The sequence below is a fragment of the Lissotriton vulgaris genome, chromosome 9, assembly GCF_964263255.1.
Source record: "Lissotriton vulgaris chromosome 9, aLisVul1.2, whole genome shotgun sequence".
In the NCBI taxonomy this organism is placed as follows: domain Eukaryota; kingdom Metazoa; phylum Chordata; class Amphibia; order Caudata; family Salamandridae; genus Lissotriton; species Lissotriton vulgaris.
In genome coordinates this window covers 376,947,618-377,019,706 of record NC_141697.1, presented here as the reverse complement: position 1 = coordinate 377,019,706, position 72,089 = coordinate 376,947,618, and the positions used below count along the sequence as shown (strand labels likewise).

Sequence of the window (72,089 nt, the reverse complement as noted above, 5' to 3'; positions counted from 1 at the left end):
TGAGGATGAGCAAGTCTTGATCTGCGTTGGTAGCAGCCATAATCTGTTCAATGGATAGAGTTGTTGGCATGCTGGCATGCTGAACATCACAATGAAGGTGAGATACTCTTCAGCTACTTTGGATGTCTAACTGTGCTGAAATAGTGGCACTCGTAGAACATAATGTGCAGGGTTTCAGTTTTAACCCAGCTTGTGTACAACACCATAGTCATACTCTTGCCGTCACAACTCCCACCTCTCGATGCGAGGAGGCATCTTTGCTTTTGGGTTTTCAAAGATAGTGAGTAAAGCCTGGTGGTCTGTGATGATAGTGAAACATGTTCCATATAAAAACACATGAAATTGTTTGCAGGCCAACACTACAGCCAGACTCTCCCTCTCCAGCTGAGAGTAGGCACATTCTGTTTTGAACTAGCTTCTACTGGCATAGGTCACAGTGTGACTGAGCATTTGTACGGGCATTATGTTAAGAAAAGATTGCTCCCAGCCCCACAGGCCTCACAACTACAGTGATCTAAGTGCGTAACTTGGTGTAAAAATAGGCCATTTCAGTAACATTCTCAATCTGAAATTTTATTTCTTGGAAAGTTTGGTTGCATTCAGGAGACCACTGGAATGAGGTATTCCACCTTGTTAAGTTTCTCAATAAGGCACTCACTGTTGCAAAGTTACAAATGTATTTTGAGCAATAATTGGCCATGCCTACTAATGATTACAGCATGGTTACATCTCGTGATGACGATGATTGCACCTTATCCAGCTAGGGAGTCATTCCCCATCAGGGAATATGTAAGCAAAGAATTTAAGTTTGACTTTGTGAAACTGACACTCTGCTGTATTTAGAGTGAAACCTGCATCAGCACGTAATTGGCACACTTGTGTAAGAGCATTGTCATGCTCCTTGTGTGTTGTCCCAAATGTCAGTATGTTATCACTGTAATAGAAAGCATTTGTAACAGGTTGCATTGCTCGGTGAATAGAATCCTGAAATATCTCCGCAGCTGAAGATACTCCAAAACTCAGTCTTTTGTTTCTGAACAAACCAATATGTGTCAAAAAATAGAAATGAACCTACAGTTCTCTTCCAGCTTGATTTGATGGCATCCTTTGTTCAGGTCAAGATGGGAGAAGACATTGGGTTTGGGGACCGGGATTTCCTTCTCTCTCAATTGCCTCATTGGCCTGGTATATATCAGCACAGATGTGCACTGCACATCCACTATCCATTTTTGGCACCACAACTATAGGTCATATCCACGGTGTAGGACCGGTTGAACATTCAATGATGTTATGTTTCAAAAGTGTTTCTAGTTCTTTCTCAACAGCTTCTTGTAGGTGAAAAGCCACTCGGCAGTGCTGTTGGCAACAGGGCAAATATTCTCATTAATATAAAGTTGTCCTTTCATTTTTTTCGTCTTCCTAAGCCATGAAACAACTACGGGAACTAACTTACAATTTCAGACTGAGCAGGGATGTTGTAGTTAAGAGAAATGAGTCCCATGTCGGCATCAGTGGCAAAGATGCGTAGGCATGCACTAGATGAAGATCCATGAAGGACATGAATTGGGGCTTGCACTGAGATAATTTTGTGTCACATGGTTGCTGTAAATGATACCTGACTCTGTAATAGTTTTGAAGCAGCCCATGTGTATACCTTTGTGATTGACAGGGAAGGACATGACAACGGAGAAAGGCTGCCATTCACCTTTAATGTAATTGATGGACAGTGATTACATTAATGTTGTCGCTTTGCTTAGTGATTCTGCTTTGACTTTTGATCTTGTTTGCAAGCAGCTAATCCTATATGTGCATGTCGTTCCTTAGTTAATATCATCAACCCACATCCATCTTCTAGGATAGCACTTGATAATGGTGTTGAAGGGCTTTTACATGATGAACTGGATGAAGATTGACTGTGCTTGGTTTCTATTTGCCGTAGGTGATGTTGCCTGTTGGCCTTACAAGCGTGGCAAGTATGCTTCTAGAACTTTCTGGCATCCATTTTTTTCTTCTCGATGTGACTTATTTGGTTTCTATTTCACCTTTCAGACAAATATGAAGTGATTTTCTTTCCTGCAGCCTTTGCCTTTCTGTGCTATAGCTGGACATTAACTTTAAAGGGGAAATGTTATCGGAAGCATAACTTTTTCTTCTTCAGAGACCTCGACTTGTGTGTCTGTACTTTGTGCTTGTGCTTGCTTTTCATGATCAATGCTGATTCATTAGATGCTGTTCCAGCTTCCATATCAGCAGTTTTTTGTTCTGTTTGTTCTTCTGCCCTTGCAGCTACTAGCATTCTTTTTGTAAACTGAGTGCATCTTCTGTAAGAGTCTGAAAGACAACCATCAATGACTCTAAGACTTATGGCTTTTTCATCATTGAAGTCACAGACCTTACAGTATTTGATAAGTGTGTCACGTCTCTTAACCAACTTATTCATCATTTCAACAGCCTGCTGTTATGCTTAGTTTAAAATGTACCTTTCATAATCATCATTCGGAATCAGATTGAACTCTGCTTCCAATGCTTCTTTTATCTTTTGATACAATTCTGCATAAATTTGTGAGACTTTTTTTAGTACTTCTTTCCCTCCATCACTGGCAAAGTTTTTCAAATATTAAATGATTTTCTGATAAATGTATTCTTCTAGCGCATATATGAAGTCAATAAATGTTTCGATCCATGCAGTCCACCTGGCACCAATGTTCTGTTTCTTTGTATCACAATGATATGTGCTTCAAACATGTAATCCCAGACCCCCAACTCTACTCTGATTCCCTTATCAGCCTCATCTCCTTGCCCAAGATGTGTCCTGCCCCTTCCTTGTGATCTGTTACTGAATCAAAGAGTAATCTTCTGAAGTGTAAAGGGAGTCTCTTCCTTTTCCCTCCAGCATGCCCCCACCCAACTCACAGGAATACAGTGATACACAAATCTGTCTGGGGAGATTCCTCTCACCCTCATCTCTTCTCCAAGTAGGACTGGACTTCCCAAAATTAACTTACGGTCCTCTATTTAATATACCATTGCATGCACACTCACTCAGTGTACAGTCTCTGCACACTTTGAGTCCAGCACTGGTACCTCTATGCATTGTACCCTTACATGTACACATACATTCAGTACACACACTCAGTCTGCGTCCAGTGTTCAACACTTTTCGATCTTGTTTTTAAAGTTTGAATTTATTAAGGAAAAACAAACAAAAGAACACCATTGTAATAGTTACAATAGGTCCCAAATGGGAAATAAGACTATCAAGCTGTATACAAAGGGAAAAAATATGCTTTAAGAACCAAGAAAATAAAAAAGGGGAAGGAGAGAGGGGAGGTGAGAGAACAATATGTAGTTAAATTATAATATTGGAATAAAAACAAGAACAATAATTGGTTTAACACTGTAAACATAACAACAAGCACATTTTAAAATTATGTGGCAGAGAAAACATAAGAATAAGTGAACTTCTGATCATTTAAGAAGGAAAAGGCAAAGAGTAAAATTTAAGGTGGTTTCCTAACATCATCAGAAACAATAATATCTTTAACAATAGAAGATGCAGATGCGGATAAATATGTGGTCAGTGGAAGAGATAAGAGGCCTCTATTAATCACTAGAGAAATGGGGGAGACGTAATTAGTATCTAGTCGATGGTGGAAACACACTGCATTGTACCAGGACCTAAAAGTAACTTTATCTGCTTTATTCCAATTTGAGGATATTAAATGAAAAACAACAGCCAACAGTAGGTCAAATAATTTAAAACTTGATATTGATTGAGGCCAATGGGTTGCCTGAGTGCCAAGGAATATATTTATTATAGAGAAGGGTATTTTATCTTTGAAAACATTCTCAATTTTGAACCAAACTAATTTCCAAAATCTTTGGATAGGGGGACATTCAAATAACCTGAGTTTTAAATCATCAGTAGGACAGGAACAGGACCAACAATTGGAGGACAGATCCGATGTGAAGGATGCTAGGGTCACAGGAGAGAATAATATCCGATGATAAATAAAATAAAGGGTTTGAGTGGTGTTAGCAGCACAAGAAGTTTTGTGATGCCTAAACCACAACTTATCCCAAGTACTGGTTGACCAACATTGTAGTAAATCTTTTTCCCAAGCCAGTTTAGTCTTCGATTTAAGTCTATCCGAGGGTAACTGTAGGGACTTATATACAGTGGAAGCAGAGGAAGAAGTACCTTAAATTGGAGAGAGATTTAAGAAAACTGGAGGGGGGTTGTAAGTGTTTGGTAATGTAAGAAGGTATTGATTAAGGGCAGCAAGTAAAAGATCATATTGCAGTTTAAAGGAGGCTGGTAAAAAAAACGTTTTAAGATCGGGGAACAAAAGGGGTTTGCTGTCAAACATAAGTTGAGACATCTAATGCAAGCCGTTTGAATACCAATTTTTCCAGTATATAGAACGTTTGTTAATTCGTAAGGATTTATTATGCGAAATAGGCTGTTGTAGTTGAAGGATATGAAGTCAGTAAGAGAGGAATTATGAGTTTACGGGAGTGAGAAATTATAGGAGAACGTAAAAAGGAATTATTGGAAGTAAAAGCAAGAACTTTAGGGATCCCGCAAGGCTTTTAGTCAGAAAAGCAACCAGGTGCACAGCCTAAGTGAGCGCACTAGATATTAATAAGCTGTAAATTAGGTGGTGCAGATGGGCGAGTGGAGAGCCCTTTAAACCACTCAAATTTAAGTAGACTGGGCTACCAAAATGTAGAAATTCCGGGTTTATCCAATGCACTCGAACAACAGTGGAACATATGTTATGTAACATGTGAACATATAACACAAAAAACAAAGCAACAGAAGTCTCTCGGAAGCTCCAGAGGGAGAGTAGTCTGTTGGAGTCCTTTATTATGTCAAACAGCCATCCGACACGTGTTTCATCGCTATTGCAAATCCTCAGGGCTGAAACAAACAAATAAGTAACAATGGAGTATTCTTTGTGCGTGAGTACAATTACACAAAGGCCGTAGTACACGGTCTCAAACGCAGATTACATAACCTCCACTAGTGTAAACCAACAGAATTACACCTTGTTACATTGTAGTGCAACCACAAGACATTCATGTCGAAAGTGCGTCTGCGCCGTCATCTTATAGTCGTGCTGGTGACCAGGTGAACTATTGAATGTAAGTGGAGGGAATTTGATATATCTTACTGAAGAAAAGGCGCGTCTTATAATCAAAACCGCAGGTGCTATTGTTTGTGCATGGTTCATTCACACTACATGCCATGTGATATGGGATAAAGTCACATAGAATTGTGACTCTATAAAGGAAAAGACCACGTACCTATAATGGCTGTGTCAAAACCAGAAGGTCTGTGTGTAAAAATAAAATCAGACAAAAAAGGAAGGAGAAACCCATCACTATTGTATCATTTATCTCAATTTCGGGGAAATGAGGAACAAAAACTGAGAGTACAAGACAAAACAACACTTAAGTTGTAAGCTCACCGCGCAGCTGGTGATAATTCCGACCCAGCCCGGCCCGTGACTGTCGGTGTAGAGATGAGGAAAGAACAGGGTACTGGTCTCCAAACTAAGAGGGAGCCAAATATTGTGAATAGTGTGAGGAAAAGTAATGCTAAATTAAAGGAAGACAGGTTTAAAAATCCACAGTTCCAGAAAACAAATATCCTGTTATATTGTTAACCGATTCTAGGCAAAGGAGGTGGGTAGTGTGGGGATAAAATCATCGCTAAATCAGAGGCAATGACAGGTTCGAGCATCAACATTTCCAGCAAAAACACATCTTGTTAAATGATTGGACGAGTTTGAGGCTGTCACAGAGTGACAAAAACAGGGAGTAACAGATTCAAATTGCCTGAATACTATATTAAAATCCCATGATTAGAGGATTTTGTGGTTATCAAAAAAGGGGTTAAATGCATTATATCACAGCAAAGCTGAAGAAAATCCTGTAGAACTGTTGGGTCCTCAAAAGTAGTAGTCTTCTCCTTATATGTAACCTTGAAAAGAAACGGATGAATCTGTCCATATATGGTGTTGCGAGATCTTACCTGAGGAGGCAAGTCAAGGAATGTTTTCAGATGGTCAGCAGTGACTTGAACTACATCCTGAGGAAAAAAGAGTCTGTGGCCCTCCCATTAATTAGTTTTTCTGTCTTAATGACTGACAAGACCTGGTGAAGGTCAGTATACTGTAGGAAAAACATGATGACTCCCCTTGGTTTTGTTGAAACCCTTGGACCAAGCCTATGAGCACGCTGAATGTAAAGTGAAGTTGAGGCAGGCATATCCAGAAGCTTGAGCAGAAAAGTCTGAAAATAAACAGTTGGGTTGGAGCCCTCCATGTTTTCAGGGGGACCGTAAATGCGAAGGTTATTTCTGCGATTGCAGTTTTCCAAATCTTTAGTGTGCTTTTTGAAGAGGATTCTTTCTGATTCTAGAGAGGAGATACGTGAGTAGGTGGATTTCAGACCTTGCGTTTTTTGTTCCACCACTAATGCTCATGAATCCAAAAAAGACCATCTGTTGTCTAAATATTGCAGTCTTATTAGTTTCCTCTATGAAGGGTTTCAAAGCACAAATTTCTGCCAGAATTACATCGATGGATGCTGAGGAAGAATGAATTGGGGACAGAGGATCTTTTTTAGGATGTTTGGTGGAAATCTCCAATGATTTGCTAGTAAGTTGTGTTTTTTAAATAGGGCTTGGGGTGAACTCAGGTTTGTGAGAAGGGTTGTCCTCCATATCGTTGCAAGTAGAGTCTGACTGAGAGTAAGTAGTATGTTTGGCAGAAGTGGAAAATTTAAGGATTTTTTATCTACCCATAAAAGAAAAATTTAAAAATATGTGCTGCACTGCAAAAATACCAGCTTGAGGAAAATTCTTCAAAGAGTGCAGCTAAGTTTAGCCACAAAGTGAGGTGAGGACGACCAGAGATCCAAAATGAAGCATACAAAAATGCATCAGGAAGTTGCAGGGTCACATTCATTATCTCAGTGGGTGGAACCCATACAAGAAAATTTAGCACTCAATGCCATTTAGTCAGCCCACAATGAGGTAAAGTTATTCGCCAAGATAATAAATCATTGTGAAGAATAAGAAAACCGATTGTAAAGAAGTCAGGCTGTAGTCACAGAAAAGGCTTTCCAAGAACCTGTTTCCTCACCAGGGGGAGCCGCTAGCAAAAAATAATGCTTATGCTTTTGAAAGCGTGTACTTTACCCCTATTTATTAGGACGTGTGAGAATACAGCCTCCTTCAGAAATTGTCTGGAGACGCTCAGTAATTTGTGAATAGTGGTGAAGGGGAAGCGCATATGAAATCAGCTACCTCCTCTTCGCTCACAGACACAAAATGGAGAGCTTCATATGGACTGAGCTACTCAGGACTTCGAAAGGTAAGCTCGAGGACTGAAGCGTTTTGCTCGATGATACACTTACTCCGTCCCTGTCTCTGTGGGCTCCGACAAGTGTGCGATCATTTTTACTGGTTCTTACATGACAGAACAGCCATTTGCTTAGTCAGTCCCCACGTCTACCCAGGGAAAATCACCAAAGTGTAGCCACCTTCTTCAGGCCCTAGCCATTCCCCACACTTTTCTATCTTTAACGAGAGTGTGTTATTCACAAACACACACTGCCAGCATACACACTCACTATTTGCAAGCTGCACAAACCTCCACCCTTCATGTATTGTACTTCACGCAAGCACACATACACCCCTTGCATGCTTTCCCTTCGCACTCTCTACACAGTCCTACATCTCACATGCAATGTATCCCTCTCAGGCATACATACACCACATGTAGTAACCACACATGCAGTACCCAGTACTGCTGCATCCTTGTACTTTACCCTTCCCAGACACACATACAAACAATGTAGAGTCACTACTGCTTCTCTGCGCAGGACACCACATCTTACCTGATCTAGGTCAAGGGTGAGTTAAGCATACAGAAGTGGAACTTTTAAAAAGGTTAGGGAGCCTGTAGGCTTCACTCCAGTGACTCAGGGTAAAAAGGTCCTGTTCACTACTACTGATCGCTTCGTGGTATGCTGCCACCACCACGTTCCTGCTGCTTAACTCTTACTGAATGCTGTAGCCTACAACCACAATGAGGGTAGTGCTTTTGTCGCCCTTCCCAGTCCAACAAGACTGCAGTCCGTGAAGAATCCTGTGTCATGGCCCACAAGTTTGATCTGTGTTTGCCTTTGAACAAAAATCAGCATTAGTGATCCAGACAACAGTAGAGTTGAGCACTCAGGGCAGGGGTACACGTCTTTACCATGCAGAGGACTTTTCTGTCTCAACACTATTTCACTGCTTCCGTTTCCAGCTAATTTATCAGAAAAGCTTGTGGGCTCAAATTTCTCAGCCTATCTTTAGAGTAAAAAATTGTTGGATTCGGCCCAGTCTACACCTCGTACAGAAATCGAGCTGATCTCTGTCCTGGGTGACCTTAGAAGCGCAGCCGAGATTGGCAACTTTGTTGCCCTGGCATTATTAGTTCAGCTAGCAGCATTTGATCCTATCTCTCATAAGACTCTGAATTCCAGGTTGCCTGAAATTGGTATTCAGGACACAGTTTTGAAGAAGTGATGTGCTTCATAACTTGATAATAGAATTCAGACGTCCACCTCCTGCCGTTTCACTATGAGTTCCATCGTATTGAAGAGGATGTTCTTTAGGACTCAGCTCAGAGTCCTACTCTGTTTAATATCTACTTGAGGCCACTTGCTCAGCTAATCCACAATCATGCTCTCATCTTCATGAACTAAGGGAAGACACCCTTCTTGTCATTTTTGCTCCATATGAGACTTCACATCACTATATGCGTGAAATTAAAAGCTGGCTCACCTTTACCTCAAATTTAATGAGGATAAAACTGAGATTTTCTGCTATGCTATGAACAAGATTCCTTGGGCTCTTCCCACTGACTTTTGGATTCCTCAGGCCAACTTTTCTTCAGCGGGCTGGTCTGTGGTCGGGAACCTAAGGTTCCATTTTGACAGCAACATTTTGCTGACGTACCAGGTAAACAGGCCGGCCTCTGCTGGTTATTTACTTCTCAAATTGCTCTGCAAAATACTACCTCTTCTCCCTGCCTCTCATTGACCGTTGATTGTCCTATGCTTTTGCAGCTCTTAAAAAACGGCCAAACACAAATCAAAGTTAGCCGTGAATTAAAAATGAAGTTTTCTGTTGATTTGAGATCTGGAGCCTTTGGTTTGCTTATAGAAGACGTTCGCCAGACATCCCAATGCTGGTAATTGGGTACAGGACATGCTTCATCACATCTAAAATGTATTGCTGCTTCCCTGTATCAGATCCTCAGCTTTGAACTAGCACCCGTCCCACTCTTTCCATGTCTGTCTCGTTTTTCAATGGCATTCCTCAAAGCAATAAAAGGCAAATCCGATCAGATTCGCAACCTACTAAAAAAAACTTCAGAAACAATATGTAAATAGTGTAACAGAGATGAGTCAGGCTTTACAATAACATTCACTAATTGAGTGTGATGATGAATTTGCAGGTGTAAACCGCACCCCGTGGATTTTTATTTTCAGTCGCAGCATGCTGCGTCTCGGGGTGTATTTCAAACAGTTTCTTCACACCAAGCAGATCTGTCAGCTCTCTCGGCTAATTCCCTAGCCATTAAATATATACAAAACACGGAGTGTCGCAGGGTTTATGAGTGGGAAGTCAGCCTTTGACCTTAGTTTAATAAAGTGAGGTATGGCTTTGAGGACAATCATTCCATCTGCAAATGTTAGTGTGTGTTGATTGAGCGTCTATAAGTACTTTCTTGACTGATTTCTATTCACCATAATTCGCGCTGATTTACAGTTTGGTGGTGACTGAAAATCCTCCATTATCCAGAGGAAATGCTACATATCGATTAAGTTACTTCCCTCACAGATGCCCCCTATCATTGGATCCCTATGCAGTTGGATTTTATTATTTAGCTTTTTTTTCCAAAAACCGAGGACCTTCAGTTGCTACAAAGTTGTGAATCACGTGACATTTTATTCAATCGTTTTAGCTATGAGACTTTCTACCTGGTAAAAAAGGGAACAGGCTTCATATATCAAATAACGTTCTCAAACCTGTGTGGATAATAAAAAGCATTGCCCACGACAAAGTCTTTAGGATGTGGTTGTTCGCCTGCAATAGGGAAGAAAATAGTCAGTGGACAAGAGAGAAGGATAGGATTAAAAGAGGTTTGTGATAATCGTAAGTGAAAGTATTCGTCTACCTAATTTACTGCCCTGGTTTCTGTTCTTTCTGGTATGAACCTCCTTCGACAGGCAGGACTATCTGTGTTTGCCCACGACGTTCCACTCAGTAACTCATGCCTTCTTTTCATAGTTGGAGAACCAAAGTCCTTTGGCAGTAAAATTAACTGAATAGCTGTCCAGAAACGTCCACATTGCCCAGCAAGGCTTTTTTTCGTTTACCTCCTTTAATTCTCACCTTCTGGGCCACTTCTGAAAACGGACTGGATTTTTGCCACATACATGTCAGAGCCAATTAGGAAGTAGTTCAACAAGTATAAGGAAAAATGTTACACCTTTGGGAATTTTGATATGTCTACATCTACATAAATTGAATTTATTTCCTATAGTATTTATTCCATCAAATCATTCTAAAAACATTTCAAGACTCAGTTGTTATTTTTCGTTAAACATATTAGTCATACAACCATCATTAAATAGTTATACTATTACAACATCTGGTAAGACTCGAAAAACAGATTTGCAGGAATTGTCTTGCAGTTCTCTGGGGGAAAGTTGACCCTTTAGCATGGTATCCCGAGTTTTCACTAGGTCTTTGGTTCAATAGGTCTCCTCACATTTCAATTAACACTGATGTAATTTCTTAGCACATTGACGCCTATGTGCTTTTGTGCGCTCATACAAATTTGCCTCATATCATAACGAGGATTTGGCTCATTGCCCCTTTACTTACTCCTTTAACATGCGCCATTTGATATTTCCTGAATTTGTTTGAATAGGATGTCAAATGGCTCCCCATCTATTCAATCTAGATGTATCCTTGCCCATTAGACCTGGGATTACATCCTGGGCCATTGCTCAGAACTACAACCACTACCAAAGACTGTACGCAAACACCCCAAAGTTTCAAAAGTGGTTGTGGTACCTAATGACAAAAACCTTATGTCTTTACTATCTCTTGTGTTGTGTTTTTAATGAATATTTTGTGAAATAGCTTTTTTAGTGCTTGATACTCTTCTCCCAGATGAAATGTTTTTAATTTTGTATTATAATTTTAATAAAGTCAGCATATCAGTGCATCAACTGTAGGTTTCTGTGCCAACACGTAGACCACTGGTTTTCTACAGTGATACTCTTGATTGAATATAGAAGAGTGGTTGGATGAATGGTAGTTTTGTCTGTGAAGGAATACTGCGTAATCATTATTTAGAATTCCCAGAGGACACCTAATCCAGTATATCTGATAGCACCAGGCTGTCATCTGCCCATGCTTGCAGGTGTTCTAAAATGACTCGCCCAGCTACTTTTACCATGGAATCCAATAACGAAATGGGCCTGTAACACCCAGGATAATTATGGTCCCCTTTTTTAAAAATTGGAACGATAACAGATTTCACCCAGGTCTTTGGCATTGAAGCCAGACAGCTGGCATTAATAACCTGGGTTATTGTGGGCCCCCACAGAGCGATATTTGACTTAAACAGGTCCACTGGTACTCCGTCAGGGCCGGGAGCCTTACCTCCCTGGCTCACTCACAGAGCTCTCTCCACTTCCTCCAGCGTAAACTGCAAGTCTACTTTATCAATATTATCCACTAACAAATCACTAACTGGTAAATCGAGGTTTCCCTGGCCATTATACACCTTTGAAAAGTGTCTGATCCAGGACTCCTCAGGTATGGGGATTTCTATTAAAGGACTGCCTGCAGGTTGTAAAAACAGCGTTTTCACTGCTCTCCTAAAGGCGGCACTATCTTTCTGTTGTACCACACTATGAAGGGATTCCCATGCTTCGGTTCTCATGGAACATCTCCTTTCCTCAAGGGCCAGCCTATAATCCATTCTTGCTGGCCTAACCTTATTAGACATTCTGGGCTGCCTATGTAACTCATTCTTTAGGTTGGTGTATGCTCGTGTGCATTTAGTATTGAACCACCCCTGACTTTTTACTTTATTACGGAGCTGGACAAATAAGAACTCCTTGCCCCCAGCTGATATTATCTGAAAGGATGATAAAATACCCTCACGGGAGGCTGAGTCGCTCAGACAAGTATGATAGGGGGTTTTGCAATTCATTACTAACTGTTTTGTAACCGCAACAGGGTCCACCGTTGACCATTGTATGGTATAAACATTGATTTTATCAAGTTTTACCCTTCCTGTGGCCTCAATGGCATCATCCACCCTATCAGACCTACATGATGGAAGATTAATCAGAAGACAACTCAGTGTTCTTAGAGATAACTGCGTGCCAGAAAGTCTTGGGCTGTAGTCCATATGTTCCAATTACCTAGGACTCCATGTGCCGCTGCGCAGGCCATTATTCCGATACCAGAACAGTCTAACTCATGAGCAACTAAGGGACTCATTAGTAAAATGTAAATGCAAATGTTTTGTACTTGTATAGCGCACAGCTACCCGGACCGGGTCTTCCGGCGCTTGTACTAAGGAACCCTTCCTGGCTTTTCCCTGTGAAATGTCCACTCCTGGGCATCCCCAAGGTGAAGCCAGGCATCCCAGCGCTGTTGGGGCCGTTGTGGAGATTAAGCAAGCTATTGCCCAGAGTTGCAGCGTGGGACCCATGATTAGAATAGGCACCGAGGCAAGAAATCAGGTCCAAGGAATTTAGGGCTCAAGACCCCGCCAAGACCGGCGGAGGCGGGAATTGAACCCTGGTCCCAGGCCAGACCTCTGCATCAGGGTCTGCCGCTCTAACCATTGAGCCACACTTCTTCAATTAGTAGATCATAATCCGGGTTAAGAGATACCGTATTGCAGAGTCACAAATCCAGAGCCCATTCAAAACCACAATCCAGGCAATGGAAGACAGGCTGCACGCATGTAAAGTACGAAAACCGGAAAGATAAACAATATGCCACACTCAAGGTAGTTAGGGGTAGCGTTCCATAGTATTCAAGCATCCGGTTACGAAGTTGGAGCAACCGGGGCAGGTTGTCGTGTGACACAGATTGTGCAAGCATTTTTAAGCAAGCAAATCAACAGCAGTACACCAGCAGCCAAGGCGGGAATTACCGTTAAACCGCCAAAGAGGCTGGAAAAAATGGAATGAAAAAATGCCGGTATCACACCAAATATAGTTTGGAATTAAGTCACAAGGCCAGAACTTACTAATTTAAAAAAGTGTGCCAAGCCCATGGTCGACAAGGCATTGAATATAGTGTGAATCAAAGCACTTAAATGCAGGGGAAGATCAGTATTTAAAAGGGCATGTACTTTGGTACAAGTGTTTGCCACGTGAAGGACAAATGTATCATGCGAAGAAGTAAGGGCGACTTCTTTTTAAGACAATAGAGCCCTTATTCGACTCATCTTGTTGAACTCTGCCTTCAAGGTCGGAATGCAGAGGAGGGAATAGCAAATTTTTGCAACAAACTACTCGTTGTGAAACAGTCACAATGCACGGAATCCCTACCAGCATACCACAGCAATCTTCATTATTTAAAAGCAAATAACTACAATTTGCTAGCAACGTGAAAGTAGGAGTTATAGCCGGGACAAGATTCCCTTTTAAAATGCATGCTAAATTCGGGGCATCCGAATTGCAAGAGCCAGACTAATAAATGATCAGGTGTTGAAGTGCAATCTTCACCCTTCAAATAAACATCTTTACCCTCCCTCAGGCACCTATAGGTGAATGGCAGAGACCAAACTTCATGGAGATAGGCTCTTCCCAAAGTTCATATCTGCCTATGACATAATATTTCATACATGAATCGAACTTAAATAGGGGGAAAGGCAATGTTATTAACCCATGAATGAGCCATACAGCTGAATTATATTCGGCAACTGAAAAAGGCAATGGTTCTAACTTTTCAATATGAAAAAGTGAATACGAAGCATCCTTCATAGACATGAATTGTTGTTTTACAGTCAAATTCAATGGTAAACATAGAGAAGAGGTATTCATGTAGTGCCAAGGCACCTTTTTAGCCTTTAACGTTTGTAATGTCCAAGCAAATTGCATAATGGAACGTAATTGATTTTGACCATGGTAAAAAACGGACACTTCATCCAGTACGATATCAGCAACAGATAAAACAATATTATCCAATGTGTAAATACAGGAAGAAAGTGTGTTAATGCTGTTATCAACAACTGCAAAGCAATACAAAAGGGGATAATGGATGGAGCGTTTGAGCAAATCAAACACTCACCCCCAGTCAACTGATCTGAGTTTAATCCATCACCATTCTTTAGCTCACTCAGCCACCCCAGTTCAGACATGGCCATATGCAAATCAGTCTGAACCTTTGCCTCATGGGAACAGTCCAGCCCGAACTGCCAAGCCATGTCTTCACTGGACCGGAAACAAGCATCCTGGGACTGGTTTCGGATTCATAATCCTCATCAGCCAGGCTATCTTGAATTCAGTGGCCAAGTGAGCAAGGGACTCACGTCTGAGCATACCCTGTCAACTTAGGGTGAACAAAGCAATACAAAAGTCACTTTGCCACTGGATTCAAGCAAGCCTGGCTGAAGACGGCTGTAATGCCAGAAACCGGTCCTAGGAAGCTTGAATCCGGTCCAGGGAAGGCATGGCTTGGCAGTTCGGGCTGGACTGTTCCCATGAGGCACAGGGTGAGACTGATTTGCATATGGCCATGTCTGAACTGGGGTGGCAGAGTGAGCTAAAGAACTGTGATGGATTAAACCCAGATCTGTTGACTGGGTTTGAGTGTTGGATTGGGTCAGATTCTCCGTCAATCACCACCCCCTTTTGTACTGCTTTGTTCACCATAGGTTGGCAGGTTATGCTCAGAGGTGAGTCCCTTGCTCACTTTGCCACTGGATTCAAGCAAGCCTGGCTGAAGACGGCTGTAATGCCAGAAACCGGTCCTAGGAAGCTTGAATCCGGTCCAGGGAAGGCATGGCTTGGCAGTTCGGGCTGGACTGTTCCCATGAGGCACAGGGTCAGACTGATTTGCATATGACCATGTCTGAACTGGGGAGGCAGAGTGGGCTAAAGAACGGTGATGGATTAAACCCAGCTCTGTTGACTGGGTCTGAGTGTTTGATTGGTTCAGATTCTCCGTCCATCACCACCCCCTTTTGTACCGCTTTGTTCGCCATAAGTTGGCAGGGTATGATCAGACCTGAGTCCCTTGCTCACTTTGCCACTGGATTCAAGCACGCCTGGCTGAAGACGGCTGTAATGCCAGAAACCGGTCCTAGGAAGCTTGAATCCGGTCCAGGGAAGGCATGACTTGGCAGTTCGGGCTGGACTGTTCCCATGAGGCACAGGGTCAGACTGATTTGCATATGGCCATGTCTGAACTGGGGTGGCAGAGTGGGCTATAGAACAGTGATGGATTAAACCCAGATCTGTTGACTGGGTGTGAGTGTTTGATTGGTTCAGATTCTCCATCCATCACCACCCCCTTTTGTACCGCTTTGTTCACCTTAAGTTGGCAGGGTATGCTCAGACGTGAGTTCCTTGCTCACTTTGCCACTGGATTCAAGCAAGCCTGGCTGAAGACGGCTGTAATGCCAGAAACTGGTCCTGGGAAGCTTGAATCCGGTCCAGGGAAGGCGTGGCTTGGCAGTTCGGGCTGGACTGTTCCCATGAGGCACAGGGTCAGACTGATTTGCATATGGCCATGTCTGAACTGGGGTGGCAGTGTGGGCTAAAGAACGGTGATGGATTAAACCCAGATCTGTTGACTGGGTGTGAGTGTTTGATTAGTTCAGATTCTCTATCCATCACCACCCCCTTTTGTACCGCTTTAATCAACAACTGCAAGCACTTTCTCTAAATTTGTCTATTCAATTTCAGTCAGTCAGTCACAAGCTTTTATTCGATATGCAGAGATATCTTATAAGCACATTTATAATACAATCAATACAATGTACAAAAAATCATTGCCACAAGAAGTCAGTATGAAGTATTAAAAGAGATAAAAGGATATAAAAGACCGTTAATAAATTAGCTAAAAAGAGGATTAAACAGCTACTGACAATCTCTTACATCGAATGAGCCAAAACTGCTTTAAAAATTTAGCTACTCCGCACACAATGGGGGGGGGAAGTGTCCGTGCTTAGGATACGCAAGGCTACTAAATGACTGCGTGTGCCCATATTTCGGCAGAGTGGTTTCAGCCAGAAGCTCCTAGGCCTTGCGTAATCCGGGCATTCAAATAAAACATGCGCAATGGACTCAACCTTACTCGGGCAACATGCACAGTTGGGAGAAGTACGGGCCGCTAATGACCATTTCGATACCAGAGCACCTAGCGGGAGGGAACCAACTCTAAATTTAAAATAAAGAGCTCGGTCAAAGGGGAGAGTGATCAAGTCCAGGTAGGGTTCAATGGCCACAGTGTCTTTAATTTGTAGAAAGGCGGCTATTCAATTTCACATAATCTAGAAGCTGCTTCCATTTGAGATAGTTTCCAAACTTTGTTGTAAACAGCATATAATCCATAAATCCATCATTTTGACCTGCCTCCGGCAGTGTCTTCAACAAAATCATTTAGATCAACATCTTCAGTTAATTTGGACAACTGGAGTTTAAATTACGCTAAGGTGGAATGCTTGAGCCAATTTTGACATAATTTGCCTACCGAATAGGTAGTAACAGTAGGGTCACTTTCAAAATGGGGATCCACCCTAACCTGTGTATAGCCAGGGGCCAGACCCAGAAAACGATGTTGACATGAATCTGAACTTTTTTGCCATAACAACCAACCTTGGGAATCAAAACTGGAAATGTTAAAAGACGGATTTAGCAACAGAGACTGTAATTCACTAAGGGATCTATCAGTGTGATTGGACCATGTAGGATATTCTCCCAGATAAGGAAGAGAAGGAGCATTTAATTTTTTAGACATAGCCAATCCGAAACAGGTTGTTGTGAAATAGTCAAATTCAAAAACAACATATGGTTCGGGATGAGACAAGCATGATGCAAAGTCTCAGTGCCTTGTACCTGCCAGTGTTTAGAACCTCAAAAAGATTTAAGGTCTATAGTATCTCTACACCTGTCATAGCCCCCTACTGCCAATTGGTCAAAAAGGGACTTAGAATAAAGTAATTTAGTGTGGGTGAGTTTAACTTTGGAAGAGAACTCAGCAGTCATCTTAAAATAAAATGATTCAGAATTAGATTGATTAAAATCAGTAAAATATGTAAACTTTTTCAAAAGAGATTTTGAGCTGCCCTCAATGGGAGCTGGACAATGTTCCCATTGTGTGTAATTAACCACACTTCTACATGTGTTTGCTTTATGCAGAAAAGGATTGCCATAATGTTGGTAGCAAAATAAATCAGCATAGTTGGCTGTATCCAAATACAAATCTTCAGCATCAAAAGCAGCATAATTTTTCAAATAAAAAAACAGAGCCTCTACAGCCTGGACATCCCAATCATCAGACCGTATATTTTGTTCAACCTTATCCCCCATTGAAACAAGTAGTACATTGGAAACATTAATAACCTCTGTGGGGCAGTGGATCTGAAATTTAACAGCCTTAGATACAATCCCATCTAAAATAGGCCAAGCGGTGATGTTAACAAAAGTCTGGTCCCTCTTCATGATGTGAAATGAGGAGTGGGGTGCCAAAGCTCCATCCATTAGTCTAATTGAAGTTCTTTCTTTAACATAGTGTCCATTAACAAAACGTAAAAGAAACACCACAAATCCAATTGACATGAATTAAAAAAAAAGAAAAAAGCGCCAGCCAAAAGTAAGTTCATGGGGGTATCAACATTTTTTTTTAACCAAACAGCAAAAAAATACATTTTTGAGGGGGACTTCGAAGTTGTAGAGTCAGAGTCTAATGAAAGACAGGACTGGTCAAAAGCAGTAATCCGTTCCTCAGGGAGAGACACATCTGTGAAATAATTATCATCAATGTCATTATGAGGATCACAAGCCAATGAATGTAACAAAGCACTTGCAACTGTAGGCATCTCGATTTCAATGTCAGGCCTGATGGTAGGTGCCGGAGCCAGTACAGAATTCCTCAGCATTGCTGGACAAGAGACCGCTGGAGTCATACTAAGATGAATCGGCCACTCGCTGTTATTGCGACCAGGAAGTGGAGGTAAAATGACGGTTCTTGTGCCCTGCACTCCAAGTACAGGAACTGGTGCTCGATATGAGGGGCTGAACTCATTGTTGTTCTCCACCTTCTCATGGACCAGGTCACCGACTCGGGGTAGCCAGTCAACTACCGGAATCTGAAGTGCAGCATCAGATGTGGAGGGGAAATGTTCCTTTGCAAGACTGCCTCTGGTCTTTTGTAGGTTCTGTAAAACATCAGAATGTTCATCTATGTCACAGGATGTGGCAGAGGCTGTCATGTCTAGACCCTCAAGCTCCGGAACAAACATTTTGATGCCAAAGAGCATTTCGTATGGGGTCCGCCACCCAGAGACCTTCTAGGGAGATTATTAAGTGCATGTTGAACACTAATGAGATGGGCTAGCCAGTTCCGGCCTTTACCTATAACCTTAGCTGTCAAGGATTGCTTTAAGTCACAGTTTATCCGCTCGACAACACTATGCCCTCAGGTCTGTATGGAGACGAAAATTTCACTTGGACCCCCAAGTAACGCATGGCATCCTTGTACGCCTTAGAGGCGAACACTGGACCCTGGTTCGAATGAAAGGTACCACATGCAAAAATTCCCACATAGACATGCAAATCCCTGACAGTTCGGGCATCAGCACTCCTTTGTGGCCACACCCAAACAAAGCGCGTGCACGAATCCACTGCACCTAAGATATACTTATACGCAGTATCAGAGGAGAAAGGACCGCAGTGATCTAAATAAACACACCCAAGTGGTTTATGAGTTATGTACAACTGTGTCTGGGGTGGGCGTGCAGCAGTTGAAGGTTTAATCTGCTGGCATATGTCACAGTGAAGAACATAATCATGCATCTGTTTGTACAATCCACGTCACCAGTAACGCTATTGTAGGAGAGATACAGTAGCTGACACGCCGGCATGTTCTGAGGTCATGCCCTCGTGAGCCGCTGTTATCAAAGTCTGCCAGCGGTCCGCGTTGGGAATCAATCTGTCACCAACATCATTAATTCTCACATAGGGAACTTTATCAGACTTAAATGATAAGAGTATTTACAAGGGAAACCTCTTCAGTAATTACCTCCCTCCTCTGTTGCAGCAATGGCTGCCAAGATGTCATCATTAATCTTACTTTTGGAATGTGTAACTGCTGCTACTACATATGTCGCAACTGCTGTCTTCGCTGCTTCATCAGCAAGACCCAACAGCATGTACCCCCAAGCTTTGGTGACCAAGAGTATGAATTAGAAACACGAGTGGCAGCCTTTCTTTAAGCTCGGCCACTCGAACCCATAGCATTTTGTGTTTAATTGTGCTACGTTTGGAATCACGATAGTCATTCTGAGTCTAAAAGAATAAATTGTCATTGCAAGACTGTATCTAAACAAATCGTAAGAGAGGGTCCGAGGGAAGTGTTTAGTGACAAAACAGGCTAATACCCCCTGTAAGACTACCTAAATAACAACAAAGCCTGTAAGTCAAATGGTGCTGAGGTACGACTATTGACACTGGTATACTTGTACACAAGTGAATTTAACAAAAGACTATCAACTGTGGCTGATTAAGTCCTATCAGCCCACCCGATGGCGGAGCCTCATCATGTAGGACTCCAAAACCAAGGTAAGTGTGCAGTCGCCCAGTTGTGATTTAGCGACGCATTCCTAAACCATGGTATGGTCACCGCAATTGTTAGACTGGAGGGTGAGGCTGATATGTGCAGTGCAAGAAAGAAAAATGAAGTGATGTGTGCTAAAATGGCTATCAAGGCAAACAAAGACCTTTATTAGCGTCTGCCTGGACGTCAGATTAAAAATAGTGAAACAACAGTGTGAAAAAATCACTGTTTGACTTGCTTGGTAGAGAACTAAGTAAGATATAAGAGGGCCAACATGTTTCTGCCTTAAATGTGAAGGATCACTGGCATTCGTCAGGGCCGAATTACTATCTGCTACTGCAAGGCACTATAATATGTGCTGAACTAAATAAAATATACAACAAAGTGAGCAAAACAAGAACCATCCTACCACATCTTCTCAGTGTTGTTCTGGTGCTGCGATAGGTCTTTCCTGTAGAAGCACAAGAAGATGAAAAAGAACAATGTAGATATTGTTTTTAGACCTTGTTCCAAAAAATTAAATAAATGTACACCAACTATACTCTAGGGGATGATGTACTGTGCAATACCAGTGAAAACTCTCATACCTCAGACTGGACCATCACTCATTAGTAATAGTCACATACAAAGTGCATTGTAATACGTCACCCAATGGTTAAAAAGATGTACACGAAGTTTAACACTTACCCAGCTGTGTGTGGGAAGTGGACCTCACCTCACCCGGCAACTGCTCGGACGGATAAGGCACCGCTCTAAATATACAAAGACAATGTCTGTGAAAGATACATGTCTAGAGGGTACGACCTCTGTATATTATTAAAAACCCACATACTCTCTATTAACTGTCTGTCACATGTGCCCCACCGGTGTCTAAGGTGGCCACATCTCACGACTACGGTATCTGGCCCCCCATTGTGTTAAAGGGGATGCTCATCAATTGTACTAAAGCAACACCTATTTCCCAGCCAAACTACTGAATTATGATGTTTAATACTATTGATTGGAACCAGTGAGGAAAGATCCCCCTTGTCTTTATCTCCTAAAGTCCATCTCAACAGCAAAATAAGGGTGTTGATAAATGCTGTTCAGAGCTTGGTAAAAGGGAGTCCTCCTGTTCCTATCTATGAACTGAGTGGAGGGGTCAAAGTAGTGAACTAACTGGCCTACCCAGTTTACGTAACCCGGTCCCTGCTTACCTGTCCGTCGGTACCTTGAGGCTGAATGACGAGCTGAAGGGGAGGCACCGAACGGACAGGCTGGCGTCTATTTATAGCGCTACATTGATTGATAATGAGTCTCAGCTGAGTACCGATGTGTATGCGCTGCAATTGCGCGATACACAATTCACTTATACCTCGCGCATGCGTGCAGCAATGTAAACAAATCGCGCGCATGCGCGAAGGCCGGTACGCCTTTTCACGCGTGGAACCAATAGACCCTGGAAATTGACAAGGCATACTAATTGTAATTCCGAAAAAGTGATTTATTTGATCATCTGTCCATGCAAAAAACAATATGTGGGCCATACAACGCGGATGATCAAGGCTCGCATCAGCGAACACAAAAGTACTATCCGATGCAGGAAGCAATCTACAGGCCTTACCAATCACTTCTTGGAAGCGAAACACAAACCTGAGGATATGTTTTGGTTAGTGCTGGAACAGCCATACATCCCACCTCACATCACCAATAACTCCCATTTTCTCTTTGTGAAGGAGCAACGGTGGATTCACAGATTGCAATTTGATGTCAATGGATTGAATGACAATATTCCATGGTTATCCATCTAAAACGGACCACTTGCCATGTGTGCTCTTGATAGTCACAACGAGTCGGGTTCAGTGCGAATAACCACTACACATTTGTGGCGCTAATGACACCAGGCTCTTCGTTAACCATTTACAGGTTCCTAAGTTACATGCAATCTACTGGATTACCTCTGATCTTTATAACAGACCCCTTAACTATATATTCACCATTAATTTACACCCAGTAGTAATTTATGTACACTGTAGGGGTTAAGGTCTCCTAGTAAGCTGGCCCAGGAATTTGATAATTCCTCAGATGTACATTCTTGTCATTGCCAGTTTTTGGCATCACAGCGCACAATTACGCTCCTCGGGCACAGTTACCAATTTATGGGGCTTTAAACCCGTTACATGGCTATTTAAGATCCCTCCATTTAGCTCCCGCCCGATAAGCTAACTTAAGAGCCGTGGGGTTTTTCTGCAACATAATCGTGTCCCGTTTGCCTTTCAACACGCGATAAGCAGCTGGATGGGGGCCGTAATATGCAAGCGCGAGACTGCTGCTCTTCGTCAGCGTCTCGCTACTTGCCAAGGTAGATAGAGTCAGCGCTCCTCCAACGCGCATGCGCGGTACGCGTGTGCAGATGTGGTTGTGCCCGCGCATGCGCGGCACGCGTGAAAAGGCGTACCGGCCTTCGCGCATGCGCGCGATTTGTTTACATTGCTGCACGCATGCGCGAGGTATAAGTGAATTGTGTATCGCGCAATTGCAGCGCATACACATCGGTACTCAGCTGAGACTCATTATCAATCAATGTAGCGCTATAAATAGACGCCAGCCTGTCCGTTCGGTGCCTCCCCTTCGGCTCGTCATTCAGCCTCAAGGTACCGACGGACAGGTAAGCAGGGACCGGGTTACGTAAACTGGGTAGGCCAGTTAGTTCACTACTTTGACCCCTCCACTCAGTTCATAGATAGGAACAGGAGGACTCCCTTTTACCAAGCTCTGAACAGCATTTATCAACACCCTTATTTTGCTGTTGAGATGGACTTTAGGAGATAAAGACAAGGGGGATCTTTCCTCACTGGCTCCAATCAATAGTATTAAACATCATAATTCAGTAGTTTGGCTGGGAAATAGGTGTTGCTTTAGTACAATTGATGAGCATCCCCTTTAACACAATGGGGGGGCCAGATACCGTAGTCGTGAGATGTGGCCACCTTAGACACCGGTGGGGCACATGTGACAGACAGTTAATAGAGAGTATGTGGGTTTTTAATAATATACAGAGGTCGTACCCTCTAGACATGTATCTTTCACAGACATTGTCTTTGTATATTTAGAGCGGTGCCTTATCCGTCCGAGCAGTTGCCGGGTGAGGTGAGGTCCACTTCCCACACACAGCTGGGTAAGTGTTAAACTTCGTGTACATCTTTTTAACCATTGGGTGACGTATTACAATGCACTTTGTATGTGACTATTACTAATGAGTGATGGTCCAGTCTGAGGTATGAGAGTTTTCACTGGTATTGCACAGTACATCATCCCCTAGAGTATAGTTGGTGTACATTTATTTAATTTTTTGGAACAAGGTCTAAAAACAATATCTACATTGTTCTTTTTCATCTTCTTTTGCTTCTACAGGAAAGACCTATCGCATCACCAGAACAACACTGAGAAGATGTGGTAGGATGGTTCTTGTTTTGCTCACTTTGTTGTATATTATGTTTAGTCCAGCACATATTATAGTGCCTTGCAGTAGCAGATAGTAATTCGGCCCTGACGAATGCCAGTGATCCTTCACATTTAAGGCAGAAACATGTTGGCCCTCTTATATCTTACTTAGTTCTCTACCAAGCAAGTCAAACAGTGATTTTTTCACACTGTTGTTTCACTATTTTTAATCTGACGTCCAGGCAGACGCTAATAAAGGTCTTTGTTTGCCTTGATAGCCATTTTAGCACACATCACTTCATTTTTCTTTCTTGCACTGCACATATCAGCCTCAACCTCCAGTCTAACAATTGTGGTGACCATACCATGGTTTAGGAATGCGTCGCTAAATCACAACTGGGCGACTGCACACTTACCTTGGTTTTGGAGTCCTACATGATGAGGCTCCGCCATCGGGTGAGCTGATAGGACTTAATCAGCCACAGTTGATAGTCTTTTGTTAAATTCACTTGTGTACAAGTATACCAGTGTCAATAGTCGTACCTCAGCACCATTTGACTTACAGGCTTTGTTGTTATTTAGATTGCAAGACTGTACACATAGTAAGAGTCACTTACAATAAGAGTAGTCACACTAGGGTCAGCGTACTCCAGTGAAGGCACCAGAGCATGGAGCTCTGCCAATTGGGAGGTACAGTCCCCTAATGTCTGTGTGTACATAACATCGGACTTGAACTCTCCGTTCACCATAGTACCAACTACTATTGCGCAGACCGCTGAATACGCATACTTTGACCCCGTCGTGAGTTGCGCTGATCCATCTGTGTAAATGATACAATGGAAATCCTCCAGCGGGCAAATGGTCAGAGGAGCCGGATGAACGAATTCATACTGCAAGTACTCTTGAGTTTGCAAAGAGGAATCAAAAGTAAAAGTGACATCCGGAGACATCAAGGATGTTGCCCATTGCATCGACCGAGGATGCAAGGCTTTTGAATTTGGTACACTGGCCTTTGTCACTGCCTCTAAGGCAGGATATGGTGTAACAACCATCATGTATTTCCCTTGCGACAGTGCAGGTTCCTTCAGAATCGCCATCTGCACTGCGGTCAAAACTTTTTCCACAGAGGAAAATCACATTTCAGCCGAAGTGTACAAGTGTGATTTGTAAGCGATAGGGACTGTGTCACCCTCATTAAAAGTCAGGTACGTGAAACCCACCGCCCCAAGCAAAATTCTGATTACCAGGTTGGTGTAGTTGTCATGAGTCAGCAAGAATTTAGATTCTAGAAGATCAGCCTGCAAAGATTGCAAAATTTCAGAATGCTCAGGCAACCAGCAAGATTTGGTGAAAGTAGGCTGTACCGAGGCTTAAGTAGGCTTGATACGCTGGGCATAATCGGGAATGTAAGTACACCCGAAATTAAAAAAAAACAGTAAAGATTATACCTTTTCCAGCATTGTAGGAGCGCGCATCTGTGCACATTTCTCCAGGAAGTGAGGTGCTAAACCTCAACCCTGATTGTTGAGCTCATAGCCCAGGAACAACATGTGTACACTGCAATGTGTGATTTAGCAAAGTTAAATTTGTAACTGAAGTCCGCACACATACAAATGATGTGGTCAACCCAACACAGATGCGGCCATAATTCGTCGTCTGTGAGATAAATGTTATCAACATACGAGCACGCATCAGGGTCGAGTCTCTCCAAGAGAGAGACTATGCGGGTGGCAAAGATGCCAGGACTGTTCTTATAGCTCATAGCTAATCTTCGGAACTGTTTTTGTTTACCACCACTGGTAAAAGCTGTCTATTGACTACTAATCGGGGACAGGTTATGGCTAAAAAAAACATTGGGTATGTCAAGTGTCGTTTTAAACCTTTTACGCATGAGACTATCCACAAGGGCAGAACTGTAAGTATTTTGTTCTGCGCAAGTCTGGTAATGGGAGTTTAAGTGCGGGTAATCCAATGCGAAATGGTATGAGCCATCAGGCTTAATCACAGTAAAAAGAGGATTATTCATCGGAGACACACACGTTTCAATCACACCTTGATATTCCAATTGTTCAATAATTTCTGACACTGGAGATTTCGCTTCACTTTGCATAGAATATTGGGATTGAGGCTGTCTCATAAACCGCAATGGTATCTCATGTCTGGGGGAAAATTTGTCCCATCCACATTGAATACGGTACAATGTTATGTTATGTTATGTTATATCCATTTGTAATGCGCTCGAATACTTGTGAGTGTCCCGGTGCAATGCCTGCGGGGTGAAAGGAGAAGCTATCAAGCAAAGAAATAAGTCTTAAGTTTTCTTTTGAGCACAGCTGGGTACTGGATAGACCGCAAAGCAAGGGGGAGGGCATTCCAGGCCACACTTACCTTCACCACAAAAGATCTGCCATCCAGCCACTGGAATTTGAAGCGCAGGACCCGAGCAAAATGAAGGCACATAGATCGGAGGGCATGGGAAGGAAAGTAAAAGGAGAAGCGCCTCCGAAGATAAAAGGGACCATAGCCATGTAGAGCACGATAGGCCAGAACCAGAGATTTGAACTTGACCCTGTCCGACACAGGCAACCAATGAAGAGAGTGCAATTGAAGAGCCAGACTATTCCTCGCCGAAATGCCCAATAACAGTCTGGCAGCGGTATTCTGAACCACCGGTAGCTTTTTAAACAAGTAGCCAGGGGCACCAGCATGGAGGGCATTGGCGTAATCTAAGAGTGACAAAATCAAAGCACATGTGACAGTTTCTCTTGCCGCCTGCGGGAGGAGTGGAGAAAAATTCCTAAGAGTCCTAAGAAGGCCGAAGCAGCAGCCGGCCAATTTCTTAATGTGGGTTTTGAAAGAAAGACTCTCATCGAACCACACTCCCAGATTTTTAGCGAGCTGTACTGAGGAGAGGGGCAGAAGAGAGTCGAGCAGACACAGCTGCTCTCGGAAATCAGTGGGAAACTTACTATAGAGCAGAATCTCAGATTTTTGTTCATTGCACTTAAGCTGTGCATCTGCCAGCCATTTAAAGATGGAAACTAGGCACTGTTGAGCTGCTGAGATGGAATCTGATGTTTTGTCCCAGGTAAACAACAACTGAGTATCGTCCGCATAGGCCATCACCTTAGCCCCAAGCTCCTCTGCCAGATATATCAATGGCGTAACATAAATGTTAAAGAGGAGAGGGCTAAGGGAGGAGCCCTGCGGGACTCCAGTAGTAACCAGCTGAGGGGAGGAGGAGAAAGAAGGGAGCCAAATATGCTCAACCCGCTCCTCCAGGAAAGACCTAAGCCAACCCCAAACAGCTCCCAACACACCAATCTCTCCTAGTCGGGCCAAGAGAAGAGCATGTTGGACCATGTCGAACGCCGCAGAGAGTTCCAGCAAGATTAGTACTGCCCTGGCGCCGGCGTCAAGGCACTCCCGGATGGCCTCCGCCACCTCTAATAAAATTGGCTCAGTGCTGTGAATGGCTTGAAACCCTGATTGAGCTGGTTGCAGAAGTGCCTCAGTATCCACATATTCTGTAAGTTGGTTATTGACCACCTTCTCACAGACCTTGGCAATAGCCAGAGAGAGATGGGCCGATAATTCCCTGGGTTAAGGGGATCCAGAGAAGGTTTTTTAAGAAGTGGCAAGATGTTCGCCTGCTTCCACCCCTGAGGAACAGTCGCTGTCTGAAGAGACAAATTGACAATAAAGTTCACCTCTATATGTACACTCTCTGCCACTGCTGCCAAAAGCCTGGCTGGGCAGGAGTCCGATGGATAATCAGACTTGAGCCTCCTGAGAATTTTAAGAGATTCCAGGGGGTCGACTGGTCTAAATGCTGACAGAGAGCAGTTGGAAGCAGCAAGTTGCACCACCAAAGGCCCCTCACGGCAACCATTACCAGAAGGAAATGTAGCCTGTATGGCCTGAATTTTATCGCTGAAACAGCATGAGAGCGTGTTACACCAGGCAAGAGGAGATGGATGCACACTCGCTTGAGCCAGCGGCGACGTAAATCTCTGCACTATGACAAAGATTTCTTTAGCGTTATTCCTGGCAGAATCAATTCGAGCTGCGAAGAATTGCCCTTTAGCTGCGGCAATATCATTGTGGTAGATTTTTTGCATTGCTCTAAGCTTCCTCTTGGCTATGGGGCAGTAACCACTCCTGCGCCAAACTGGCTCCAAAATCTTGCAATCATGCTTAGCAGCTTTAGGAGTCAAGTTGAACCAAGGATTAGAGGGCGCATCTCTGGCAGGTCTGACGGGCCAAAGAGAGGCTACAGAATCAGCCGCCCTCGACACCCACCCAGTAAACCCCTACATACACGCCTCCAATTCAGATGACAAGACGGGCCTAGAAAGATCCATTGCCTGTTTCAATTCCAGAGGATCAATTTTCCCAAAAGCTGGCTTCTGGTAGGAGCGCACCTGTGTCTCTGCTCTAGATACCATCCAAGAGAAATAGGATATAAAATGATTGGACTAGGACACCGGGCAAGGATCCCTTATGGAGATGGGAAAATTGGAACAAATAGGGTTTGATATATGGCCTGCCTGATGAGTAGGTAGGCGGACATGCTGGCTGAGTTGAGCCAGTTGTAGTATATCCAGCAAGTCAATCACCTCCTTGGTATCAGGTCAATCCAAATGGATATTAAAGTCACCCAGAACCATATAGTGGGAGAACCTTACCACCCTAGAGACAATAGCGTCCCCACAGGTCTGGAGAAATGGATCCGCAGATCCAGGGGGCCTAGAGATCAGGGAGGCTCCCAAGGTAAAGTGGGCTGAAAAGTGGATGCTAAAATCAAGCACCTCACAGCCTGCCCATGCGGTAGTGTCCTCCGAATGAAGCAAGCACCTTAGCCCACTCTTCTGCAAAATTCAGGGCCTGCTCCTTTGGCACATTGTGTGCAAAACTAGGGAGGATTACCTCCTCCCCTCTCGGAGCCGCCAGAACGAAGGTTGGGGGCAATCTGCCTCGGCCAACAAAATGTCATAGGTATTTGTCAGATTCTCCCAAAATATCCCTTTAATATTACATTGTATGTCACATTCAATTAAAAGGACTATTTCATAAAGCCTTTCAGGGGGAGCCACACTAGTGTGAGCTGTCTCAACAGCGACAAACTTGTCAGTTGCCGTCACCTTCAGAAATGATTCAGAAAAGGGGGTGGTGATGGACAGCTTGTTTCCTTTCCAGTAAAAGAACTGGCTTGGTAGTTTGGTCTGCCCTGTTCCCATGATGCACTGGGCCAGGGACAGACTAATTTGCATGTAGCCAGGTTCTGAGCTGGGATGGTGCAGTGAGCTAAAAAACGGTGATGGATCAAGCCCTGATCTGTTGACTGGGTACGAGTGTTCTGCTTAATTCAGATACTCTGTCCATCACCACCCCCTTTTCTGAACCTTCAGAAATGGACGCAATGCTTCCAGCACTACTGTAATTTCCGCTGCGCTGTCTAACAGCGACCGTACCCATGTCAGGTTCCGAAGCTGTGTTCTCACTATCCGTGACATGCCTCGCTGTTAAAGAGCAACTTTCTTCTTTTGAAACTGGGGTCGATGACGCTGAAAGTCATCTTGCTTGTCTTTACCTTCAGTCTAGCAGGGCTGCTCATGGCTTTGTTGGGCAGCCCGACCTTTTCCGTCATCTCCTCCACCGGTTGGTGAGACCGATGTATCCTGCAAAGAGAAAGGAGAACGTTGATCAGGAACCTGAAAACTATCAGGTGACTTTATATTAGCGCAGTCACGCAGATCATATGTGCGCTCAGTAGACACAGGTATTGGCGAAGCAGGACGTGACCCCTGTTTCTGTTGCTTTTCCCCTTTTTCCTATTCTCATTCCAATTCTGTTTTGGAAAATTGGGGCGTTCATCTTTATCAGAAGCTGCCACCTTTGTTTGCTTCTGTGCTGTTGTTTTAGCAAAAGGCTTAACACCCAAACTATTGCGGCCAATGGTCTTATATGCCTCTGCAATGACTTTTGGTAACTGCCTGGGTTTATCTTCATCGGGAACATCGCATAGAGCATTAGACACTTGTAAGTTTACCGCATCTCCCTTAACATTAGCAAGTACCAGATCAAAAACTATGTCAAACACCCCAACGAGTCTCATTCCCAACTCAACAGCCACCTCCGCACCGTGTTCATCCTGCACGAGCTTAATGATGGAGGGTAGGACAGCCATGGACGGAGTGCCAAAGCACTTATTATAGACTGTTGCAAAAATCTTACCCCAGGTTTCACAAACAGGTACCTCTGGTATTAAGTCTTTCTGCAAACTGATCGTTAGAATCCTGTGTTTTAACAGGAGTCGAATTAGGAAAGACTGCTTTAAGCTGGTCAAATTTCTCAGCAAGCCAAAAAGGCATATCATCCTTATCTTGGGGCCACTTGGCAATAACCAATATAACCATGACAGGATTAATTTTCATCCCGGCCGGTCCAGCTGGATGCGCCGCAGAACCAGGTGGCCCCACCTGGATGTTGCGTGTAACATTTTGCACTAGAGCCCGGTGCACTCCAACCAAGGAGGCATAGAGCACACGCAACTCATCTGTAGTGACTGTAAGGTAATGCGGATGTGGAGTGTAACCGGCCAAGACCGGCAACGTGGCCGCTGGAATAGACAAAAGGCCCAACTGAACCGCAGTTACTGATTGGGGAAGGGTGCCATCAAACCAAGCTCGATGCTGCCAGGCTGTGGCATAGAATTTAAAAGGCTCGGACTGCTGGAAAACAACCTGGAGAAAGCGCTGAGTTTAGTAATGAGAAAAACAAATTGGAAGTGAGCTTTACAGCTAATGGCTGTAATTAGACTGGGCCTGTCCACAGGATTTTAAAATCCTGCATCTTCCTAGACCCAAAGGCAGCGGTGGTGGAGTAGGCATCATCTACAGAGCCTCTTGGCTCGTTACCATCCTAGATATGGACCCGGTCGCTGGGACCGAGCTCCTAGGCCTCTCCATTAACAGTCACACAGGAGCTATTTTTTCGGCAATTATCTGTTACCGACCTCCTGGGACCTTCAGCTCCCAACAACAACAATCGCTACTTACCTCCTTTACCAACATGGCGACCTCCCACAATAAGCTCATCATTTTAGGTGATTTTAACCTTTGGTCGAATGGCACTCTTGACACGGGACTGAACAATTTAGTGCTCTCCTGTGATAGCGTGGGACTCCAACAACTGGTCAAGGAACCCACTCACACAGCAGGACATCGACTCGACCTCATCTTCTCTACCCCTCAGCTAGTACACTTGAACGATATCCTGCCTATGAGCTGGACTGATCACTCCCTTCTTAAATGTTATATTACTAATAAGGGGACCAGTACGCCGACACACAGTAGCTGTTCGGAATTCATGTATAGAGACTGGAAAGCTCTAGGAAGGCTGAAAACTACTGGTGCCTTGTTTCCAGTGGAAGACAGTTTCTCCCCTCACAACCAAGTAGTAGACAACTACAAGGTTTTCTGTACTAAGATATCCTCAATTACTGATTCCCTTGTTCCCTCAAAAAGTTGCAAAACTAAGGGCAGAGCATCAGCTCCTTGGTTTGATGATTCCCTGAAAGCCCTTAAATTAGCCTGCAAACAGGCTGAGAGGAAATGGAGGCAAGGATATTCCGACACTAACAAGCTGATCTGGAAAAACAAACTCCTGGAATATAAAGCTGCAATTATTAAATGTAAATCCACCTACTATTGCTCCACTATAGCTACAGCCGCCAACAGTTCCAAAAGCATCTTTCAGATCCTTAACAACCTCACCCACCCCAACTCTGCCAAAAAAACTATCCCTCCCACACAAGCACTCTGTGACAATCTCGCACAGTTCTTCAAGGACAAAATCGAGACGATCATCCATAACCTGAGCACTAGCCCTGGAGCTGACTCTATTTACTACAAAAAGATAAGCCCAGGGTGTTCTCCTACTATATGCCTGCGGGAATTTCCCCCCATCTCGGAGGCGGCTTTCGATAGTTTGGCTCGTGGGATTTCTTCGGGTTCCCCTCTTGACCCTTTGCCCCCTAACACTTGGAAAGCTTTCGGAGTGGAACTTTTCTGTACCCTTCGCAGAATCTGCAATCAATCCCTGCGCTGCGGGGTTGTTCCGGCTCCTTGGAAGCAGGCTCTTATCACTCCACTACTGAAGAAACCCTCCTTGAACCCCGAATGTTTACTGAACTATCGGCCAATCTCCCTATTACCTTTCCCGGCGAAAATCATCGAGCGCTGGGTGAGCTCCTGTCTTTCCAAACACCTGGAGCAGAATAACATCCTGGACAAAATTCAATTTGGGTTTCGTCCGGCCCATGGCACTGAAACAGCTGTTCTCACTGCCATGGAGGACCTTCGTATGCGCACAGACAGGGGCCAGGCAGCAGCCCTGGTCCTGCTGGACCTGTCTGCCGCATTCAATACGGTCAATCATGTGACTCTGCTGGAAAGACTGAGGGAGGCAAGGGTTGATGGCACCGCCCTGCTCTGGTTTCACTCCTTCCTGCGGGATAGGAAGCAGGCGGTGTCCCTACCCCCGTTTCAATCTGCCTTCTCCCCAGTTCCCCATGGGGTGCCCCAGGGCTCGTCTATCAGCCCTATTTTATTCAATGTCTACCTCAAACCTTTGATTACGCTAAAAAAATCCCATAATCTAAAAGCCATAAACTATGCTGATGATACTCAGTTTATTCTCTCTTGGGAGGGGGAAGAATCAATCCCCCTGGAATCATTTCACAACTGTCTGAGAGACACAGCTGGTTGGTTGCACAAAAATTCCCTGCAATTCAACTCCTCTAAAACTGAGGTTCTGTACTGTGCCGGAAGTCGGATCCCTCGCTTATTCCCAGCCGATTTCTGGCCCCCTGAAGCCCCGGTAAAGCCTCAACCGGTTACCACCGTTCGCAATCTGGGTGTCATGATGAACGACAAACTTAGCATGGAAACTCAGGTTGCGAAAACAGTGTCCACCTGCTCGGCCCTCCTGCGCTCCCTACGCAAGATCATGCCACTTCTCCCCTTACAAGCCCGGGCGCTAATAGTCAGGTGTACTATTCTTAGTCGCCTTGACTATTGCAACGCGATGCTGTTAGAGGCTCCAATTGTATTGCTTGACCGACTCCAAAGAGCACAATCTGCCGCTGCTAAACTAGCCCTTGGCTGGTCAAGGAGATCCTCGGCCACTGCGGCTTTGGCCGAGCTGCACTGGCTTCCTATGAGGCAGCGAGTGGCTTTTAAATCACTCTGTCTTGTCTTTAAGGCATTACACGGAGTTGGGCCCAAACCCCTGCGATCCATGTTCACGTGGTACATCCCAACCAGAGCCCTCCGCTCCTCCACAGCCTGTCTTGTCTCAATACCAAGATTCTACAAGGTCAGGACGGGGGGAAGATCCTTCAGAGTTGCTGCCGCTAAACTTTGGAACAACCTACCCCTCGACATTCGCCAAATCACTGAACTCTTCCCTTTCAGAAAGCGGATTAAAACCTGGCTCTTTCCCTAAACGTTAAACTTTGGCTTTACTTATCTGTTGTCCCCACTGCTCTCCATTTCAGGAGCTATACTGTTACAGTGCCAGGATACCTGCAAGGTGACAGCTGCGCTATATAAGTGTTATAAATAAATAAAATAAATAAATAAATAAGCCTTGACTTTGGTGTATCGTCAGGGACGAGATTCCAAGAAGGAGAGGGAAGTGGGGAGCGGGGGCCGTTTTTCTCCCTTTAGTGTGGACAGTGACTCTGGGCCCCTCCCTCATTGGAATTTTGCCTTGGGGAAGTAACTAACAAAAGGAAGGCAGACATCAGAAGTGTCAGCACAACTCCAACCAGGTCAAGCTAACTCCATTGGCACCAGGAGGCCCTTGCTTTCTAGGAGAAAAATAAAAAGGAAAAGCATTTAAAAATGACAAATCTAAAGTGGGTTCAGCTACTAGCTTGAAAGTCAAAACGCGACTATCGCAAGCGAAGGAAGCATCAGCAGATGCAAGAGCGGAGTATAGTCAAAAAACACGGACCAGCTCCACTATAGACTCTAGCTCTGTGTGTTCAGAAGAAGAGCTGCCAGAGACTAGCCAGGACTGTGGTGCAAGGGAAGCAGCAATAGAGAATACAGTGCAAGGAGGGCCGGAGTGAAGTACAAATCCAGAGCAAGAGCCAGGCCCACATGACGAAAAACCGGAAAAAGGTGGCCTAGCTGTATGGGCTCGGGAGGATGGACAGAGAAAAGTAAACTCTCCTTCTTCACAAGAAACTAGAAAAGAAAAAATGGCCAATACCAACAAGCAAAACATGAAGGAGAATTAATTATTTTCCAAAGTAAAACACCCCTAGCCATCCAGGCTCCCTCCATGCTATTTCAAGGGGTTCCTGTCAAGACACAAGTTAGTTCCGTGCAAGAAGCTAAAGCCTCAGCAGGACAATCAGCTACCCTTGGGGAAAAAAATCAAACATAGCTCTCTTTAACAGGATGACGGTCTTTCTGAGGTACAGAAGCAGGCTTTGCTATCACCATCATCGCTGCAGCCACGATTACAGCAGTCAATGCAGGGCTCGATATCTTTGCAGCCGCAGCCACAACATCCGATACAGATGTCAAGTAGTGCAGGACCAGACGTCTCGGGCAGCAAGCATGGACCCAGAAAGAAAACAAAGGACCCCAATGCACCCCCTTGATACAACCGCATATAGAAGGAACTCTCCTACAATGTGACATAAAAACTATGCTGAATCTCATCTTAGATGAGATAAGAGAGCATAAGACAACACAAGCTAACAAGATGGTATCCCTTCACCAACGCCTCTCAAAGATCGAGGAGGCAGTTGGTAGTGTACCGGCAAGGATAAAAGAGCGGAGTCGAGGATCGCCCACCTCGAATATCAAATGACTACAATTCAACAGCAGGTGACTGTAGATACTAAGGAGAACGTTTTATCGGAAAGTAAGTTTGAGGAGCTTGAGGAACCACTCACGGCGTGCAAATCTCCAAAAAGTGGGGGTCCCAGAAGGGAGTGAAGGGTCACAACCCCTTCTATGGTATCGAATCTTTCATTAAGAAGAGCATACTCCCTGAATTCACAGGCAATCTTCCTATAAGACCAGTGCATAGGGTCCCTTCACATGCTTTGCTTAATTCAAAACTACCTTGAACAATTCTGATTAACTTTGCCGACTACAGCATCAAGGAGAAGATTTTATCTAAGGCAATCCAGCAGACACAATTTTCAGTTAATGGTGTCAAAAGCTGTCGGATATTTGCTGATATGTCATCAGCAGCCACACGTCAGCAAAAAGAGTGCTTTTCCCATCTCCTGGGAAAGGTTAGCTACAGGGAGCAGTTGGGAGTAGATGGGCTTTGGGTGCAAAGGGGAAAAACTAACAGAATCATAAAGGTGTGATGGTGGGAAAACAGTTTATTGCGTCAAATGGATTATTGCTATATTTAGGTATCTGTACTAGAGATGGAATTTAAATGTTGAATGATTTCAGTTAATGTTAACGGTGTTTTGAACAAACAAAAATATGGTGGGACAATAAGATGGCTAGCTTCCTTTTCTTCACAAATACTTTTCCTTTTAAGAAATTCATCTGAAAACAAATACACCAAAGCTCTTTATGCCTAAATCCTTCTCCAAGGTTTTTTTTTCATCAGCAGGTATGGCAATAATAGAGGTTGCAATATATTTTAGTTGGGGCTCGATTGGGAATTTCTCCAAGTACAGAGGGATCCTCATGGACGATGACTATGGGTCACAGCAAGCTTTCCTTCTTCGGCGCTTATGTCGAGCTGAGCTCGTCATGAAGCGCAGTGGAGTTGTGCTCATGACAAGCTGAGCTCGTCATAACTTCTGTGGAACGCCCTCGCGGGGATAATTCCCCTCCTGTTTGGGGTGTTCCATTGAGTGGGTGGAGTCGTGACGCTCGTCCCGAGCACCACGGCACCGCGTGCAGCCCCCCTCCCCCCGTGACGAAGGGGTTAAAAGGGAACAGTTTTAACTTTATTAATTATTATGGTCCGATTACCGATGACCCTACATCTATGGTAAAGAATAACGAGATACTCAGAGGTTTTCAACTGTATTCAGGATTTGACAAAGGATACTTCAAATAAAAATAAAAAACTGTTAAAGCTGAAGATTTAAAAAGTAATTGATTTCATTACACATGACCAACAGTTAATTGATCCATGGCATAGAGCCCATCGGGAAGAATTGGAATATACTTGCTATTCCCGACAATATCAGTTAGCTTATCGCATTGATTTTTTTTTTTTATATCCCATTCTTTGAAATATTCTGGATTAGAAAGGGGGGCTTATTCATTTTTAGACCATTCCTTGGTCAAAATAGAAATAGAGGAGGGAAAGAGGGTGAGGTCCAGGTGGCAGATGGCTCGACTCCTTCTCTTGAACCAACAATGGGTAACCAACACAGGAAAATGGATACTAGAGATTTATAAGGTAAATAAGGGTACAGCTGAACTCATTTCAGTGTGGGGGGCTTTCAAGGCCGCAGTCCATGGTCAGCTGGTGGCTTTTGTGGCTGCACAATATAAAATTCGGAAAACTCAAATAGATGAACTTCAGTTTGCAGTTGATATGGCCTTGCTCCAGAAGAATGCCTCTTTAAGGGGAAATGAGCAAGGTGGGGGCAGCTGGAAAAAGCAAAGGAGGCAATTCAACAAGATTTTGAGAACATCAGCAGAGGAGATTCAAATCGACATTTCAGCAGCGGAAATTCAGCTAACCCTCACCTCAATGTTGGCAGGATTTTATAAAGTCTTTGCCAAAGAATTAACACCCTTTTTGGGGTAGCTTTTTAAATATGTGAAAACAGGTGGTATGGTAACTACAGCTTTTAAGGAATCCATCATTGTTAGTTTTGTGAAGAAGGGGATAAACCCCAGAGATATTAATTCATATATACCAATTAGTCTACTTAAAGTCAGACTATACAATTTTAATATAATTCTGGGTGCAGCGTTTTACTCCTCTGGCACAAAAAGTGATCCATAAAGACCAGACAGGGTTCGCTGCAGGGAGGTTGATGTCCACAAATACAGGGTTTTTAGTACAGGCACTTGACTTTTTTAATAGCAATCAAGCTCCAGCTCTTATTATGATGGTTGACGCAGAAAAAGCGTTTGACCGGGTGAATTGAGATGCTCCTTTTTATGGTTTGGGAAGGTATGGGATTCCCTCCCAGGTTATAAATGCTTTGTAATATTTATCAAGGGGCACAGACACAAGTGTTTATTAATTCCAACCTGGCTGGGATAGTTAATGTCAATCAGGGGGCCAGGCAAGGGTGCCCTCTTTCCCCCATGCTTTTTACCTTTTTTATCAAACCCTTAGCCACTAGAATTCGTAACAACATGGAGATAAAAGAACCAATACCAGGAATGGCCAAACTGAAGTTGTTTGCGGACAACATTATTCTTTATTTTAGCCCAGAAAGACAGAATACAGAATATAGATCTAACATTAGCTGGATTTGCACAATTTGAAATAATTTGAGGATACAAAATGATTTGTAACCAGACTGAGATTTTAACAATAATTACTTTGAAGGATTTTCTTCCCAACAATTTTCAAAAACAAGCATTAGTCCCAATCCAATTCGATATTTAGGGATTTATGTTACTAGTGATTATTCAGAAATCTAAAAATTAATCTCTGAAGTCATGCGGAAAAAAACAATAAACCTAGGCACTGGTGAAAGGCAGCTTTCCAAACTCCAGTCACTGCAAAATGCTGCAGCAAGAGTTCTGCTGGATCTTCCGAAACGCCACCCAACATCCTAGGGCATACGCCAACTCCATTGGCTTCCAGTCTGTCGAAGAGTACAGTTGAAGGCCCTCTGTCTAGTTCATAAACCATAATTGGAGGAGGGACCGAGGACATGACTACTCTCTTTCCTCACTCTGTACCAACCTGCATTTTAAGATCTGGCGGTCTGGGTCTGATCAACCTCGCGAGAATAAAGAAAGCTCGCGGGGGTGGTAAGTCTTTCTCACACCAAGCAGCAAAGCTATGGAACACTATGCCCACCGAGCTTCGCCTAGAAACAAACAAGATCCGTTTCAGAAAAGTACTAAAGACCTGGCTTTTCACCATGGCCTAGTCCATAGTAGCAACCAAACCCTCCATGCAGCGCCAAGACGCCTCGGCATAAGTGTGCTTAATAAATAATTCAGCCAGTCAGTCAGTCAGAATAATGGTCGTTATTACCACTCACATTGATAGAGTGAGACTTTCTTATAGAAAATTTAATTTTACCTTAACTTGTGGTTTTGTTCACAAATGTCCCTATAAAAATTCATATGACTTATTTTATAGAGTTGGAAACAATTTTTAGAAGGTTTGTGTGGAATAAGAAGTTAAACTCTCAGTGCTCCAACTTGATATCAATCAGGGGGCCTCTTACTTCCTCAAGTTTGTACATATTATGAGCAGCCTTTTTAGATCTAATAGCCCATTTTCTTGACCGTAAGGGATCCATTGATAATTTATTTTAGAGAATATGGTGCAAGAAGCTGGTACACAGATTCCAGTATTTTTTAAAACAGCTAAACTCCCCCAAAAAACAAGGTATAAGACCTTGCAGGAATACATATATAGACTCCAGACTTTCTATTTAATTTCGTAAAATTAGCCGAATGTAAAAGCTTGGGAATTCAAATTCAGGGCAGTCATTTAACGTCTTAGAATAATTGGAGATTTAAAAAGCTAGGGCATTTTTTAGTCAATGGTAGAGGCATTACTTGGCAAGAGTTTCAAGCAAGGTGCGGTGACCAGAGTAACCCTCTTTGTTTTAAATATATTCAAATTTCACATCTACTAAATAAGTGTAGTCACCCATCTAGTTCAGGCCCAACTCCACTTGTGATTGCTCTATTAAGAGCAAAGCTAAGAGGGGTGGGCAATTGATATTGCTATATACGGTCTCAATGGCAGCCAATCATGGTCAATAAATTCTTAGAAAAAGTGACCCAGGAGACACAATGTAGGCTCTCAAATCGGGATTAGCAAGCTATTTCTCCTTAAGAGTTGCTAATCTTAAAAGAATGGCATTCCTGTCACGTTGGATGGCGTATTATACCCCCAAAACTCTTCACAAGGTACGCCTGGAACTAGAGAATAGATGCTTCCACTGTCAGATGCTGGGCGAGGGAGGCTGGCTCCATACTTTTTTTACCTGTCCAAAGCTAGGACAATTCTGGGAAAGAATCTTCTTGTCTTTAAGCTGGGGAGTTCAGAAAAGTTTGGGTCCTGATGCTGAGATTGCACTTTTTGGCCTTGCTATTCAGAAAAAACCTTGGAATGTCGAGAGGGGAGGAGACATTTGTAGCAATTGCCTCCCTTGTGGCCCGCTCTCTGATATTTTGGAATTGGAGGTCCTCCAAAATACCTACCTATTCAGAATGGTTTAAGAAATTGATCCGTACTAGGAAATTTGAAGAAGCATACGCTAGGAGAGTAGGTGTCAATAAAAGATTTAATGCTGTATGGAAATATATGGAGAGGCTATAGACTTTCATTGAACAGTAGGGCCGAACAAAAAATTGCAATTTAGCACCGCACTTAAGTAATTCTTAAGTTGGAAATCACTGTAGTAAATTGTATTGGCAGCCCTTTTGGCGAGTCTGCATGGAAGATTAACTCTTAGCATTAAGCTTAGAGCGTAAATCAGCACGCTGCACTTTATAGAAAAAAAATCTCTTAGAAGCTAAAGTTAACTGTATTCGAATGATAAAAAAAAATTAACATTGCATTTTTTTGGCAATATCTACTGATAGAAGCCAACGTTAATTCTATTGGAATGATGTATATTTGTCAACTATTGCATATTGCATTTTATATATGCGTGTTCTGTCGAATTTTATATGTATATAAGGATACCTATTTATCAAATTGTTTGCTGTAATTCTTTGTATTCTCTGTGTTTCCGCTCAATAAAAAAAAAATCTTTACTTTTCAGTTTGGTGACTTTACTCACCTAAAAGTGCATGGTGCAAGCTTTCCGCGAGAGGTTCACATGAAGGGAGAAGTCATAGAGCTACGACGGGGCAACACAACAGCACCAACACTGTAACATAGGGAAAGCGGCGAAAATGTTAGAAACTGCTGACAAAAGCTCACGGGCACCATTATAAAAGTGAAAGCGATGCATTTTGCCGCTGTTGGAAAAAGAAAAAGGTTTTTTTAAAGTTAATCTAGGTGAGCCTCATAGCACAACAGAAAGGCGTGTGGTCGCCATAGTAAATCTGCTGGGTGGTGTGGTTTATTAAAAGAAGAACAAAAATATTTAAAGTTAAAGCGCGACATTATGGCACTTTAATTGATACGAGCGAGGCATAAAGAAAGCCGCGGGCCGGAAGGCATGCTGCGCTATTTTAAAAAATATATATTTGCAATGCAATAGGTCTCACATTTAAATGTGAGACCTATGGCATTGAAAACAAGTGGAGGCCAATGTCCCGGCTCAATAAAGAAAATGTACATGTACTGTGTAACAACCAAGTAAAGGGGGCAGTAGGCATTGGAGGAATCAAATGATTATATGGCCACACTAATGAGGGACTAACAAGCCTATTAAGGAATCCAACACCAGTATTTACGAAGAACAAAGACACAAGCCAATGGAAAATAGGAGCAAGGCTTCTCCTCCGTACTCTACCTTCAACAGATCACCAGAGCAGTGCTTGCACGCTGGCTCAGTGTCGACCCAAAAAGGTGATGCACTATATATTTAAAAATTGTGGGGGATATTATCAACAATAGGCGAAAAATATCGCTAACGATATTTAGCGCGAATAATTTTATCGCGAAGCTTCGCCTGGAAATATCGCCGCCGTAGCGAGGTATTATCAACACCCAGCATGGCGGCGATATTTCCCCGAAAATGCGATAAACGCGTGCGGTAAAACTAGCGTGCCCACGCTAAGCCGCCGCACGCTAGCGTGAAAAAAATCGCGATGGGCCTATCAGCGATGATTATCGCTAAACCAATAGGCCCAAGGCTACCATAAAACGCGTTAGCGGGACGAAAAAATGCCCGCTAACGTGAAAATCGTTACAAAAGATGGAAAATGTGCAAAATGATGGTGAGCAGCCAGGGACCAGTGCAGAGGGCACTACCAACACCCAGGAAGGCCAGGCAGAGAGCCAGGGAAGGGGCAAGAGGAAGAGGAATCCTAAGTTCACTCCTGATGAGAACCAGGTACTGGTTGAGGAAGTGACGCGACACCAGCAGGAACTGTTTGTCAGTTCCACAGTCACTTTGGCGAGGAAAAGGGACATATGGCAGGAAATAATGACCAAGGTCAATGGCGTGGGGGACCACAGGAGGACAGTGGACGAGTGTAAGAAGCGGTGGCACGACACAAAAAGCAAAACAAAAAAGAAACTGGGAGCAAACCTAAGGGCAGGAAGTCTGACGGGAGGCGGTGGACCAGCTCCACAGGAGGAGCTGGATGAGGTGGAGGAGATTGTAGCGAACGTCATCAGTGAGGAGAGTGTCATCGGAGCCACAGGCCAGGATACTGCTGTACTGGAAGACACACAACAACACCAGGGTGAGTGTCAAATAGGAACAGGTGGAAGTGGGTGGATGGGCACAGTCGCATGCATCTACCATGCACGTGCACATAATGTCGTCAGTGGTAGCCATGAGTACTGGCAGGGTGGTGTGGACTCCAACGATGCAGTCCTGGGATGGGTAGTGGATGTTGTTGTCTACCAGGTGGTGGGCCAGTTGCATGTAGAACAATTCCCAGTGATCGGCCCTGGCAACAGGAGCACGGAGAAAGGCTGGAAGCACCTCAGGTCCATGTGGCCTGGCTCTGGCAAGTTGAGGAGGGTGCAGAATAAGTTGCGTAGCAAGCTCCATAGAAATATTGCTGTAATGTAGTCAGCTCAGATAGCAGCATCTGCCATGTAACATATGTGGGGGCAGATTAATGTCAACTGGGGCATCCCCAGGGATGCGCCAGTTTACGTGCGCCACAGTGCGCCAAAGCTCCGCCACCCATGGTGTGCCGCATCTATAATGTGGTGCGCCATGGTGCCGGAAATGTGGTGCATTGCTGGAGTTGCGCCGCAAGCGCAACGCAGCTCCAGCAAGGCTGGGGGTACACCATCTGCACAATGTTGCATCAAGACCCACGCCTGCTTCAAGCAGGCGCAGGGTTCTGACGCAGCATTGCCCTGAAAGTGACTGAGTTAAATCTCATAGATTTCACTCAGCCACTTACAGGAGGCGTTCCTGCGCAGGAACGGCCCCCCTGCGCAGGAACGGCTCCTAATGGCGCAGTGGCATACAACGTGACGCATCTCCTAGATGCGTCACGTTGTACATAGGGTGCATTGTTTGCGTCGCAGTTGCGTCAAATAAAGTGACGTATTTGTGGTGCAAAGAGGCGCAACGGCCTCATTAATCTGCCCTGTGGAGTTGGAATAGGCGTGACAGGGAGCGTGAGTGGATGGAGTACATAACCATGTGTAACTACTAGCCGTTGACATTGGACCGGGAGGTCAGGTGGCATGCGCTGCTGGTGTACACAGGGGAGGTGGGCCCTGGCATAGGTTGGGTGGGTGTTGTGTTGAAGCTGTCATGGACAACAGCGAGCTAGCATTAGAATAAGATGGCTAGTGAGTTGCACAGTTCCACTCAGGGAGTCATGTTTTTGTTATTGGAGCAGGAGCCTGAGAGTACCCTGATGATGCAGAAGAAACCCTTGCTCCCGTGTGTGTTGTCATTCATTTAGGTTTACAAGGAGCAACCCTCCGGCTGTACCAGGATAAAGGTTATTCTGTAATCCTGGTACTACTAGATTTATCGGCAGCGTTCGATACCATTTCTCATAACATCCTTATCGAACGCCTGTCTGAGAGTGGAATCGGTGGTACTGCACTGGAATGGATCAGAAGCTTTCTCTCCAACCGCACCCAATCTGTCACCATGGGTGACTTTAGGTTGGAGGAGGTCAACATCACCAAGGGGGTTCCACAGGGCTCATGTTTGAGCCCGACTTTGTTCAACACCTATGTGGCCCCCTTGGCAGCTGTAACCAGAGCTTATGGATTCCACCCAGTATCATATGCTGATGATACGCAGCTGCTCTTCCCTTTTAAACATCTTACACCGGAGATAATACAATCTTTCTCAGATGGAATGAAGGCAGTTGCAAGGTGGATGTCCTCCAATTTCCTCCAATGCAACGTTGGAAAAACGGAGGTGATGCTTTTCGGCGATGTAAAGGTCCAATGGTCTCCTGACTGGTGGCCTCCCGATCTAGGCCCGGTTCCTGAGCCCAAAACAGTGATCAAGAATCTAGGAGTCAGATTGGAACCAGAGTTGACTATGAAACATCATGTCACCATTACTGTAGGAACATGCTTTCACGTAATAGGTCTCCTTCGGAGGATTTTTCCTTTCCTCCCTGATACTTATAGGAGAACCCTGGTTCAGGCTCTGATTATCAGCCGTCTTGATTACTGCAATGGTCTCCTGGCAGGAGCTAATGAAGAGGTTTTTAACCGCCTACAGGTGGTACAAAATACAGCAGCGAGGTTGGTGCTTAATGCACCTCCAAGGTCTCCCTCCAGACCTTTATTGCATAAACTACACTGGTTGCCCATTCGGCAACGAGTAAAGTTTAAAACCTGCTGTATTATTCACAAAGGCCTTAATGAATTGGGACCAGAGTATTTAGCTACAAAATTTGCTCCATACGCTCCTACTCGCACCCTTAGGTCAGGCGAACAACTTTTGCTAAAAATTCCCAGAATCACCAAATCCAGGCAAGGAGGTAGGGCTTTGTCTGTGGTAGGCCCCAGTTTATGGAACTCCCTCCCGTTTTCCCTAAAACAGTGCAGGAATCACCTTCAGTTCAGGAAATGCCTGAAAACCTTTCTGTTCAGCTCATGCTAAACAATTATCTGCTAGCTCATATGAGGCCTCGATTTTAAATCATCCTCCATGTTGCTTCTTCTAAGTCTCTTATCCCAGGTGTCAAAAGCGCGGAGATACTCCTTCGGGAGTCTATTCATAGCGCTATATAAGCACGCAAATAAATAAATAAATAAATTGTCCAATCACAAGCGTTGGAGATGCATGTGTATGGCATCCCTGTGGTGTGCGTGGTTGTGTGGAGTGTATATGGTGACCAATAACCACTCATGTTTCGGCCATCCAACGCAGGATACACACCAGCACATTGTTGAAAGTGGCAGCTGGCCTGCTGGTGTGGGTACAACAGGGTACCTTGAGTGGCACAAGTGTGTTGTCACAGTTGTACATACACTGCCTGAGGTGGGGGCTTGCAGCGTTGGAGTTGGAGTTGTTGTGTGGCCTGTGGGTAAGGGTGGTGATCAGCTGGTCTACAGTCACTCTCCTCCAGCAGTGGTGATTTACCTGTTGTGTGCGGTGGTCTGTGGACTGTACAGTGAATGTGGGAATGGATGCAGCACGGCACAGTCCTGTGGAAACAGGTGTTGTGTACAAAAGTCACTTAGGTGCCTGTGTAGAAGGTGGTGTCCAATGTGTGACCAGCAGCATGGGTGGAAGTGTGGGTGGGTGGGTGGGTGCACAAGCCCCATCCCTGTGAAGCTCCTGTGACAAGGTGCCTGCATTCACCACACCTGCTGCACTGCTTGGTCTCTGACCCCTCATAAACAAGATGCATGTGAAGTCACATAGAAGGTCTACCTGTCTGGCAACCTCCACCACACACTAGAAGTATGAAACCTCATCTTGGCGTACACACTATAACGACCAGTACACTCAAGGGACTTTGGGGCATATTATCAAGCCTGTGCGCTAAAATTATCGCCGCTTGATCGGCCAAAAACGGCCGATAAAGCGGCGATAATGGGCATGATAATATGCTCTGTGGAATTCCAATGGAAGCCCATGTTAGATGTCTTCACATCAAACATGTGCTTCGATTGGAATTCCACAGAGCATATTATCAAGCCCATTATCGCCGCTTCATCGGCCGTTTTCGGCCGATCAAGCGGCGATAATTTTAGCGCACAGGCTTGATAATATGCCCCTTTGTTGCATCATGGTGTGCTGGCTAAGTGACAGGCACATGTAGGCACAAATTTGGTCATATTGCTACCAAATGCACAAGTACGCCAGCAACGTAGCAAAACTGTGGACTGTCATGCCAGTCAGTGCAAAATAGCAGAACGCCAAATAGCTGGGGGCAGAGTACCAAGCAATAGCGAAAATAATTGCTGAGCACCGAGGAGTGATTACCAATGAGATACCGTGATACTATCAAGGTTCATCTCTGAAGCCGTAAAGAGTCCAGCTAAATGCATGAATATGGCTGAGAAACCTGCGACATACATGCATAATTGTGACAATGCTCATAGCCATTTTATCCACCGTCCATTGGATTACATTGGCAGGAACAGCTATTAGCAGGCGTAAGCTGTTGGAGATATTTGGCCTAGCGCAAATATTACTAAAATAAAATAATATGAGTCAGAGATGCTAGCAACTGTTTACAGTCGCTAACATGTTGGCACACCCACTTAGCATGTCATTAGCAAAATAATCGCACACATGCAAAGTGGGCCCCTAAATGCCTGCTATTGCCTACAAGCTGTTGCCAACTGGTGTCAGCGACAGCTTGGTAATAGGGTGACAAAGTTTTTGCTGCATGAGCGGGAAAAAGTACACCTAATGTGGGGACAATTCCCTTGGTAATATGCCCCCAGATGTTGCACATACACAATAAATTCCATGTCAGCTGTCAACCATGCAAGTCAACAGTTACCACACCTAAAGTGTAGTGAACACTATACATGCATCCCAGTAACAGGTTGCATCCAAAGTCACACATACAGAGATCACACCACTGATGACCTCAGAAGCATAGCATGTGTGAAGACCCACACTCTGCAACCTAACTGACACCAATGCAAGTATCAAACAATGCAAAAGTATTTATTGTATAAAATTTACCTATCTAAAACTACACTAAACACTAAAACTAACACTATATCTAAAATCCCTACACACATAATAAACTAAACTACACATGTAATGCTAACTAAACCCTACTACACAAACTACAAAAGGACATAAACCCCCCACCCAAAGAGAAACAAAACTTAGCCCCAACACTATCTTAACCTAACAATATCACACTACACTAAACTAACTATACCTAATCTAAAACTATTCTATATCTAAATCCTAAAATACAACTATATGCAAACAAAATAAAGATAACAAGGAGGGAAGGCAGAAGAGGGGTGTGGGCCAGAAGAAGTCCAGTACTACGGTACCCCAAGTTTGACGGCAATGTCATTCAGCCGCCGGTTCATCGTGACAAGTTCATTTCGCACGTCCAGGAGCAAGCTGTTGTTCCTGGCCAGCTCTGTTAGAATGTCTTGTTGTCTGTCAGCCCTTGCCGGCGTTGGGGTGGGTGCCCCCGGATCCTGGCCTGGTGCGTTCTGGGCAGCTCCCTGGCTGGGTGCAGCTTGAGTTGGCCCCTGGCTGCTGGTACCTGGAATGGCTGATGTGCCTGGTACCGGAACAGGTGAGACCACTGTGTCTGCATGTTTGCCACCGCCAGCCTTGCCACCAGCCTTGGATTTGTCAGATGAGTCAGTGTGTCCCACAGCCTCTGGCATCGCACGCCAGGTCCCATCCCGCCGAGCAGCAGCGTATATCCGTGCCATGGACCGGAACCCTCTCTTGACCCTGCGGCAGTGAAGCCACCGTTCCTTGGCCACATTAAATGCATGGGTCTCCTCTGCATTCATGTTGTCTGAAAAAAATGGGAAACGTCAATCCCAAACCAATTACACTGGTTCATTTGCTTTTCATCATATCATATGGCACAAATCACAAACCACATGGGAAGCAGCACACATGTCACATCCTGTAACGTCTCTAACTGACCTGCCCACATAATTGACAAGCCCTACTTTCCACTATACAGGCCCTGGAACGTGACATCACAGTACATGGCAGGTGTGATGTACAGACAAATCAGACGCCAAATGAGAGAGTCATAACATGTCACCTTTGTGCATCCTGAGAGTGTTTGCCAGTGTGGCCATTTGAATATGTCAATGGCAACACTATGTAAGCGCAGCCTATATGCATGGGAATTAGACCGGGACACCCCTACCAACAGCAGGTGTCAAGAATATCAAGGAAGTTCTCCTCAATATTGCCGCTCTTGTTACCACTCCTAAGAGAAGCACAAGTAAGAACCTGCAGGGCGGCTGTAATAAAATGCCTTAGCGGGTCTTGGATACAACTTTCCTGCAAAACTATAAAATTCTTGGCCCACGCTGCCCAAGAGCTGGAAAACAAGGAAACAATCAAAGACGACCCGTGCCAATTGGCCCCCCCAAGGCTGGGCCCAGACTCTCCCTCAATCTCTTAATGGATACCCTTCATTCCACTTTTCCGGCATAAAAAAAACAAAAAAAAAAAAAAAAAATACTTCATTCTGAGTTAACAACGTGTTACTTCCATCAAGTTACACTTAACCCCCAAGCACTGTACCCCCCTTTAGAATATCCATTTGCTGACTGGCAGCTGCAATGAGACAGTTATCCCCGTGCCCAGTTCCATCTGTGCTTCTCAACTTTACACAGTAACTGCACATTTGAGCAATTTGCTACTGCTTTGCGTTACTTTAATGTATAATCTTTTCATGTGATTTATGTTGTTTTTATGCTGTTTCAAAGATGTAAAGTTTTATCCCATGGTGGTAAGACCCACCCTTTTATGATTTTCACAAATCAAATAAAGTATTACTTACTTACTCCTCAATATTGCTGCGTACATGGGCAGGAAACAGCATCAAAACACGCCATAAAGGCCTACACAATATGCACCTCAGGAATCCCATAGCTGTCCTGGTCATGGGGCAAGGATGTATCCTAAGTCCAATGCTTTCCAATCTATACTTTCGTCTGCTGGCCAACGTCGGCAAATAGTACGGCTCATCGAAGTGTATTGTATGCCGACAATAATCAGTAACTGAGTACGTGTGGGACAAACTACACTGACACACGTCTCTGTTGTACAAGCAGCATGTTGAACATGCGTAACTAGAAGAGCGTCAACAAATAGTAACTAAACTGCAGCAAAACAGACCGCATTCCGTTTGGCAGCCCTGAGGTATCTTGGTCAGATGATAGGTGGCAGCTGGAACTGTGCTCCTCTCCCCCTTGCAAACACGTGATGTAAGACTTACCACAAACAAAATAACATGCCCTGTCCTGTCCAAAGGCCGTCAGCCAGGTTATTTCACCTGCTATGGGTACATGTGTAAAATATGGAAGAACTCAAAATGCCATCCTATTGAAGCAAGGAACCCTTTGCTGCAGGGCCTGGCTATCAGCCACACCGATGACAGCAATCCTCTGATATCATGACTACATGTAAAAATTAGTGACAAACAGCAGACCCTGCAGAATCTGCCAGCCACACTGACTCACGACCAGTCGCCTAGAACCCCTTCCATGGCTACATAGTAAAAACACCACAGGCACATCATGTGGCAGAAAAGGCGCTATGGGGCATAATACCAAGGGCATTAACGCAGCATTAGCGGGATTTTTTCCCGCTAAAGCAGCGATAATTGTATTGCCCTAGTACCAAGCTGTCGCCAACGCCAGTTACCGACAGCTTGTTGCCGATAGCGGGCATTTAGGGGCACACTTTACATGTGAGCGATAATCATCACTAATTACATGCAAAGTGGGCCTGCCAACATATGACCGACTGAAAACAGTTGCTAACTTCTCTAACTCCCATTGACAACTCTTGTACATATTTACGCTAAGCGCAAATATTGGCAAAAGGTCACGCCTGCTAAAAGCAGTCCTCAGCCATGTCATCCAATGGAAGGTGGATAACATGGCTAAGAAGAGCATTGTCACGATAATGTGTGAATATTGCTGATGTTACTGCGATATTCATGGTTTGCGCAGGAATCTCACCGCTTTTGAGAATAACCTTGATAATATCAAGGTATCTCAGCGGTAATAAACCTTGATGCTCTGCAAAATTTCCCCCCACCCTAACCAACCAATAGCGATAATTATCGCTATCACTTGGTAATATGCCTCTATAAGATTCTGAGTTGCATGCATGAGACCCAATCTAGCCCAGAACCTAAAGGCCTCATAAAGTAGAATTCCTGGAACGGGCAAAATAGACCACTCGGATCATGTGACAAAACATTCATGACCCAGTCTTGTGTCAGTCCCTCTCAACATGGCTACGCTAGGTCATTTCTCCTGCCCCTTGGCGGTGTAATGAACTGCCCCCTCACCCATTATCCATCTATCAACACACACTCTCCTGTGAACGTTGGTAAACTTGCCTGTTCCCAATATGTGGTGCAAAAGGACCTTCAAACCTTGTGTGGATGAGATGTGTTCTATTCATTCCTTACACATGACATTGACTTAACCGGGCATGATATGGGTGTGTCACAGGGCATATAAGTAAATCTCAATGTCCGCTTCAGAGGCAGTGTACTGCAGATGAAGCGTGTATAAATGTTTGTGCTGGTCGTGATAATATGTAGCCATGTGTGAGACTCCTGTAGCGTAATGCCTGCATGATCCCTGAATCATTGCCTATTTTGCTATAATCTGTGCTGGATGTCATGCACAGGGAATCAGAGCAGTTGCATCGGCCATTCATGGTCAATGTCACAATTTACATAGATATGCGTCTGACCACACTCTCATACATATTGTCTGAATAATGACGCAACAATACTCAGAACCTTGTGGCCCAGTGACATGCGGAACACACCAGCATTGCCAAACTACCGTGTGTTGGGTATCTCAATGACATCCATTACATCACACATGCCAATGTACTTCACAATTACTCACCAGTGGCTTTTGGGTCCCTGAAACGATCCACGTCACCCTGCGTGATGGGTTGCCGACCATCTGTGAGTGAACCAAATTAAATATGTGTCATTGTATGGCATCCAGACACGTCACAGAAACATAATGAACATGATGAAAAACTTTTCAGTCACAAGAAATGCTACTTCACTTAGTAGGGGATTCGCACATAGTACTAATGAGTTTGTGCACAATGATTGGCATGCACACATGGGCTTGCTAATGCAGTGGTGGCCAAACATAACATAACCACAGTCACACATGCACATGACAGTTGGGTCATGCAATTCCTAAGCACCTTGGGCCTCATTTATGAAAAGTGACGCATCGCTGCGTGAAAACATCGATGCGTCACTTTTCACTGCGCACTCCTTGCGACACCAATGATGCGTCATATGTAATGTATGATGCATCATGTCGCAAGGACTTACAGATACGTCAGTATTTCTGACGTATCTGTAAGCGCAAAAGTGACGCATTGCTGGAGTGTGTCACAAAAGTGACGCAACTCCAGCAATGCATCCTTTCACATGGGGAAAGCCCCATGTGAAAGGGCTTGCGTCAGTCTTACGCCTGCTGTGAGGCAGGCGCAAGATTTTTACGCAACAGCATCCTAAAAGTGACGCAGTGAAATCTCATAGGTTTCACTGCGTCACTATTACGAGGCTTTTTGCGGGGGAACGCCCCCTCTGCATACATCATACCTGACGCAGGTATAATGTGGCGCAGGGGTTTAAAAAGGGACGCATCTACCTAGATGCGTCCCTTTTTAAATATGGAGCAACAAGGCGCATATTTGATGCCGCTGGTGCGTCACAAAAAGTGACGCACCGGCGGCGCAAAAGTGACGCAAGGCCTCATAAATAAGGGCCCATGTCCACACAGGCAACATGTGTACGTTGTACTCCGTATGATGGTAAGTATGCATTTAGTAAGAGGCTGACACACAATCCTTTGGGAGGTAAAACACTCTTGAGCTGTAAAACACAAAAGTGAATGACTGTAACCTGAACCTTTTAACTATATCACTTCATAGAGGTGTTCCTGTGTATGAATGTCCTCCACTGCGGCACAATGCACCCTAAAGGTGCATAACTGTAGGAAGTCAGGATTTTCCAAGAATAGTGATATTGTACCTACCCTGCACCATGGCGCTACTTTAGCGTTGCTACACAGTCACATAAGTAATGCTACAGCGCTGCCAAATTACCCCAAGAGTCATGTCAATCTGCTAAAATGTGCCGAGAAGTGGGAGTCCAAATCAATCTTAACTGAAGCAAATCATGTGCAAATTACATAGGGACAGATGTATAAACATTCCCTTTAGCGAATAGTAAATTGCGATCATTTAGGTATCGCAAAATAGGAATAGCAAAATTGTAAGTATGTCGGAAATCGCTTATTGCTTGCGTACCATCAACATTCCCAAATAGCGATTAGGAATTTGCAGATCACAATCTTCCCCTTCATTTCTGTGTGCCAGGAGGCGCTTTGGAATGAATGGGGAAGTTTGCAATTACCAAATTGCTAATTGCAAATAGACATTGTTTCAAAAGGTGCAGGGGTGTCACATGAACACCCTGCAGTACCCATGAAAAATGACATTTGTGCACATAAGGCGCACAGACATGCTGCAAGAGCATGTATGAGCGTCACATGGCAGCTATTGATGATTTTAACACAAACGGAGCACATTAAGAAAATAGCGCTACTTACCACCAACTACCAGAAGGTGGTAATTTGCCAATCACAAATGGTGAATTTGTATGTAAATGGCCCTGATACATAGCATGTAAGGTATTACTAAAGTAGGTATTCCTCAAATGTAATAGCAAATTAAGCACATGCAAATTTTGCCATTCCTAACTTTGCACAAATAATGTCACATAAATGCCATTCACCAAATGAAGGGTTTGCTGACGCCGCTAATCAGCTAATGTCTGCGTTACAAAACTATTTTTGCCATGATACATATGGCCCATAGGGACATGACATTGTCATCAATACCTTGTCACAGTATCACAGTAACGAGTCAGCATGTACATCCCATACACACATGTCACACACGTCACGCACTTATATAACATTTGAACATTAAAGTGAAACTATGGGTGTAGGACTTACCACCCTGTAAGCCTGGCAGCACTCCAATGTAATCCAGGAGGTCAGCCTCCCGCGCAGTCATGTCCTGCCAGCGGTGTTTCCACTGGTGCACAGAGCGTGCTATTTTGAAGTAGTGCTCCATGTGGAGCCTCACACGCTCCCAGCGCACATTGCGTCCCCCAACAGCATACCCCAGCAGGATCCGCCCCCCTGCCTCCAACATATTAGGAAGGTAAAATTTTACCAACCACAAACCCCCCCCCAATGCCTCCTCACTCATCCTCCCCGACCTCCCAACAGCAGGCATCTCCCTGACCCCCTTAACCCTATAAAACGAAAAAATAATAACCCACTTAACAAACTCTCAATAAATATATACAAACTAACCCCTGAATTAACTCTAACAAACTGAGGACAGTAGACACACAAACAGTATAAAACACAACAAAAAGTACAAACACACACTTTAGACAAGACAGATCACGCAGCAACACTCTCCAAATCCAACTTTCAACACACCAACCACCATAAACCCCCTTCCCTCAGCACATGCACCAGCAATTGCAGAAAAGAGAAAGTGAAAGTAGAAACCACACCCAAGTGACAGGAAGCAGTAATACATAACTTCCTGTGTTTGCTGGTAAAAGGTCCGACTTAGCGACAAAATAATAGGTGTTAGCGACGAAATATTAGGTGTTAGCGACAAAATAATAGGTGTTAGCGATGGTACGCATATACAAAATCGTTCGAAATGCGACCCGTTTTTTGTATTTGCGACGAAAATTTACTCGCTAACCAATGCTAAGCGACATAATTAATAATAATCATACATACATGAATTACATCATGGATTTCTCTACATGAATTGAAAAAAATACCAGAAAATTCACTAAATATGTCGGGGCAGATTTATGAAGGGCTTGCGCCACGTTTACGCCGCCGTTGCGTGACGCAACGGCGCGGAAACGTGGCGCATCTCTGCGCCCTATTTACAACGTGACGCATCTAGGAGATGCGTCACGTTGTACAGCACTGCGCCATGAGGAGGCGTTCCTGCGCAGGGGGGGGTGTTCCTGCGCAGGAACGCCTCCTGAAAGTGGCTGAGTGAAATCTATGAGATTTCACTCAGTCACTTTCAGGGCAATGCTGTGTCATAACCCTGCGCCTGCTTGAAGCAGGCGTAAGGCTTGAGGCAGCATTGAAAGAATAGGCCTCCCCAGAGCATTTCTGGAGCTGCGTCGTGCTTGCGACGCAACTCCAGCAATGCGTCACTTTTACGGCACAGATGCGTGACGCATCTGTGCCGTTTTTGCCCCATGGTGCGCCGCATCATAAATGCGGCGCACCATGGGTGGCGTAGCTGTGGCGCACTGTGGCGCATGTAAACTGGCGCATCCCTCGGGATGCGCCAGTTAACATAAATCTGCCCCTATGAGTATGTTTTTCATCCAACTAAATCTTCTAATTATTTGGATATAGAGGTGTGAACACAAATTACAAGTTGATCTTACCATGCAATTAGGTCAACACAAGAGACAGGGGTGATGGAACGTGATCATGCACACATTACCTACTGGAATAATATCTACTATCAATGGGACAATGCTGTTTCATCATGGTTCTGTAGCAAAGTATGGAAGGACCTCCAAATGGACACTTCGTAATGCATTTACATAGACGTTACTGGTCAAAGTCTTTGTTATGCCTCTACATCTCATGCATAGGGTGGAAATGTGACATTACATCATGCAGACGTAGAAGGCAACACACAATAGGAGGGATCAAAACACCACAAACCATACATCATGGAGCAGATTATCAAGTTCCTTGCACCCCTGATTGTCAGCATTAGCGTTACATTATATGCGCCTGCGGTTGCACAATCCATGTGCAGCATATGTTGTGCAAAGGATGCCCAATGCTGTGGCATATCCCCAAGGTTTTGCCACGTGAAGAGAGGTGTACCGGCAATAAGGGCTGCCACCGGGTGTGGCACAAATGCACAGGAGGTAGTGTACTGGCGTTGCTACGCGTCATACCATTGGCTGATATAATTCTGAATGATACCAGCCACTCACTCCTGGACCAATGCTGCATCCTATCCCTGCACTTGCTTTCAGCATGCGTGAAGCTTCATGCAGGGCGGTAGTGGGGTCACATGGAGCGTTCATAGATATCCGTGCGCAAATGTACATGTCTTGTGCCTCTGGTGGCGCAGGCTGGCACAGGTCTTGTGTGTGATAGCAGCCTATGCCTTATGTATATCCCATGGTTGCTTCGTTTGCCCTGGCCTCTTACTGCCTTTTTACCTCCTGAGGATGTTGATGTTCCGGTCACACTGTGTCATGGTGGTGTGTAAGGTCACATGTGTGCGTTGCCACCAATTGCACACGATTTGTGGATCCGGCTGCAGGTCCAACGGGCTTGGGCCTCCCATATGGGGAGGCATGTCAAGTCAAGTCAAGTCAGATAATTTATATAGCGCACTACATACCCAGAGGGTCTCAAGGCGCTTAAGGAGGGGTGGGGAATTACTTGTCAAATATCCACGTTTTAAGTTGCTTTCTGAATGCTAGGTGGTTCTGGGTAAGGCGAAGGGAAGTGGGAAGTGAGGTCCAGGTTTTAGCTGCCAGGTAGGAGAAGGATCTACCTCCCATGGTGGTTTTGTTGATGCGAGGTACAGTGGCAAGGGCTTGGTTGGAAGATCGAAGCTGGCGGGAGGGGGTGTAGAAGGACAGTCGTGTGTTGAGGCATTCTGGTCCGATTTCGTAGAGTGCTTTGTGTGCGTGGGTTAGGAGCCGGAAAGTGATCCTCTTATTGACGGTAAGCCAGTGGAGGTTTTTCAGGTGACCAGAGATATGTTCTTTACGCGGGATGTTTAATATGAGCCTGGCTGAGGCGTATTGGATTCGTTGGAGTTTTTTCTGGAGTTTAGCGGTAGTCCCGGCGTAGAGGGTGTTTCCATAGTCCAGTCGGCTCGTGACCAGAGCGTGGGTGACCGTTTTCCTAGTTTCGGTGGGGATCCAACTAAATGTTTTTTTGAGCATGCGAAGAATGTTGAAGCAGGATGAGGAGACGGCGTTGACTTGTCTGTTCATTGAAAGTGAGGAATCCAGGATGACGCCCAGGTTCCGTGTGTGGTCTGTCGGGATGGGTGCTTTTCCAAGGGCTTCTGGCCACCAAGAGTCGTCCCATGCGGAGGGGGAGGTACCGAAGATGAGGACTTCTGTTTTATCTGAGTTCAGTTTCAGACAGCTGTGTTTCATCCATTCGGCTACTTCTTTCATTCCTTCGTGTAGGTTAGTTTTGGCGGTGCTAGGGTCATTGGTGAGTGATAGAATCAGTTGAGTGTCATCCGCGTAGGAGATAATGTTGAGGTTGTGTTGGCGGGCGATGGCCGCCAGGGGGCTCATGTATACGTTGAAAGGGGTGGGGCTGAGTGAAGATCCTTGTGGTACACCGCAGATGACTTCAGTGGCCTCTGACTTGAATGTTGGAAGGCGGACTCTCTGGGTTCTTCCGGTGAGGAACGAGGTGATCCAATCTAGTGCTTTTCCTTGGATTCCGATGTTTCTGAGGCGCTGTAGAAGGGTGCTATGGCAGACTGTGTCGAAGGCTGCGGAGAGGTCGAGGAGGATGAGGGCGACTGTGTCTCCATTGTCCAGTAGAGTTTGAATGTCGTCTGTTGCTGCGATGAGGGCGGTCTCAGTGCTGTGTTTTGCTCGGAAGCCGGACTGTGAGGAGTCGAGGGATTTGTTGGCTTCGAGGAAGGCTGCGAGCTGGTTGTTGACAGCTTCCTCGATGACTTTGGCCGGGAATGGAAGGAGCGAGATGGGGCGGTAATTTCTGAGTTCGGTGGGGTCCGCTGTGGGTTTTTTCTGAAGGGCGCTGAGTTCAGCGTGTTTCCAGCTTGCCGGGAAGGTGGCGTATTTGAAGGAGCAGTTGATGACGTCTCGGAGGTGCGGTGCTATGATGGAGTGTGCTTTGTTGATGATGTGGTGAGGGCATGGGTCTGTGGGGGATCCTGAGTGGATGGAGTTCATCAGGCGGATGGTGTCCTCAGTGGAGATTGGGTTCCAGTCATTAAGGATGTTCGAGGGGGGAGAAGGTCCAGCAGATGGTTGGGTCGTTTGGTCTCCGGGTTGGTTGTCGAAGCTGTTGTGGATGTCTGCAATTTTGTTGTGGAAGAATGAGGCTAGGGAGTCGCAGAGGGCTTGAGAGGGGGTGATGTCGTTAGAGTTGGCCGAGGGATTGGTAAATTCCTTGACGATGTTGAAAAGTTCCTTGCTGTTGTGGGCGTTGTTATCTAGTCGGTCCTTGAAGGCCGTTTTCTTGGCCTTTCGGATCAGTTGGTGGTGTATGCGGGTGGCGTTTTGGCCGGCGTCCTTGGTGCTGGTGGTTGGGTCTTTTTTCCAGGCCTTCTCAAGGGAGCGGCAGAGTTTCTTGGATTTCTTAAGGTCATCGTTGAACCATGAGGCCTTCTTGCTGCCAAGTTAGCTTTGTCGTTTTTTCAGTGGTGCTAGGATGTCGGCGCTGTTGGATAACCATAGGGTGAGGTTGATGGCGGCTCAGTCGGGGTTTGAGGAGTGGGCTGGGGGGTTTAGAAGAAGCGATGGAGTTTGGTCGGGATGGGTCTGACTCACTACATTGTGTTTGGCAGTGGGGCCTTGCTGCCAGGCCTGGACTGACCATTGCGGGCCCTGTGCAATCCCCCCGTGCGCTGCAAGGGTAGGTTCAGGCTTTTGGGCCCTTGGGGTCCCTTTTACCTACAGGGCTCTTTGTGCAGCATAGCTGCAACCTCCTCCCTGTAACCAAGTCGGACGGAAACCGGACCTGGCAAGGAGCTCTGTTGCACACCCACCCTCCCCACGGGGGACAGCCGAGCACTTTGAGGGGGCGGGTTTTTGTTCCCTGTCCGGCCCTGCTTGCTGTAGCTTGCTGGAGATCCCTTGTTGTTTCACTTCAGTGGTGGGGTGTCAGATCTGCTTGTGGGGTGCTGTGGTGTGTGTGGACCACCTTGCATTGGCCTGTCCTCCTACTATGGGTGACTTTGTACATGGGTATGGTTACCCTTGGACCCTCTGGTTCCATGCCAGTCATGTGGACATTTTACCTGGAGTGCTGTCCAACACGGGGTGTGTCCGCATTGGTATCCGGGGTGTGTTTAGGATTACGTGGTGTTTTGCTTCAACTAGGGTCGGGCCCTGTCCACCCTGCAAGCTTTGTGTGTGGCCGGATGGGCCTTTGGCGGTTTGTGGCTTGAGCATGTGAGCCCCTTGTTGGCCAGATGGACCTTGAGTTTAATCTTCCTGGGTCAGGTATTTTAATTCCTTTCCACATAGTCACAGTATTTGTTTCTAATCTTGTTGTGTAGTGTACCTCTTACTGATGTATATGTGCAGGTGCTCAGTTTTGCGTTTGTGCACAGTCTGGAGGTGTGCCTCCTTCATGCTGTGCCTTTGTTGTAGGGTGGTTATCCCTTTTGGTTCCCTTTGGCCTGGCTGGTCATTATCTGTGGTCTTCTGTGCCTACTCTCCATCAGTGGCTGTGTTGGCTGTAGGGCCTGTGTTTGGCCTTGTGGTGTGTGTCATGGGCCGTTAGGAGGTTGCTTGCGTTGGGTGTGGCAGATCATAGCGCTTGCTTCTGGAGGACATCCGAGGCCATGTTGTGCATGGATGGTGTTGGGTGTTCTCACCACACTCCAATGTCATGTGGACATAGGGTGATGTGTGGGACAGTGTTTTCTGCCTCTGGGTACGCAGTGTTGTGTAATACTTGGGTTACTTGCTGCTTCTGCTGCTTCAGTCTGTTTTGCTACCGTGTGAATCCAAATCTTGTTTAGCAATCTGCACAATAGTTAGCCCTGGTACTTGGAGGGCTATGACTCTGAGTGATGTTCATTTCCATAGAGTCACCCGTCAATAATACTCCCCCCATGCATATGTAAACACCCTGCACATACTAGCACTTGCACCTGCACATGGCTGACTTGCACTTGCATGGACACTCCAGCAATGCCACACATTTACGGCATAGATGGCTCTCACAGATACTGTCATTTTAGTGCCCAGGCTGCACAACACATAATACGCATCACATCCATGCTGGGTGTGGCGTTCTGCACTGTTACTGTGGCATCCCTGCGGACATGCATGGAGACAACAGGTATTGGAATACTGTACCTTTTTGTCTGACACTGAGGTCCATTGGAGACATGTAGCACGCCATAACTTAATGCTGGCAACCCTGGCATGGCCATTGTGGCTAGCTGGACACATAGCTACTCCCCATTGGACTCCAGATTTGAGAATGGGTGGTAGTTTTGCTGTAAGTCTTTATTAAACCATGACATGTATGTGCCTTTCATTACTCAGTCCACACTGAGGATGTGGCTGGTGCGTCCAGATAGGTATATTTCATCCAAATGCCAAACAGCCTGAACCGAAAGCAGGACTGAGATGAGCCACACACTAGGGGGGAGGTGATGTCAGTCACAGTGATGTGTGGAATGTTGTGCATATGAGATGAGGTCACACAAGGGCTGCCAGATAGCCAGTGTCAATATGCATCACAGTCCCAATAGTCTCACATAGTGTCAAGATACACTCCATTTTCATTAGGCTATTTCCTAGTGCTAAGGCAGAGCCATTTTGGTATGTCCCATTGAAGAAAGGGCACAGTGAGACGACCATGTACCACTGCTACACCTCACCTGTCTTCTCCTCAGATGAATCCCCATTTGTCAAACAGAGGTCCTTTCCTGTAAACAAGTATGATCAGACAATGTCATGCTGTATCAGGGTGTTATGTTCAAATGCATGATTGGTTGTGACAAACAGTGATGTAATTCATATCCCTTGTCACATTGCAGAGGCCGAGACAGCACCTCCAGCACCTCCTGAAGAGCAACCTGGACAGGCACTCACTGTTGACCCGGATGTCTACGCTACACTCAACATTGAGGACATCGAACTCCTACTCAATGACTTTGCCTCCCCAGCCTCCCGTGCAGGGCAACCCAGTAACCCTCGGCAGAGCCCTCCCCCTACTCACACCAACGAGCAGCAGGCATCCACCACCCCAGCCACTTCCCAGGGCCCAGATCCAACCGCACGTGCATTCCAACAGCGGATCATAGGGCTCCAGGAACGGTTGGGGGATAGGGTGGACGAGGGCTTCAAGCTCGTGGCAGCCGAGCTCGCAGGCATCCGTGGGTGCCTTAGTGACACCCAGGGCCCTTTCCATGCTCTCCACCAGTCCATGGCTGACATTGCTGGAGTCATGATACAGCGGCAACATGCTTTGTCTGCTCAGGATAGCTCCAGCAATGTCGCCAAGGGACTTGAGAACATCAGGATGATCATGGAGAGCATGGAGCGGATGCAGGCCCAACATCTGGCTGCCAGGGCTGAGCACATGCGTAAGGTTACTGGGATTTTCACCGCCCTGCACCTTCTTGTCACCTCCTTGCTGCCACAGGGTTTGGTGCAGATGGATGCTGCTGCAGCCTCCACATCCTCAGCTCCAACACCAGGAGTGTCAGTGCCTCACACGGCTGCTGCCACAACACCCACTGACACCTGTGAGGCACATGACACCGATGATGATGGAGATGAGGATGACTGCGAAATTGTGCTGAGGAGGAAGCGTTAGTATCCCTCTGTACCAATGCCCCAGTTTCTTTTGTTTTGCTGGACTCTGATTCGTGCCACCCATGAACTTCTTACACTCACTTTCACTGTCCCCCGGAACAACCTTGGACCCCCCATGGACTGCCATATGAACCCATTCCTTGCCACCTCAACCAGCCTGTGGAGTGAACTATGCCTCTTCCCTTGGACCTGTTGACATCTATTGTCTCTGTCTGGCCATCCAACGGGCACCCTCTGCACTAGCCCTATATGCTCACCTGTTGTATATAGTGTAAATACATTATTATTTTCCCTTTGATATGTGTATTGGTCTAATGTTGCTAAGGTAATTACTTACTTTTTAGGGTCCGGCCACTGATACCTTAGGGATGTACGACAATGTGAATACGAGCATTGTACATGTTGATACTGATCCAGAGATGGTGTAGAATAATGACGATATGTGCAAACATGTGGTCCCACCATTGCACCAATGCAATGCTATGACATTGTCACAATGTGAATGATCCATCAGGCAAGGTCTTCAATTGGTACATGCAAGTGAGCATTGATGTGCAAAATGTGATAGTAGAAGGCCCCCTGGTCCATGTTTGGTTGCAGCAGGGCAGGCACTACTGTCCTCATGTCTAGTAGGCCATGCACTGTTCCATACCTCTGGTTGACCTCTATATTGGCATCATACGTTCAATAGGGTACACACAGTCTTAAAAAATATTAGTGGCACTACTGCATTCACTGTGTATTCCCTGCACTCACACTGTTATGTGTGTAGTATGTGAATCATGAGTCTCTGGCCCTGAGGTGCAATGAGCATGCCTTTCATCAACATCAGATTTGGGGGAAGGCTGCAGCAGGTGTGTAGTTGGACCACAACTTACCAACATGGCCAGCAGCTCTGCATCCTACATGTGTAGGTACAAGTTGGAAGGTAGCTCCGGGCAGCCCGTAGCACGTCTGTACTATTGGTACACTTAGCCACCACACATGCCTCGTCATGTTGGCATTTGTCCACAAGTGGTCCATGAGTGATGATAGCCTCCTCTTACATGTGCTACTCCCCCATGGTGGACACGTGACATTGGCCCATCACTTACTGTAGACTTCACCGTGTGTGCACCTGCATGTGTCATGTGAGATGTAGATGTTACGATGTCACGTCATTGTTGAATAGGTATGAGGTATGTGTCCAGGTGGTATCTATGAATGACCCAGGGGTGAGTGTGTATCCACATTTACTTGTCTGTCCAGCTGTAGGAGGTGTCTTCACCCAGCCATGTAAAATATTATTGATGTTGGTGCTATGCATGTCTTGGTGATGGTAATGGTCCATGCGTTCAACAAAGTCTCTGCTCAGCATAGTGATGTTTGGCCTTGTGGATCTGTAGGTGGGAGTAGTTTCCAGGCTGATGTCTTGTGACAGACATACTGATGTTGTAGCCACATTAGACGGCACATCAACTTGTTACTCTAATTTGGCCCTTTCCTTTTCAGGTGGTCTTAATGATAGGCCCTTTCCCCGATCCAAATGGCGGCACTTGTCACCGCCCATAGCAATATTTAGTGCCATTACATGCCCTAATTGCTCCTCTAATCACATTCCACACATACATCTTTGAGGCATTGTTCTGGAGCCTCTTTGCCATTATGGCCATCTGTGCACATATGTACTTGACATTATACGTCAACAATGGGCTTGGAAATATACAGGATATGTATCTCATACGGGCCGGGGTTATTTATACGCCACATCTTGTGCATGCTTCTATGGAAATGTACATTGGCTGGTAATCAGGAACGTTGTACACATCTTAAGGGTCAGTTTACTGCTGCTACGACTGACATGGTCTGGAGATGTGTCTGGATGATTGGCACCAATGTGTATTGAGATGTTGCTATGACTATTGGCATCATGCACACCATTTCACACTCTCCCGATTTGTGTGATTCACACAACATGCCCAATCCATGATACATGGATTGTGGAAATTGAGTCAGTATAGGAATGTCATCCTCATCACAATCAGCACCCTACTCAGCTAGTATTTGCACCATGTGACACAACCATTTGACATGGTGTAGCCTACATAGTACCTTGCCAAGTAGAGTCTCATACATTTGACATGGTGCAGGGCATTACTGTACTGCGTACACATTCCCACCCTCCATTGATAATGGCCTCATCTGACCACTCATTGTGACACGTAACTGTTTGATGGGTACAGTGCCCATGGCAGACAGTAACACATTGAGACGTTATTTATGTGACAATTTTATTTCTAAGACAACACGTGACTGACTCAAGCAAAATAATTGTTGATGATGCGGTTCCTCCGTGCAAGTCCAGCAGCATTTGGTGTGGGGTGTACTGCACCAGCCTCATCTTCGTCCTCATCTTCATCAGGTGGTTCGGGCACTTGGATCCATGGTGCTTTGGTACGGACACATATGTTGTGCAACACACAACATGCCAAGATCATTTTGTTCACCATTTCGGGACTGTACAGCAGGCTGCCACCTGTGATATCCAAGCACCGGAACCTGGACTTCAAGACACCAAATGTCCGCTCTACAATGGACCTTGTGCGTATCTGTGCCACATTGTACTGTCTCTGGGCAGGGGTGGTGGGGTGACGTACTGGTGTCATCATCCATGGTCCCAGTGCATATCCTTGGTCCCCTGTGACATACAAGGGAAAGCAGAATTAGTAATTGGTTGTGCTGGATGTGTTGTTGATGAGCATGGATTAGTGTGTTGGCATGGATGTCATGTTGTATTTCAAGGTGACCATGTGTGTAAGCAGAAGGCTGTAGTGCATGTTAGCATGTGAATCAGGCTGACTGCTGTGGCTCCATCCAACATCATTTTATTGTGCTGAGGAGTTGCATGTGTGGCTCTTTTCCCATCTTCCACAGACAGTGATCCAACTACTGCACTGTAATGTACTTTTTCTATATAGGTGGCATGAGTACACACTACACACACTTGACCTACTGTACACCAGCATTCAGCAATCCTGCTGCAGAACACAACGCATGCTTCTCATGGTCATGGTGTGACACACATCACCAGTGAGCTACCTGTTACATGCCTGGACCATTGGGGCTTTGTTAGGTTCAACAAGGACATCAACTCCAGCATGTGGAACACCATCCCCTACCTGTACTGTGTGCTCCTACCAGTCCTGGCCTCATGACTATTTGACATGAGTGCTCAGCGGTCATGATGAATGTAGCAATATCACTTATCTTAAGTTGGAAATGTTTTTGTAATGAGACTTTTACATTTTCGTGACTACATACTACACACGACAAAGGGGCCTAAATGAATTCAGCCAATCAACTGTACAAGTTAAGACTGGACAAGTATGCAATCAGTATTACAGGCATATTTACCACCCTCAGTTTGGATGCTATCATGGCCAGCCCATCAATGAACCACAATGAAGCATGTATGATGGTACATGATTCTTACACAACGCCCCATCGTTGGGCATGCACATTGACTATCAACTCCCATCCCCCAAGCCCCGCCGCTGGTGCAGTAGTGTGACATCTATGTGTTGCTACATCACTACTGATGTGTGTCATGTACCAATGAGTCAGCGTACGCTCTATAGTGTAGTTCTCTATTTCCTCCTATGTTGCGGGTGCCTCTCACTGTGCTAGTCCCTCTCTATCCAAATGGAGCTACTCAATGAGTACTCATGCATGTCCCACCCCCACTGAGGACTCAGACCTGCTATCCTCCTCCCTGTCTATTATCCTGAGTCCCCCCACCAGGGCCTCCCATGCATGTGTAGCTTCAGGCACTTTTTCTTATTGGGAGCTATGTGGCAGTTGCATTCTGTTGCTACTCTTACTCCCCGCCCATTTGAGTTATGATGCCTTCCACCTGACATAGCTGGGGCCAGGGGTACTTTCAACGTGATGCATTTGGGAGATGCGGCACGTTGTAATGGGCTGCACCACATGTAGGCGTTCCTGTGCAGGGGGGGCCTTCCGCCACTGGGACACCTCCTAGAAGTAGCTGAGTTACATGTTCAACTTTTCACTCTGTCACTTTTAGGCCCATGCTGCATGACACGCCTACACCTGCCTGTAGCAGGCATGAGGATTGACTCTGCATTTACTAGTTAGGGCCCCCAGAGCATTGCTGGATCTGCGTTGGACTTGTAACGCAGTTCCAGCTATGCGTCACTTTTCCGACACAGATGCATCACGCATCTGTGCCGTTTTGGCCCCATGGTGCACCGCATTGTAAATGGCACCCATCCAAGATGGTGGAGCTGTGGCACACTATGTCTTGCATATCCTTGCTGCTTAGCAGGTATGCACCAGTTATTGCACATGTGCCCCCTTGTATGTGATACAGTGACATTGATGTGGATAGATTTCTGTTTTCCATGTACGTGCGGTAGATGCAAGTGATATGTTGGATTACTACTTACCAACTAGGACTGCATTCCCATATCTTCCATCCTGGAAGCGCTGGTTGATGACTGACTGCTGGAAAATATAGGAATCATGCACACTCCCTGGGAACTTAGCGATGACATTTGTGAACATTCCACGGTGGTCCACTATTGCCTGCACATTCATTGAGTGTGTGTGCTTTCTGTTCCTATATATGTGTGCCCTGTCCGCTGGTGGCCCAAATCGGATGTGTGTGCAGTCTATTGCACCCAGTACTTGTGGGATTCCAGCTATGGCGTAGAAACCCTGCTTGACCAGGAGCTGTTCACGCACTGTATTGGGGAAGTGTAGTTCCTGGGGTATCAGGCTGATGATGCCATCCAACACATTTGGGAGGAATCTTGAAAAGGCTGCCTGTGAGACACCACCCACTCTGGATGTTGTGGGTTGAAAAGTCCCGGAGGCCAGGAAATGAAGCACAGCCAGTAGCTTTGTTTGTGGTGGGATATTGGTAATGCGCTGGGTTGGTGGTGTGAGCCGTTGGGGTATGTGGTTCAGTATGTAGTCAATGGATGTCCGTTTGAGCCTGTAGTGGGCTATGATTTCCTGTGGTTGTAGGTCTCCAAGGACAAGTCGGTTGCGCATTGTCCGCCGTCGTCTTTGGTGCTGCCTTGCTGGTGGTCCAGGAGGCGGTGGGGGCGGTGGCGGTGGTGGCGGTGGGAGCTGTGGCCACTGTGGGACTCCGAGCTGTATGATTACTACCTCCATGCCGTCTGCAGGTCCTCAGCTTTGTGGTGGGGCTGGGCTTGGCTAGGTCTCCTTTTATATGGTCTTTTTATCTCCTGTTTTGCATTTTTAGTACTGCTTTTAGCAGTTCTTATTTATCTCCCGCTAAGGGGCATTAGCGGGAATTTTTTAGTCGCTAAGCATGTATGGGCGATAGTTGATAATAGTGCGCTAGCGTGTTAGCGACTTTTTTGGTGGATTTTAGCGAGGGTACGCCTACCACGCATATCATTAGCAATATTTATCGCTTCCGCGTCTCGCGATGATTTTTTTCGTTGCTAACGCATGGAAACTGTCGCTAACAGTAGTTAGCGGCAGCTTGATACTAGTGCGTTATTCTTATCGCCGTTTTAGCGGGGATTTTCCCCGCTAAAACGGCGATAGAGCCCTTGATAATATGCCCCTCTGTCCTCACAGTGACTGAAAGCCTAAAAGCTATTTCACTATAGATTAGTAGACCAAACATCAATATGCATCGGCATATGGATCCTTTGCTTAGAAAACAATGTGTAGCAGATCCTATAAGAATTTATAGCACTAATGCTCACAATTTTGACCCTATAAACCATCTGATTTGGCAGGGATAGCAAACAGATCATGTTATTCCCAACATGCCCGCTCTATTTTCATCCACCTGTGTCTTTCAAAAGGTATTATAGCCCTTGTAACCTTCACTAACCTTCACCATCCCCCAAGGTACATAACAGAACACTCCCTTCACACATTCCCATACTGTTATCCCCATTCTGACAACACCACTCACTCTGATATATAATACATACCGAAAGGTTACCCAAAAGATATATCAAAGAAGAGTGTGAATTTGCGATTGGTGCAAGATAACATGAGTCCCTGACTAATCTGTGTCAATGTTTGAAATGTTTCTTGAGTTGAACATCTCATCCTTTTACATTATGGAAATATACTTCATATATGATATTCTGTCAATGTCTTTTGACTGTATATGAAATACTTAAGATTGAATTGTACTAGTGAAGGAAACAGGGAGGAAATGTGGTAGTGCTCATTGAATGTTATACTTAGCAATTCCTCAATAAAAATAAACAGAAGGCAGAAATAAAAATATATCTACGGATCACCCTTGTGTGCACAGCAATACAATTCATCACTCAAATAATGCTCACTGCTATACTATTATATAAGGAATCGATTATTATATTGAGATCTGAAATGTGATGGTGGACCAACAACATAATAAATGTTCAATATTTAAATGACCTACAGGATGTATATTTGTTAACCACACCAAGAGTTATGGGGAAAATATAGCGGAAATTATAACTGATTCCTGTGTGAAAATAGATGAGAAATCTTATGCAAGCCTAATCATAAGAAACACATTTTCAATTGACAATGCTCACACTGTTAACTGTTAAATCAAAGGCTCACCTGGGCTAAAGCTGATGTACAAAGTTGACCAATTATTAAAACATTTTTGTTGATAATGAAAATGCAATAAAATATGTTTTAAAGTTTTTTCACTGTATAGAATCATTAACTCTATATACTAGCAAAGTTACCTTTCATTTATTTACGAAGAAAAACCAAAGGCGATGATGGACGGAGCGTTGACAATACAGACACTCACCACCAGTCAACTGATCTGGGTTTAATCCATCACCGTTCTTTAGCTCACTTCGCCACCCCAGTTCAGACATGGCTATATGCAAATCAGTCTGACCCTGTGCCTCATGGGAACAGTCCAGCCCGAACTGCCAAGCCATGTCTTCCCTGGACCGGAATCAAGCTTCCCAGGACCGGTTTCTGGCATTCCAGCTGTCTTTTCTGCTTTTCTGCTGTGCTGACCTGCCTGCTGCCCTCCTTTCCTGGGTGAGAAGGACTGGATCACACCACGTTAGCCCTGAGTGACTCCAAGGGCTTGTCTACTTGTCTCCTTGCTTCAAAGCCTACAGGATTCCAGATGCTTCCAATAACTCCACAACGCTTCTACAGTACCTGGACTCTGCCAGCTGTGAGTTTTGCCCTGTCAAGTGATACCAATGCAGTCCTGTGCCCTTGGAATTCCATATAAAGTGTTGTTCCAGCAGAGATCCCAGCATCAACACTGTTGCGACGCTGGGAACAGATGCATCTCCCTTGATGCTGGTGCATTGCCGCTGCTGCGAGGATTGAGTGTATCACATCGCCAATTGCACTGCACATTGACTCCATTCTGACGCCTCTTCAACTTTGCACGGCTTGTAGCCAATGCATCGCCTTCAATCTCAAGGATTTCTGCTATGCATTGCCTCATTTGCTCCGTACATCCCTTCCTCTACGCCAATGCAACCACAATCTAAGGTTCTGTTTACAGGGGACCAAAGCTGGTCCCTGTAACCTAACCATACTCCATCATGGTTGGCCTGAGCTTTTGGATTTGACTCTGTCTAGTCTGACCAGATAGCCCTGGTTGGCGCTTTATGCTTTTAAGCACTGCATTTCCATATATTCTTTAAAAAATCATAAAACTCCGGTTCAACTTATTGGATTCTTGTCATCTTGGTCTTGCTTTGTTCAATAAATTCAGCTCTATTTATCTAACTAGGTGTGGTATCTTGTGATACTGTTAAGTGTTGCACAAATACTTTACACATTGCCTCTTAAGCCTGACTTCTCTGAGCCATGCTACAGGGGTTTAGCGCAGGTTAATAGAGGGTGTCTATCTTACTTACCCTGACTAGGATTGCAGTTCCTGGTTCGACAAAAGCTTACCTCTGTCAACCAGAAACCCAAGTTCTAACTCTGGCGCCGGGCACATGCAGTGCCACTTTACTAGGAACTTGCAAGTAAATTAAATATTCCAATTGGGGGGTAGCCAATGTTACCAGGTTTTAAGGCTTGTGCACATGCACTGGCTATCAGTGGTAACGTGTGCAGAGACTAAAGGTGGGGCGAGTTGGTGCAGTGGCACTACTCAAAATTCAGCTGAGTTGCCTAAAAACTCAGTGGAATTCCACACCGCCCTAGGCCACACCAAACTTACCTCTGCCGGCGGTCCTTCCTAAATCTGGGCTGCCTTCCTGCCTCCTCGGTGCAGGAGGATTCTTTTCCCGGCGGAGTGCGGAGTTGGCAAAACTCTGCAAACTCTACTGTTGGAGCGGAGTTCCCCACACAGGGTTAGCACCAACCTTAGGCCAGAAAAAATGAGATCAGTAAAAATGCTGGAGAAAGGCAAACATTTGTTTTGAAGACCACCTTGAGTATGACAGGTCTAACACTTCCACTGCTTGGCTTAAACTTTTCACATATATGTATAAATTCACAGCTCATAGCACCAGCAACAAAATGTTCCCCCAGCCCACAAGCTCTAGCAAGAGAGGATTCCATTCAGAAAGTTCTGCAGATATTCTGACAGACGCACCAAACTTAAGAGGACTCAATTACAAGCTTACAGAAGAGGAAACGCTTACAGCATTTTCGATTCAAAATCTGAATTAGGACCTCACCCTGGCAGAGGTCCCTCGCATCCGCAGAAACAGAACTGGTGAGAGAGCTTTCTTCTACATTGAAGCTAAGACCTAAAACAAACTCCCTGTGAACATCAGTTGCTCCCCAACCCTGCACTTGTTCAGGAAGAACCTCAAGACCTGGCTTTCCGACTGATCCGGAGCCGCTCCTCCCCCAGCGCCTTGAGACCCTCATGGGTGAGTAGTAGGCCTGGGTGGTAAATTCTGCTCCGCTCACAGAATTTGCAGAATCGTGGCAATTCTGACGTCCGCGGAGTACGCGGAATTGCCAAAAATTCCACGATCCTCAGCGTAGCGGAATTTTTTCCTTGTTCGCGCTTTCAAAATGTGTGTTTGCGTACGTGGTAGCGACTTACCGGGATCCGAGCGTTCACTGACAAGTTTTCCTATCTGTTCGCGTGCGCCACAAGATTTTGATAGCCAGCCATGTTATCCCGCGAGAGTGTATGATCACAAACACGTCATTCGGACTCTCCATCTGACATCCACATTTGCGAACAGGAAACACGCATTGCAAGTGGGCAGGACAAGTGAAACAAGATGACTGCGCCAATTGGCGACCGCGAGGGCAAGTTCACAAGATATTTCCCCCCCAAGAACGCAAACAGCGTCCCCAAACAGGAAAAACACATTGCAACGGGCGGAACAAGCAATTCCACATGCTTGTGGAATTCTGCGTAGCTCGCAGAGATTTTTTACCGTTTTGTGGAACTTTGCGTTACGCGACTACGCAAATTCCACACACCTTCTTACCAGCCAGGAAGGTGTATCTAAGGCCTTTATTCATCAGTCACAATAAGGCACAGCAAAGCAGCCATGTTGTTCTGTCTTCATGCAGACTCTGAGTCGCTCTTCGGGCTAGTAGCCTTATATATTCATTGAAAGTAATGATATGCACCTCCCGGAAGCTTCTTCTTTTTATCAGAGCTGGACATAGTCAGCTGCCACATTTGCGATTTTGTACATATATTATATTTTGGAAAAATCCATATAGACCAGATCTTGGTCACTGTTTAGATTTTCAAATGCTCTTGATTCCAGTAGATCCAGATAGTTACGATGCTTGGATAGTAACAAGAAGTATTATTCAGGATGTGTTCAGTCATAGATTCGATTTTTCATATATATTATTGATTTATGAATTTCATATGAGTGTGGGGACGGGTTGCAAATTTTTATGTTTGTTAGTCTTTTGTAGTTTTTACCATGTGTTTAAGTACTTTTATAACTCTGTTAAGGGCAATTCCATAGTAGTCATTTTGTCAGCCCAATCGGAAATGATCCACAATAAGTCTGCTGAACGTCATTTAGCATGTTAGTCGCAGGATGGGTCAATGATTATCCCTGCGACCAAGTTTTAAACTTTTTGTATTAAACTAGGTTTTATTTTATGGTTTAAATATGAAAAGCTGAAACAGTTAAAATATTAATTACTTACTTACTATGGTAACAAGAGAAAAATGTGTAATTTGGTTATGAATAAGGGCAATTTTTTGTTACCTTACACTGTTTTTATTTACTGGTGATGGGATGCTTGCAAAACATAATATATAACATTCAGAAAGAAGTATTTGTGTTTGTTAGAAACTTTTGGGCATATTTACACGAGTATTGCACCATCAGAATGCCACTTTTTCCAACGTTCTGGTGAGGCAATGCCCTGCACCATATTTATAAAGTGGTGTTAAGCCACTGTGAGTGGTTTAACACTGCATGGTAAATATGGTACCCTTTCAAGCAGTTTTCTGCATCAAATGGGCGTGCAGTGGATGTTGCTGTGGGTGTTCCACCACAAAACTCATTGCTTTTTTATGCTGCCCCAAATTAACAAGGATCTGTGAATCCTAGGGAGCGCCAAAAACTAACGCCATGCTAAAGCAGGCCTTAGATAGGCGCAATGAGGAGAAATACTTGTATTTCTCCTCTTTTTTGCTTTCTCTACGTGTGCTGCATTCTGCAGCACACATAGAAAGAGCAAAACGCAGATAATGATTGTTTTTGTGAAGGAAGGTGTCTCTTTCTGCATAAAAATAATCATTAGATAATGGAGATTTGCTACTTCTATGTGTTCTGCAGAATTCAGCACAAATAGAAGTCGCAAATCACCATTATTGATTGTTTATGTTCAGGAAGGAACACTTTCCTGCACATAAACAATCATCTTTGTAACACAGACACCTTTGCACTATGGCGCAAGGGTGTGTGTGTGTTGGCGCTAGGCGTGAGCCGTATTCTTGTAGTTACGGTGCATCCCTGCATATTTTAAATGACCCAGTCAGTGCTGCAAAATTTTCTGGTGTGCTATCTCCTCATAAATGTGCCCCTTTGTGTGTCTTAAGTCTGCTTTGCAAATATGGTACCCTTTAATGAAGACATCTGCATGAAAAGGGTGTGCACTGGGCGTTGCTGTGGGCGTTCCACCACAACGCCCGTTGTTTTTTACGCTGTCCCAGATTTACAATGATGTATAAATCTGAAGCAGCATCAAAAATTAACACCATTCAAAAGCAGGCATTAGATTGGCACAACAAGGAGAAAAACTTTCATGTCTCCTTGTGTTTGCTCTTTCTATATACGTTGCATTCTACAGCACACATCGAAAGAGAAAATCGCCTTTAACCCGTTAACCGCGGCGGTAATTCCGCCGCGGTGCGGTCGTTTTCGTGCCCGGGTGTGGCCGACGGCAGCACTGGGGAGGTAGTGCTGCCGTCGGACATTGGCCGACGGCAGCAGGGAGAGGGTTAAAGTTTGTTAAAGTTTGTTTATGTGCAGGAAGGAGTGCCTTCTGGCACATAAAAATAATTCCCTGCAACACAGACACCCGTGCACAATAGTGCAAGGGGGCCTTCTTTATAGGGATGATTCCCTGTAATGCAGGCCCACTTACACTATGCCATAAGGGTGTTTGTGTTGAGACTAGACATCTATTTTAGTGCCTGCTCAAGGGAAAACATGGGTGCACTGTATTCTTGTAAGTACAGCACATCCATGCGTTATTGAAATGACTCAGCACTGAGTGGCGAATTGCTTGCAGTGCTGCACTTCAGCAATTCCTAGTAAATATACCCCAGACTTTTCCTATGAATGATTTCAGCATCAAGGGAACACATGTTTGTTTCCTTTAAATAATTGAACAATTAAGTTATAAATAATTTCTTGAAGGTCAACTGATTGTCCTTTTGATCTGTTTATACTACTGAGCATTGCAAACTGTCCTCATAAAGGTCCCAATGTGTGTCTATATAATTGGAAACTATGCAGCACAACATGCCCTGTCGGGCTCTAGTGCCATTGGCTTTGCAATGAGTAATGTGACTTGGAACCGTGATACTAGTAGGCTTTCTGAAAAGAAAAGCTAGTTGAATATTGTGTCTTCCATCTAGGACCGCAACACAACATCCTGGGATGTTTACCCTAGGCAGCAGTAGGACGCACTACAGATGAAAAACATACACTAATAACTGCAAAGCGTTCATATGGCTGAGATACCCGCCACCCCCTCTCAACACAATCCCCAAAGGAGGGAAACCGGAAACAGTTCTTGAAGTTTTTGGAAGAGGGAGGGAGTGACCCTCCCCGGCCGTATTTATTAAAACAAAAAATTAAAACATTAAACAGTTTCATATAAATGTACAATTTCATTACCACATTGCGATGTTTGGCTAACCTTAACAGATTCTCTAATACAGAGGTTCTCCTAGCCGAACTAACAACCTACAAAACATTTTCTTGAAATTTTGAAATTGTACATCCTAACGTTTAAGGGCCAACGGCAAGGTCGTAACCGGTGTCAAGATCCCTAACCAGAAATACCACCCCCCACTTGGGAGGGGCGACAGCACTGAAGCGTACCTCAGGTGCAACTACCAATTTCCCTTGACTTGACGGGGGCCCCAATAAACTCGACGCCACTTAAAGGTCGTTCGAGGACTCGTGTGAGTTATCTAGAAGGTAGCGTAGACCTCCCCCCAAACCCACACAACTTACCACATCTGCCGTCGCAGACGTCACTGGCCCCGGGAAATTCCCCAGGAGGGGGCTGTAACCCCTCCTACACAGGAAGGGGCCTTGACCGCCTTTCCTTTTCTTTCGGCGACCCATCCTTAGAAGGGACCGCCTCCCCGTTGAGGGGCCAAAGGCCACCTCTCCCGAGCGCTCCCATCCGTGTTGGGTGACGCCCACTCATAGGGATCTTCCAATTACTGCTCACCGATCATGACCTTACCGCCCGACCAAAATAAATACGACAATGATAACTAAATAACTAAAGACTAAATATAACAGACAGTAGCAACAACAACTTTATTCAAAGCATGCCTACTGATGAACACTAAAGCAGAATTACTTTATTTGCAAAACATAACACAAAACGCTCATTCTTTATTGCATACTCAAATCTTCACGATAATACCGCAACCT

At 45.0% G+C, this 72,089-nt stretch overlaps 1 protein-coding gene across 1 annotated transcript; it reads right to left on the bottom strand.

The window, feature by feature from the left end:
- Positions 1-45,613: 45,613 nt before the first annotated feature.
- Positions 45,614-51,473, bottom strand: LOC147690157 (uncharacterized). The gene is made up of 3 exons (XM_086939464.1): positions 51,353-51,473; positions 49,207-49,287; positions 45,614-46,107 (listed from the first exon to the last, which is right to left on the bottom strand). Exons 1-3 carry the CDS (start codon positions 51,471-51,473, stop codon positions 45,614-45,616), a joined length of 696 nt encoding a protein of 231 aa, XP_086795590.1.
- Between the last annotated feature and the right edge of the window lie 20,616 nt (positions 51,474-72,089).

Bases quoted from the DNA above. Each gene is read 5' to 3' on its own strand.
- LOC147690157 (XM_086939464.1), bottom strand. From the start codon at position 51,473: ATGGAGCACTACTTCAAAATAGCACGCTCTGTGCACCAGTGGAAACAC. The intron at 49,288-51,352 runs GTAAGTCCTACA...GACACATATTTA, and splicing joins GCTGCCAGGCTTACAGGGTG to ATTTGGTTCACTCACAGATG. The intron at 46,108-49,206 runs GTAATTGTGAAG...CATTTTTTTCAG, and splicing joins GACCCAAAAGCCACTGGTGA to ACAACATGAATGCAGAGGAG.